We start from the raw sequence: 72,089 nt of genomic DNA, 5'->3' as shown, positions 1-72,089 counted from the left end.
GGATAGTAGATTTCTCATATTGTATTGTCACATATTTTGTAAAAAGTAATAAAGTATTAACATGATGTACAAGATCTCACTACAGTACCCAAATATTAAGTCTTTTCTGAGAAGTACAGTGAGACCACTGATTTTTCTGTGCCAGTTAAAAGCTGTGCAGATTAGCAAAGTTCTATTTTATGTATAACAAGTGGTAAAATAAAGAGGAGCAAATTTAGATCTTCCATCCCTTATTAAAAATGACTACAATATTTTGCAGGAAGAACTCAAACCCTAATATTAACAATGGTGTTACAAGGCTTAGAACAACCGCTATAGAAGGCTGTTGGATATTTTTTGATAAAGGGCTAAAATACAATCACCGATGCTATCATGTTGGGCTCCCATTTCAGTGCTGGTAAGTGTTTTGCTGGCTTTTCACTGATAATTGGAAATTTTCACAAAGCCTATTGGTTCAACATGGCATGTCAAAAAATGTTGTTAATTATGAGGTGGGAAAGCATGCAAAAATGTTTAACTGAGTCCAGTACACTATGCTGTGTCTATAATCTCTCTTTACTGGTGTGGTTTGGTGTGTGCCTGTGTGGGAACACTAGTTCATCTCAGTATGAGCAATAGCTCATTTCTTCTTTCTAGAGCTGATGGTTCTCTCTCCCTCTGATTTAGCCACAGAGGTAATCAAGTCTAATACTGCAAGGGAAGAGAGGAGAATAGCAGAAGGTAGAATTTCCATTCTCACCCTCCCTCTACCTCCCAACGAACAAAGCTGCACAACTGGCCAGGTGCATTTTGAGATTCTGGAAGTTTATTTTCTTCCTCTAAAGTTATTGGCAGGGCTAGTGGAAAAAAATTTTAAAAATCTGGCACCTCACAGCAAAGCTACTTGGTTCAGCTCAGTGTTTGCAAAGCCCAAAGGTCTTTTATGCCAGACCAACTAGAAGGTGGGTCTCAGTCTTCTGCAAGGAGGAGGAACAGGTAATGTTTCCAGAACTGAGCCAGGAATTTCTGGAAGAGTTTAGAGGATTAATGACTGGAGTTTCCTTGTTAAATAGTAAAATGGGGAGCTGGGATGTTCCTTATTCAGGCTTGCAAAAAATAAAAGACATTCTGATTCCTTTTGAAGTTCACTTTTCCTGCAAGAAGCAACACCTACTGCATATAAACAATCCACATCACATTAGCATTTCAACATGGCCTCGATGGGGTGGTTTGACAGCATTGTGTGAGCCATATGCTTACAAGTTATTGCCAGAGAAAAGATGTCAAACATAATGGTATGACAAATCCTATGCCTTATTCTTCCTCCCACTCCCAACTTCTTTTTGCTTGGTCTATGGAGCACAATTTCTATTGCAGCAGGAAAGTTGTCAAAAGTGAATTCTCCTGAGGCTCCATCAAGGTGCTCCATGGATTGACCAGCAAGTGTGCAGTGAAAGTAAAGTGCTTCGAACACTAATCCTCCTCCTCCACCCTCTTTACCTGGGGACCAAGTATATCATCTCAGTAATGGACTCAGCCTAATCTCACAAAACACTGAGGCCCAGCACTACTAAGATATTTAAGTTCCTAACTTGAAATCAGTGGAAGATAGGATCCTAAATATCTTTGTGGATCAGGGCCTCGGTGCCTTCTGAAGGTGGCTGAGACCCAACTTTTTAAAGGTAATAAGGCATTGTTCCATTCAGCTTTGCAAGGCCCAAATGACACAGACAGCTAAATTTTGTTTTCAGAAGTGTCATAGGCACTTAGAAGCCTAAGTTTCATTGAACTAGACTCATTGACTTTCAGTGAGACTTAGGTTCTTAAATGCCCTACACAGAATTAGTTGAATTTTGACTGTTAAAGTATCCTACACTCCTAAGTTTTTGCCAATGCAGCATGTGCACAGACACCCCAGTCTAGGCATCTGGGTTCCTATCTCATGCCTAAGCTCCAATGGGAAACTCAGACCCACCTATGGGGCCCAGTGCAGTAGGTGTTCTCAGAGCATATCTAAACCCACATAAAACAGCCAAGTAGGAGAAAGTGATGCTCTCTCTTATACCTTTTAGCCTAGTTGATAAAAAACTCACCCAAGATGTGGCTGACCTGCCTGATGTGGAGCATGGATATGAATTTGGATCTTCTCCTCTAAGCAGCATGCACTAACCATTTAGTTATGGGGTATTATGAGACAGGTTTACAAGTTATAAGGGGGTGGTGGAGACGTCACTACCTACAGGTGAGGGGTCATGACTGAGAAAAACCCAGCTGGGATAGGCACCTCCCCCCAGCCTAGATTTAGACTTACTACCTTTGAGGGGATAGATCTTAGGCCACACCCCTCCCCTTGGCATTTCCTTCCAGCTAGTTTAGGTGGCTTCCCACTCAATGGGTTGGCTTTTGTGAATCCCATTATTAGGTGCCGGTCTCTCCCTATGCATTCTATAGGGAGTCTAATCACCTTGGGTGATTCTAGCCCCTAGGACCTGATCTTGACCTCAACCATCAAAAGAAACTCCACTGAAGTCAATGGGGTAAAAATGGTTCAATATCAGACTCAAATCCATGAACTCAGTGGATCTATTAGAATCCTTTATCCTGCCAGGGTCAACTAAATTTCTTGTCCCTCTGAGAAACACACATTGAGTCCCAGACAGTTTTCTGTCTCTCAAATCAAGGTCCTCCCTTTTCCCTGTGAATACTGATAATCCCAAGCCACTTTTCACAAGAGACAAAATTTACCTCAGTGGCTTCTGACAACATTTTCTTCCTATGTTGCACTGCGTGCAGGTTAGTTGCCCAGAGGTGACTGCTTTTTAGTGGTGCTGAATTTTATTAGTTTGCAAAGTGCTTTGGGATCACACAAGATGAAAAGTACTAAATAACTGTAAAATTCTCTTAGTAATAGCTGCCTGTGCTGTACATCAGTGGTTAGCATCAGCCATTTTCTGCAGAAGGAAACCTCTCTGATGTGCGTGCAGATTCCTGCAGGGTTGAATGAAAGTTAAAATAGGAAGCCAAGGCAAGGGAAGGTAACATTGAGAAATAAACTAAATCAAACCATATTTTCATGTACACTTTCACTTTTCATAAAAATGTTTCAGATGGTGGAAAAGCCAGTTCACAAGAATATCACCTTAAATTCCCTTTTTGGGGTTGTATTGATTACAGTAACAGGAAATCAATGCAGGACCCTTTGCATTTAACACAGAGTGGAAGGAAAGGACCTACACTGGTGTAAGTATTATTTATCCTATATTGGCAGAGCCAAACAAGAGAGATACAAAGAGAGAAAAACCCAAATCCCTGGTCTTTGAAGCTAATAATCCTACTTAAAGGGTAATATCATCAAACTGGTTGTTTAATCATAAACTTTTTATCATTACTAACTGATAAAGTTTCCCACCCAAGGCACCAGTTGCCAATTCACATGCATTATCAACCTTATTCTGTCAATTAGATTCACCAGGCATGATTCTCTTCTCATTTATCCAAATTTAAATCTGGAGTAGCTTCACTGGAATCAATGGAATCAATATGAGAGAAGAATCAGGCCCATGTCCTTGCCCTGGATCCCACTCTGAAACTCAGTGGCCCAAGTCCCCAAAGATACTTAGGCACCTAAATCACAGAGTGAAGTACTCGGGTTTAGATGCCTCCATCTAGGCTTCTGGTTGCCGATTTCCTGCCTAAACCCCAGAGCAATTCACAAACCAGGGAAGATAGGTGTTTGGCTGCCTAAATCGCATGCAGAGCTCGAGCTGGTAGGCATGCTCAGAGGATACCTACAGGTCCATTCAATATCTAGCTGAAGGAGGAGAAAAGAGGTGCCCATCTTATAACTTTGATCCCAATGGTTATAGCATTTGCCTTGGATGTGGGATACCCAGTTTCAACACCCTCCTTTCTGCCAGAGAGGAAGAAGAGATTTGAAGAGGGGTCTTCCACCTCCTAAATGGATGCTCTGACCACTGAACCATGGGATAGTCTAATGTGGGGTGCCCTCAATCTCTCCAGCTGGAGCTGTTACTCTTTGGAAAAATAATGGAAGAACGATTGGAGCAGGGTTGTGGACGCTGGGTCTTTCACCTCTATGTGGGAGCCCTAACAACTGGACTACAGAGTCATTCTCACTCACTCTCTGACCCAAGGACTGTTTAAGTATTTATCCACAATGGAAAAGACACTAGGTCAGATCACCCATATCCAGACAAATGTTCTGACCTCTGATCCCTGGAATAAATGTGGTAAGGTGGGCACCACCAGCACTATCTCCTCTTCTGGTGGCCATTTTTTGTGGAGAGAGGGAGTAACCTAACTCACTTCCTCAAGAAGCAGTTTAGGCACCTAAGCCATCTGACTCCAGGTGACTGGTCCCCATTCATGGATCTCTAAGCAGGCATCACCCTGCAGACCAGGTTTAGACTTCTATCTCTGTCAGAGGGGCAGGGCTTAGCACACACCCCTGTCACCAGCATCTCCCATTGGCTAGTTTAGGCATTTCCCTGTATAGTGTGCTGGCTTTTGTGGATCACATTCTTAGATGCCTATCTCTGTTTATTCATTGTATAGGGAGCCCAGGTGCCTAACTCAGGCTCTGTGGATCACAGTGGTGTTCCTTTGATTTTCTAGGTGCCTAAAAGTTAGGTGCCATGACACTCAGTATTGTAATGCCCAAGTCCCTTTGTGGATCCCACCCAGCTACCACAATGACAAACAAGTACATTACAAATACTTAAATAGATGGATTTGAACTGAAGTTCCTATTGGGTTACCGGAACAGAGTATATTTATGCCTGGCACCGTGCAATGATCTGTGTGGTTAATCAAGTGACTTGAAGGATTGAAATATTTAATCACCGAGAGGAGGGCATAAACTATATCTGCGGTATCACCTTCTACCACCTGCTTCATACAGCACCATGAAAGACAGCCATGAAGAAGGGGCATATCCCATCCTGCTGTGTAGTGCAGTGGAAGTTATTATAATTGGAGGAAAATAGAAAGATTATAAAACAAGAGGAGGGCAGTTTTCCATCACAACCAAGGATGACGTGAGCAAGAGTTTAGGTATTCAAATACCTGTGAGAGAAAATGAGTAGACTTCTTCAATCCCTTCCTACTGGATTCCTGGCTTCATTGCAACAGACCAGAGCAAAGATAAGCCAGTCTGTATATGAACATGAACAAAGCCAAAGCAAGAACTTACATCATACTTTGGAGCAAATAAAGCCTAGGAGTGAAAATACTTCTTGCTTAAAGTATATGCTGATGTAAGAGAGAACAATATTTCAGGGTCCCTTTGTAATAAACTCCCACGCTGTAGCCTTAAACCTTAATGGTCTGTGAAAGTTATTATTGGATGTTTTTGGCATTAAATTTCATTCTGATAGGACTTTATGATGTGTATTACAGAAGAATACTGTTAACCTAATCATTTTAATACCGAATCTTTGTAATATAATAGCTTCAAACATTTTGAGCAAGGCACAACTTGAATTTTCATAAACACAGATGGAAGAAACTTTTTAGTAATGTTATTTTCCTGTTTCTCCCCCAACCCCATTAGTTAGAATGGCTAAAATCTGGGTCATCACCATTCTATAAGCTGCAAGCGAAAAGCTATTTGGGTTCTTAGGGCCTGATCCTGAAATCGTTTACTCCCTTGCGGACCTTTATACACTAGAAGTCCCATGGGCTGCAATGGGACTACTCACGTGAGTAAACAGGGGGTGAGGGGGATGGTTTGCAAAGTCAGGCCCTTAGATTGTAAATTCTAAGTTGTTTTATCTCTTCTTTGTCTCTTACATCCAATATTTTAATATAAAATTTTATAAGAAATCCCCAAGAAAGAACAAAGTGAAGAATGACTTGAGCTCATTTATTAAGAATATTACTATGGGTTGACAGTTTCTGCCCTTTTATTCACAGGTGTGAAGAGCCCACAATCAATGGAACCAGTGTAGTTCTGCTGCTAAGTGGGAAAATGGACAGGAATTGGTGCAAACTGTAAAGGACAAAAGGTGCAGCATAGTATAGCAGCGTCCTCTTACTTTGACTATGTCTGTTCCTATCACTTTGATAAGTGGTTTATCTTGTTCTCCATAATGATAGCCAGAGTGCTTATCACAATTAACACAGCAGCACTTATAATAGACTAGGTTGGACAACCCTTACTCACCTTAGTGAATGTTTAGTCACAGGAGTAATCCCACTGAAGTTAATGTAAGACCCCAATTCTGCAACAGAAAACACAGGGGCAGACTGTATGGAGGCCCCATGACTTCAAAGGGGCTCTGTGCAGGTGCAAAGGTCCACCCACATAGCTCTCTTTGCACCATCAAACCCAAGGGCTCACCATAGTGAGTAAAGGTTGCACAATCTAGTCTGTTCTAAGTGCTGTGTGAGCTGTGATAGGCACCTTCACTATCACATTCAGAACAAGATCAATCATTTATCAAAGTGTTAGGAACAGACCATCAAAGCAAGAGCAAGGCACTGTAGTATAACACTGAACATTAAGTCTCTGATGCAGTAATTATCTAGACGATTAATGTATTTAGAGGTGGATTTATTTCCAAACATTTGCTTATTTTTCTCTCTTTTAAAAAAAACACTGCTGAGATAAAAATCACATCTAAAACACATTTCCTTACTCCTGCTACTAATAACAGATTTAATTACTAAAACTGAAGTGAAATTTAAAGATCAACTTTTTAAACTGTTTCTGCTGCTTGTTTACTTTTTCCATTTCCCCCCAGTTTAGACAGTGAAACTGGCCTGATTATGGCTGGTTTTGCTATCTGTTTATAGAAAGTAATGCTGCTGTGTTGGGTTTCCAACGCTGTGCATGAATGTTTTAATCCATTGAAATTATATAAGAAAAGAAAAAATCATAATAGGTTTTGTAAACACACACACAGGCACAGACAACATATACTTAAAGAAACTGTTTTTGAGGCTTAAAATATTCAAAAGGGATCCTTTATGTCTGAAACAGGAGCTGGTTCTTTCAAACTATCCCGGGCTATAGCAGTGACCTTGACAATCAGATAACCCATAGTCTACAAGAGCTGAAATATGTCATCAAGACTGTATTTTACTGTCTGATGTTCCTGGGCTCAGTTGCTCCACCCCGACTTATTGTTCACCCACATAAAACATACTAGACTATACAGTCAGAACCAAAGCCAATAAGAACAGAGGTGGGTTCATGTTAGAATCATGGGTAAACAAGAATATGCATCAAAAGCTGGATTTTTGCTGAGTGATAATTATCTGGTATGTACAATACATTAGAAGTAATGGAAACTTTCTGTTAAAAACATGTATCTTTATATAGGGCCTTATTGTGAAACCATGACAGACAGTAAAGTGCTGAGATATCACAGTGATTAACATGATATATTTACATGGAACTAGATCTTCCCCTTCCGAAGAAAACATGCAGGAAAGGATATTGGAGGCACAAACTGCAAGAAGTGCCCTTCACAGAGTTTTCCCCAAATCTTTCCACTGGGAGAGGGGAAGATCTGCCACCACTACAACCTGCATAATGGACAATGATTCCACTGACATATCCCAGCCAAGTTCCACACATTCCCAAGGTCTGCCCAGACCCCAGTGTATCCTCAGCAAAGCACAGCCTTTGTGAAAGGGCCACATGTCTTCATATCAGCTCCCCCAAGCCGCATTCAGTCCTCATGGATTTGCTCCTGAAAAATCAGCCAGTTTACCACATTACAGTTTCCAGAAGAATTCTCCAGCTTTGCCCTTTCTCCAGATGGCCACTATTTCCAGAATCTCATAGAGCCCCAAACAGATGGGGTGAAATTCTGACCCCTTTGAAGTCATTGACTTGGGCAGAACACCTTCCACAGTCTTGAGGGATGAGAGGCTGATGTTTTGAAGACCATGCTCCTTCACATTTCCTTAGCTACAGGCCAAATTTTGCTGGCATTTTCCCCTCCTCCACGTGTCCGTATACAGCTGAGAAGATGAGGTAGCCCACCATAAGCTGAAAGAAACAAGTGTATTCTACTCTCAACATAAAAACTGTTCCTTTCCTAACAGATTGCACTGTCATTGGTTTTAAATGCATGATGAGTCCTTCCAACTTGTATTTTTAAAGTTCTTTTATTTAGGTCAAGGTAAATGCTTGTCTGACTTGTACATGTAAATATCAGTCAGACTTAGGAGCCCAAGTTGATCTACATTTAGACCCTAATTCAACAAGATGCTAAAGCACATGAGTATTCTAACTTTAAACATGAGTAGTCTCATTCTTAATCATTTAGAATCCACACCCATTTCTTCCAGTGAGAATCACTGTGTTATGTTTTTGAGTCACATGTTAGAGTTGATGAAAAAACAGAAAAAATATTCTCAATATTTCTTGTGAAAAACTTTTCCTGTTTTTCCATTGACATTTTGTTTCCACTCAAAGTCCCCCACTAGTTCTGGTGTACATGCAAGGCTTAAACTTGACAAAGCTTGGTTGAACTGCAATTTGGATGTAGCCAAAAAACAAAAAAAATTAGACTTCTGAAGAGGTTCTGAGGAGGGTCAGAAGTCTTCTCCAAAATCTGTAGCAGACAACCCCGAGTAAATGAGAAGCAAAAACTTGGTCATCCTCCAGTTATCCATCAGAATATTTTTCTGTACGTCTCCTGGTCTTTTCAAGACATGGTACTATTCACAGTGAAGCCAAGCACGCATGCAAGGGATATAGACTTGTGCATTGGCATGGATTTTATATGTATTTCTAGTTTGAAATAAATATTATGGGTTTATCTTGGTGTGTTTTCAGATTTTTAAACTCATGGGTTTGGCAATGGTACCATTTTCCAGCTGAGAATCTCTGTCAGTTGCTCCACTAGGTCCATCCATGGCTAGCGTCTAAGCAGGCTGATGCACTTATGACTGAAAAATTCAGACCAGTCCAGCTTGGTTTCCACTCTGAATCTGTTGTCTAGTATTAAAAACACCTCCTATCCCCTTCGAATGAAATAATTGCATTATGAATGGATTTAAACAAGCTAACGGAGCCCTACAATTTTGCAAAGAACTGAAATCCCATCATGGGGCAGCGAAAGGCCCAGCATTTATTTAAGATCTCTGTAAGCCCTAAGCTGGGAATCAAAGAATGTAAATGGACAGGAGAAGTTAGAAATCCCATTTGTGTGGCATCCCTATTTCTGAATGTACTTGCTTTTGTAAAGTCAGGAGTTCAATGTGGATATGTTGGCAGATACTTTTTATTTCATCTGATCATAATTCCATCTGTGAGCTCCATGCACAAATATTTTGTACTTTGGAACCAAAGTATTCTTTGATGCAGCTGTTAATCAACATTGACATTCTAACTTTATTTCAACTTGTAGAAATACTCTCACTTGCTGTGTCTGTCTATCATTAGTCCCAGTGAAAAATAGGAAGCATGCTGAAGGCAGCCTCCTTTCTTCAACTAGATATTTCCACAGTTTAAGGTTGTAAATCTGAGCAATTTAGTATACAATGTGAATGCACATGAAAATTACTCAACCAAAGAAATTTAATTAAGTTAAATAGGAAGCTATTATCAGACCTTGCATTCTCTTCTCTAACAACTAGAGCTCAATTGGCAATTAATGAAGTAAGAACTCCTGATACAGAGAAAACAACCCATCTGCTAACCCAGTGCTGGAAAACTGCAGGTATCCCCCAAACACAGCAAAAGTAAACAATTTAATCCTAAAGATGGAGATAAAATAATACACAGTATCTCTAGGATGAGATACTATGAACTTATTTTTAATTAATATGTAGGCACAGAACCAAGGAAGAAGCCACCAGTTAACAAAAGGAAAGTTTAAATATTTGTAAAGTCTGCCTGGAGACGATACCTCATCTTTCAAGGTTTCCAGCCTTCAATTCCATAACTGATCTACAGAAACCTATGGACCAGATTTTCCACTGCTTTGCACATTGTATAGTTGTTTACACCTGGTCAACTGGATATAAAATGATACCAAATCAAAATGGTAGTATTTAATTGGCATGTACATAAAGGTGCCCACACAGAGATGGTGCAAAGCCATGGAGTTTTTGGTTGACATTAGTCATTGGCGTTGTAAGTTATGGATCCAATTCTGCTCCTTTTAATGTTGATTGTAAAACTCCCATTAACATCATGCATTTCTGCTTTGCCAATAGCAAAATTTTCATTTACTTTATTAGGAGCCCTAAGGTGATTATTTAGAAAGAAGAAAGGGGTTTTTTTGACAGGTGCTTCAGAGATCAGGTGAAAATGGTATGATTTTCCAGTGTCCTTGGCTATGAGTATTTAGCCACACCCTTTAACTAAAACATCCTGAGAAATATTATCTTCTTTGATTTACAATATCCAACCACACTGCTTGTAATAGCAGCAAAGAATCCTGTGGCACCTTATAGACTAACAGACGTTTTGGAGCATGAGCTTTCGTGGGTGAATACCCACTTCCTCAGATGCATGTAATGGAAATTTCCAGGGGCAGGTATATATATGCTAGCAAGCAAGCTAGAGATAACGAAGTCAGTTCAATCAGGGAGGATGAGGCCCTGTTCTAGCAGTTGAGGTGTGAAAACCAAGAGAGGAGAAACTGGTTCTGTAATTGGCAAGCCATTCACAGTCTTTGTTCAATCCTGAGCTAATGGTGTCAAATTTGCAGATGAACCGAAGCTCAGCAGTTTCTCTTTGAAGTCTGGTCCTGAAGTTTTTTTGCTGCAGGATGGCCACCTTAAGGTCTGCTATAGTGTGGCCAGGGAGGTCCTACAGGTTTTTGTATATTGCCATTCCTAATGTCTGATTTGTGTCCATTTATCCTTTTCCGTAGAGACTGTCCAGTTTGGCCGATGTACATAGCAGAGGGGCATTGCTGGCATATGATGGCGTATATTACATTGGTGGATGTGCAGGTGAATGAACCGGTGATGGTGTGGCTGGTCTGGTTAGGTCCTGTGATGGTGTCGCTGGTGTAGATATGTGGGCAGAGTTGGCATCGAGGTTTGTTGCATGGATTGGTTCCTGAGCTAGAGTTATTATGGTGCGGTGTGCAGTTACTGGTGAGAATATGTTTCAGGTTGGCAGGTTGTCTGTGGGCAAGGACTGGCCTGCCACCCAAGGCCTGTGAAAGTGTGGGATCATTGTCCAGGATGGGTTGTAGATCCCTGATGATGCATTGGAGGGGTTTTAGCTGGGGGCTGTATGTGATGGCCAGTGGAGTCCTGTTGGTTTCTTTCTTGGGTTTGTCTTGCAGTAGGAGGCTTCTGGGTACACGTCTGGCTCTGTTGATCTGTTTCCTTATTTCCTCGTGCGGGTATTGTAGTTTTGAGAATGCTTGGTGGAGATTTTGTAGGTGTTGGTCTCTGTCTGAGGGGTTAGAGCAGATATGGTTGTACCTCAGTGTCTACAGCCAAGCACTGCCACATATCTACACCAGCGACACCATCACAGGACCTAACCAGACCAGCCACACCATCACCGGTTCATTCACCTGCACATCCACCAATGTAATATACGCCATCATATGCCAGCAATGCCCCTCTGCTATGTACATCGGCCAAACTGGACAGTCTCTACGGAAAAGGATAAATGGACACAAATCAGACATTAGGAATGGCAATATACAAAAACCTGTAGGAGAGCACTTCAACCTCCCTGGCCACACTATAGCAGACCTTAAGGTGGCCATCCTGCAGCAAAAAAACTTCAGGACCAGACTTCAAAGAGAAACTGCTGAGCTTCGGTTCATCTGCAAATTTGACACCATCAGCTCAGGATTGAACAAAGACTGTGAATGGCTTGCCAATTACAGAACCAGTTTCTCCTCTCTTGGTTTTCACACCTCAACTGCTAGAACAGGGCCTCATCCTCCCTGATTGAACTGACCTCATTATCTCTAGCTTGCTTGCTAGCATATATATACCTGCCCCTGGAAATTTCCATTACATGCATCTGAGGAAGTGGGTATTCACCCACGAAAGCTCATGCTCCAAAACGTCTGTTAGTCTATAAGGTGCCACAGGATTCTTTGCTGCTTTTACAGATCCAGATTAACACGGCTACCCCTCTGATACTTGACTGCTTGTAATGGATCTGCATTGGTGTAAAGCCACACATGAATTCTGCATTTACCAGCTTTTCTTTCTTTCTTTCTTTCTTTCTTTCTTTCTTTCTTTCTTTCTTTCTTTCTGGTTTTATATGGTAAAGTTGTAATAGAATGCTACATGATATATGAACAGCATGTTACAGGTTAAGAGAAGATTAATTCTTGCTCTTGTTTTGATCATCTGTCATATTCTTTCAAATTAGTATGTTTAAATGGCAGTGTTCAAGAGGTTACTCAAACCAATCAAGTAGGTTTCAAATAATGGAACACCAACCCTAGTGAAGTCAATAGAAAGGAGCCTTAAATGTGGCAGGTCAAATGCAAGATGAAACTCAGTGAGACTGAGAGGGAATTTGAAGAGCAAATAGTCAAAGATATAAAAACAAAAAAGAAATTCTTTAAATACATAGGGTTCAGGAAGTCTGCCAGAAAATTAGTGGGTCCACCAGAGTACCAAGGGCAGACGCTGTGATTAAAGAATGTAAGGACATTGCAGAGAAGCCAAGGCCTTGGTTTTCAGACGTACTGAGCCCTCTCAGCTGCCACTGACTGGACTGGAGTTGTAGGTGCTGAGCACCTCTGAAAATCTGACCCTAAATTAATGCCTTGCATCACTCTTCACCACAAAGGTTGCTAGGGAGATACCTACAGCAGATATGCCATTTTCAGGTAATAAAGATGAGATATTGTCAGATTCTAAGGTGTCAGAAGAGCAGGTACAGAAATAAAGAGGCAACAAATCCCAAGCCCAGATGCTATACACCCAAAGGTTCTCTCGAAGAAGTGGAGAATGAGTGGTTGAGTTGCTAACAAAAATATGCCATGTCTCATTTGTTTTTAGTCCCAGAAAGTCTGGAGATAAAAGTCTTTACAGTCATGCCATTGTTATGTTTAGAAAAGTGTTCTTGGTCACCTGTTGATTTCTGTTTAGCTAACTCCTTCTGAATCTTGTACATCTGCACAGGGGCAGATCCATCATTAAAATCAATGGAGATATGTCAATTTACTCCAGCAGAGGATCTGGCCCATGATTACTAATGTGGTTGGCTTTACAAGCAAAAGAATACAATAAATAATCCCAGTAAAATATTTTTAAAATCTCTAAAATGTTGCTAAAACAGCTTTTCTGTAATATATGTGATATATACAATGATATGCTGTGGGATAAAGAATTTACCGGCACACAATTGGAATGACCAGCATCATTCACGCCTGCCTGTGAAATTATGAGTCGCAGCCAACCTAACTTAATTCCAGTAACACCTTGATTCCCTACCACAACATCAGGTATTCTGCATACAGATTGTGCTCAATTCAGTTCAGAGTGAAGTCAATGGCAAAACTCTTATTGACTTTGATGGGAGCAGAATCAGACCCTAAACATGAAAAACTGAACATCTCCCTTCAATATCTTTGTTATAAAAGCAATTAAAGAACAAATCATCAATATCTGGTTCAATTAAAAAAAATCAAATTTGACTTTACTATATGTTTTTTAAATCATCCTGTTATATTACACAGAAAAAATTGTACATTTCTGAGGGGGAAAGTTTGTTACCTCTAAATTGTGCTGTGTTACTGTGTTTAAATGTATTAGCATGGCTAATATGTATTCTTACATAGCTCACAAATCAAGGTCATCTACATTTGCCATTGCCATGCATGTGTTATCAAAATAGACTGGTAATAAAGGATTTTCAGTAACCCTCACATTGCAAAGCACAAGCTAGAATTGTAGTCTATATTTTAAAACAAATTTCAATGAAATAAAAGGTTTTCTACTTTTCTTTTGCTCACAGATTTGTAGGAAATATCTAACAGAAAATCATATCTATAAACGTTGAAGAGGGTTGTTTATATTTATTAATTATTATTATTATTATTATTATTATTATTATTATTATTATTATTATTATTATTATTATTAAGAGGCCACCATCTTAGTTTTGTTAGACACTGTGCAAACATTACACAGTGAAAGAAGTGTGTCGCCCTTGGTGTTGCTTTTCCCATCTCCATTGGTGTTTCTCATGGTTCTATTCTTGGTCTCCCTGCTCTTCTCCAGATATCCCATGTCCAGTATGCAGATGATTCCAGATCTATCTGACATCTTTATATCTGCTCAGTTTCATATCTGCCACTGTCTCTCTGGCATTCTTTCCTGGATGTCATTACCACCACGCAGTTTTGGCATCGCGAAAGCACAAAATCATCCCCGAGCACTCCCTTCTTCAGCATGACAGAAAATGGACTGTCTACCACATCTCCTGAGCTCACAACTTTGGTATCATACTTGTCTTCTTTCTCTACTTACCTCCAGTTTACAGGCTTTTGTAAAGTCTAGCAATTGTTCCTCTACAACATTGTCAAAATGTATCCCTTCCTCTTGATTCCTACTACCAAAGCCCTTCTCCACAATTTGGTGATATAAACCTAGAGTATTTTAATTTCCTACTCTCTGACCTATTCTCACCACACAGTCCCTCAAATTGTTTAAAATGCTGTTACTAAAAATTACCTTCCTTTCTTGCTGACCTTACTATGTAATTTCCCTGCTAAAATACCTTTCCCAATTTTGCAATTTCTTGAAACTACTCATCCTCCTCCTAAAGGCCCTGTACAGCTCTGCTAGATCCTCAGCTCTCATTTTTCTCAATACTGGATCTGAAACTCTGCTATGCAAACCCAACTCCTTTACATGCTGACTTTGTACTCCTACAAGCACTCCACTCTTCTCCCATGCTATTCACTGTACATAGACTAACATGCCTGACCCAGTGCACCTTGCGACTTCTGTCTCTTCCTTCAGAACCTTCCTCAAGATTCACTTCTGTTGTGACACCTACAAGAAGTCATCCAACTAATAAGGGTTTGACTGTGCATTAGTTCAAGGTAGCTAATTTTATTTTGGCGCCATTAGGAACCATTAAATTTTTATATAACATCTAACCTATGTAATTGCATGATGCTAGCCCACGTAAAATAACTCAGGTAATCATGTAATCCTAATCTATGTAATCACATGATCTTGATATAGAAGTCATAGTCACTTGAAGGGAACTTGATAGGTCATCTAGTCCAGTCCCCTGCACTGAGGCCAGACTAAGTATGCATGGTACAAATATTTAATAATGGGCCCTTCAGTTGCAGCAAAAATTATAACATGATCCAATGACTGGAAGGTGAAGCAAGACAAATTCAGACTGGAAATACAGTGTAAATTTTTAACAGTGAGTAATTAATCTTAATTAACCACTGGAACAATTTACCAAAGATTGTGGTGGAGTCTCCATCACTGACAATTTTGAAATCAAGATTGGAAGTTCTTCTGAAATATATGATCTAGGAATTATTTTGAGGAAGCTTTGTGGCCTTTGTTATAGATCAAACAGACTAGATGATCACTATGGTCCCTTTGGGCCTTGGAATCTATGAAACTAGATATGCATATTCATGAAGTGGGGGAAAAAAAAGCATTCATCCTATTATTTAGACCATCCCTGACAGGTGTTTTTCTAACCTGTTCTTAATAATTTCAGTGATGGAGATTCCACAACCTTCTGAGGTAACTTGTTGCAGTGCTTAACTACCCCTACAGTTAGAAAGTTTTTCCTAATGTCTAACTTAAATCTTTCTTGCTATAATTTAAGCCCATTACTTCTTGTCCTGTCGAGACAATTTATCACCTTCCTCTTTATACAAACTTTTTATGTACTTGAAACCTGTTATCATGTCCCCTTTAGTCTTCTCTTCTCCAGATTAAACAAATCAATTTTTTTCAATCTTTCCTCATAGATTTCCTCATATGTTTTCTAGAGCTTTTGTCATAAACAGATAAGAAAAGTTAATAGCACAGAAGTATTTTATATCTCTTTGACTGTAAAGGGTTAACAAGTTCAGTAAGCCTGGCTGTCACCTGACCAGAGGACCAGTCAGAGGACAGGATACTTTCAAATCTTGAGGGAGGGAAGTTTTTGTGCTGTGCTGTTAGTTTTGGTTGTTCACTCTGGGGGCTCAGAGGGATCAGACGTGCAACCAGGTTTCTCTACAGTCTCTCCAATACAGGCTCTTATAAGTTCAGACTAGTGAGTACTAGGTAGATAAAGCGAGTTAGGCTTATGGTTGTTTTCTTTATTTGCAAATGTGTATTTGGTTGGAAGAAGTTCATATGTGTATTTGGCTGAAAGGAGTTCAAATTGGTATTTTGCTGAAAAGATTTTAATTTGTACTTGTATACTTAGGCTGGGAGGGTGTTCCCAGTGTCTATAGCTGAAAGACCCTGCACCTATTCCATTTTTTTTTTAATTTACAAAGATAATTTTTACTGTTTTTTCTTTCTTTAATTAAAAGCTTTTTTTGTTTAAGAACCTAATTGTTTTTTTATTCTGGTGAGACCCCAGGGGACTGGGTCTGGATTCACCAGGGAATTGGTGGGGAGAAAGGAGGGAAGAGGGAGAGAGAGGCTGATTCCTCTCTGTGCCAGGATTACTTTCTCTCAGGAAGAGTCTGGGAGGGGGAAAGAGAAGGAGAGAGGAAGGTGAATTGTCCTCTCTGTTTTGTGATTCAAGGAGTTTGAATCACACCGTGATCTTCCAGGGTAACCCAGGGAGGGGAAGCCTGGGAAAGGCAACGGTGGGGGAAAGGGTTTTCTTTCCTTGTGTTAAGATCCAGAGTGTCTGGGTCTTGGGGGTCCCCGGGCAAGGTTTGGGGGGGACCAGAGTGTACCAGGCACTGGAATTCCTGGTTGGTGGCAGCGCTACAGGTTCCAAGATGGTAATTAAGCTTAGAGGAATTCATGCTGGTACCCCATTTTTTGGATGCTAAGGTTCAGAGGGAGGAATTGTACCATGACAGCTTTAATCATTTTTGTTGCTCTTATCTGGACTTTCTCCATTTTGTCCACATCTTTCCTGAAGAAAGACACAGAATTCCAGCTGAGGCATCATCAGTGTTGAGTCGAATGGAAGAACCACTTTTCCTGTCTTGCTTACAGCACTCCTGCTAATATATCCCAGAATTATGTTTGTTTGAGTTTTTGGGAGGTTTTTTTTGCAACAGTATAATATTATTTGACTCGATTTAGTTTATGATCCATTATGACCTCCAGATCTTTTTCTCCAGTACTCCTTCCTAGGCAGTCATTTCCCATTTTGTATTTGTGCAATTGATTATTCCTTCCTAAGTGAAGCACTTTGCATTTGTCCTTACTGAATTTAATCCTATTTATTTCAGACCATTTCTCTGGTTTGTCAGAATGTATCTACGTGATCTTAGTCCATGTAATCACATGATCCTTGCCAATGTAATTGTATGATTCTGTTTGTATTACCCGTTTCTTCCCTCTGTCCTTCCTCCTTTTTCTATGTCTTATTTCATATAGGTTCTGATCCTGCAAACTGATCTGCATGAGCTGGTGCAGAGCCCCATTGACTTCAAGTGTCTTTTTGAATGGATTAGTTTGCAAGACTGAGGGCACTGATTGTATGATCTTCAGGGCAGGGACTGTCTCTTACTATGTATTTGTACAGCACATCCCATCAGGGCCAGCTCTAGATTTTTTGCCACCCCAAGCAAAAAATTTGCCAACTTAAGCTCAGGTGGGGCTGGGGCTCACAGACAGCGCTGGAAGCGGAGGGAGTTATATCACCTTCTCCCAGTGCCTGCAGGGGCTTTATCCCCTCCCCCGCGTGGCCTCACAGAGAAGTCCTGATATAAGAGGTGACACAAGGCAGCACAGCAGCCAGTGTGCAGATGAGGTGGCACAGCCCCAGCTCCCCAGCAAACTCTCCTTCTCCTCCCCAGGTAGCGGCTGGGCCCTGGCAGCTCAGCATCCTGGGGCTGGGGCTTCTCCTTCCCGCTGTGGCTGGGGGCGTGGCACTTTGCTCCATCTAAGTGATGCAGCTCCAAGAGCATAACTACCCCCTAAAAAAGGATGACCGGAATGTCGCCCCTGGAAATGTGCCACCCCAAAAACATGCTTGCTTTGCTGGTGCCTAGAGCTGGTCCTGCATACCACAGTGGGACCCCAACACTGAGGGGGTTTTCATGTGCTACTATAAAGTAATATAATATAATTAGAAATAGCACTGAGTTAAATAAGGAAAATAGTGGAAAACAGACAGAACAAGACTAAGTCCTCAAGCTAATTTAAAGAAAATACTCATGTTGGTTAAATATTGTAATTCTGAAAAATGTGAAGATACATTGTTCAGTTTTCTAAAATATGTTGTCTGTAATGTGACCCTCTTATTCCTGAGTCTGACATCAGTGCATAGGTCTGTTATTTCACTGTTCATTTCTATGATATTTATATAAATGTGGTTAGCTCTTCATTTGTGATTTTAATTTCTCACTTCTAAGAATACAACTTTCAATAAATGCATATGTTTTTCATGTGTAAAACATTGACACTGCTACATCAATTGTTGTGCTGCAAAAAGCAAACCTTCTACTTATATAAAACTTTGTTCAGAGTTAACAAAGCTTCCAAAATAAATAAAACCTGCAAACAGTAAATCATGTGGCTAAGAAGATGCTGTATACTTTTCACGTTTAATGTGTCCGCCTCTTAGAAAGATTACGACATACGGTGGTGATAAGAGAAACCATGTGGGCTTGTTAACTTAGGCACAGGCAGGAATGTGAAGAATGTGCAGCGCTTCCATTTAATGATCAGAAGACAGAAGCCTCAATTAAAGCGATAGCATACTATATTTCCCCAGCCTTGGCTTCAATGCAGAACTCACCAAAAAATAAAAAACTTAGCTAGTAGGCTATGGTTTGTTTCTTTTTTTGTGTGTGGGGGTGTAACATATTTTGGATTTTGGACAGTATCATGGGATACTAGAGATTGATCATTACGACCATTTTTTATCTTATTTTAAAAGGTTTTGTTAAAAACTAAACGAAGAAAGTAAAAGGTCACTAATTTTACCCCAAAATATTCAGCGGCACTGCACAAACATGCAAAATCCATTAAATATGCAGTTACAAACTGTCACCTTTTATTTGTCATTACAATACTTAAGGTTACAGATTTTCATGCAATAACAGTTATTTGCATTATCCTGTCCTCTTTGGATGCATCCTCTTTCATGAGAGTACAATGTAACCAGTGGCCCACATGTAAGGGGGAAAGTGTTTTTGAGGCAAAACATAATCCAGTATGTAAGCGTGTGCAACCACTTTGCCCACGTTGTGTAACAGGAACACAGTTCAGAGAACTGCCAGCCCTCGGAGTTTTTATATTCTGCAATTATCACATTGCCCAGGAGAAGGGAATGATCTTTATATCATTAGAAACTGGCTTGCAGGATCACCCTCCTCCCCCCCCCCCAACAAACCAAAACACACCTCTTCGATTCTGCACAATAGTTAAATAAATAAGCCTCTTACTGTAGGAAAAGAAGAACCAGACTAAGAAGGCGAATATTTCGCACATTAAACATCCAAATCTCTTCAAACTCCTTAGATAAGTGATAGAAATGCTCATCGCTAGGAACACAATGCAATCCAACATCAAGGGCAAGACACAGCAAGCCCTTAGAAAACATGCATGTGTGTGCTGGACTAAGAGGGGCGAGATCAGGGGGGGCATATACTGCTACGCCAGGCAGTCTGGAGGTTAGATGTCGAAGACAAAAATCTCTTGCCTTCATGGGCTTTTTAAGGTACCTTTGTCAAAAAAAAAAATTAAAGTCCTTTGAGAGACAAAGTCGGATCATGGAAAATGTTATTATTTAAACAGCAACAATAACAGTGTCTGGGCTATCCTGGAACACAAAAATCTCTCGCACTATATGGTTTATTGGTTACTGATCTGATCTAAAAAGTTCCCAGCGCCCCTTCCCCAAAGCCTGCTTCCTGTTAATCATTATATATATAAAAGTGGGCGGAAAGTAGAACTAATTTGAGGTTGTGACTCAACCCAGGATAGTGACTGGCTGCGGAGCAAACGCCAGCACATTGCTGCTACGTGATACTGCTTGTGCTCATTCAGCTCGGGCGAGTAGCCCACGGAGGAGTTTTAGGGTGTGGGGGATCCCTGCTTGCTGCTGCCCCTGGCGTTATGGGACAAACCGCGCATGGAACTTTTCCTGCACATGAGAACGTCACCTCCAAAGGCAAACGTGTGATTATAGAATAGAAAAGACCCGCTCGACCCATTAGTGTTGCTGCACCTCTACCCTTCCTGGGATGTATTGTATCTGTTTGTACTAGGCCCTTGCTAAAGCCATTTCCTCCCCAAGACCTCGTGTGACTATGCTCCAAAAGAAACAGGCAGCTTTGCTTTTAAACACACTCCAACGACCTTCCCACATCTCTCCACGCACTCTTGCTCTGTCTTTTAAACCATGGGACGCGTGCGTAGCTTGAGAGATGGATAGTGCCGATTGCTTTGGGCATTGGTGGAAACTGCCAGCAGAATATAAGCCTATGAACAAGACGTGTTGCGAAAGGCAACATGCGAGACAGAATTTGGGGTGGTTGGGACTCGCCGCATGTTTTAGACAAACTTCAAAAATCTGCGATGTGAAAAAGGACACTGAGCATGGAGGAAGAAGCTTTTTCTTTTTTTTCAATGAGAGATTGAAAATGTTTAACAATGGAAAACATTGACTGAGGAGGGGAAAAAAAAGAAACCTTTAAAGTTGCCGATCAGGTATCTGGCTCAAGGTGAGATTCCACCTACACATGTGGGAAGTGGTTTGTTTAATTTATGGCATTCTTACAAACAAAAGAAGGCTGGTTCCCTCCGTCTGGGATCGAGTGAAAAGTGCACACTTAGGAGAGATAGCAATGAACAGCACTAGTCACGTACATATGAGTAACTTAACCCAAATGGATGTTTTAATAGAGGTATAAAACTACCCCCTACCTGAGCAATTTCTAAGTCCTTTCTGTATTTGAATAATAAAGGGACAGGCACGGATACGCAATCTGTTCTGAAAATGTTGCAACGCTTTTCTTTCTTTCTGAAGGGAATTTAACTGCACTCTGAATGCTTCTCTGCAACACCGCTAAATCTACTGCAGATCACCCGTGTTAGAACAAAGTGAACTTTTAAACATCAGACCTAAAGCTCTACAATGAGCTCAGAATTCTCTCTGCTCGGGGTTAGGATGCGATTTCTAAAGTGTGCACAAATAAATAAATTAATTCCTTTGATGATTCTGCTTTGATGTTTGAGAATTATTTCTGTAAAAGAGCAGCAGTCACTGGTTATCAGTGACAGCAGTACTAGTGTGAACCTCTGCGTGTAAAGTGTCATAAAACTTTTCCTCCCTCAGTCAATCTAAGTTTTTCACGGTTTTCTGTAGCTCTTGCACTTTTGAGCAGGCCCCTTTGTCTTGTCAGAGCGAAATCAACCAAGTTCCTAGTTCAGATCTGCCTGATCCGCCTGGTAACAGATCTATTCCCCTATTGGCTTATGCTAATTCCAGTTTCCTCTTGTATTTCAGCCCATTTTAGGGGCGGGGGTTCCCTCCAGGAATTAGAGCCAATTTTGTTTTAAGTGGGCGATCTCGTTCATGCAATAATTTGCCACACGCAGCAGAAGCCAGTCTGTGCAGCAGTCTCAGCTGGAGGGTGGTGGTGGAAGGGGGGCTCCGGAAAAGCTGTAGCTGATACCACTCCGCCTCATAAATCAAGGGCTCTTGCCACACCGACGTGGATTTTATGAATGGAAAAAAAAAAAAAAAACTTTGCTCGCATCGTGAAAAGAAAGGGGACCAAAAAAAAAAAAAAAAAAGCAAATGCATCAGGAAAGCAATGATTCCATAAAGCAAATATAGTGTGGGGGAAGGAAGGAGAATAAGTGCAGCTGATCACTGATGAAGATTTATTAGCAAAAGCGATCAAGAAACAGATAGACAAAAACTAATGTGATCATTATGGAGGAGGGGGGGAAGGGGAGGGGAGGAGAAAAGATGCCCGGTAGGTCTCCAAATTGTAATGCCGTAGAAAATGTCATTAATGCTTGAAAGGAATAAATCAGATATTAGAAAAAAAACCTTTGAGGTGAAGAAGGGATTTAAGTATTTGTGAAACAAAATGTAACTGTAAACTTGGCCATGGTGGATGGACTAATAGTTTATTTAATTTAAAGAGGTGAGTGTATTACTTGTTTAATAAAAATTGAAATGTATTTGCTACTTTTCAATAACAAATAAGAAATGTAATTTATATAAGTTGAAGTTTCTTCCCACGTTAAAAAAAATCCCATAAGTTCTTCTGGGCAGGACCTTATAAGTTCACATAGGTAGACAGTGCCTAGTACAATAGGGGCTAAGATCCTGATTGGGGCCTTTAGATAAGACAAAGAAAAGACAAATGTCAGATGTGAAAATCACCTATCATATATAGACTATACATAAATAAAACTGTAGCCATATGTCTTTTGATCTGTAGCAATATGTCCAATATATCTTATCTGTGTATGGGAGAGGGACAAGGATGTGGCTACACAGCATTATACCATGTCCTATAATATGTTTGGCACCAATGCAATCTAATCCAGTTGGTGATGCTTTGCTAAGCACTGTAGAAGAGTAGGTATTATTTTATTATTACTTTATTATGCATTTTTATTAAGATGTGCCCACACGAGGCAGGTGGAGAACCATTTCAGCAAGCAGGAGACAAAAGTGGACACTCACATCTACAGTCCCCCCAAAACAGTCAAGAGACACAATGGAATCCTGGCTTCTCTGAAGTCAGTGAGAGTTTTGCCATTGACTTGGATGGGGCTAGAATTTCACTCATAGCATTCACCCATATGCAAGAAGCAGCCAAATCCCATCAGCCCCAAATGCCTGCTCAGCTTTCTTTTCTGAAAATGTTTCAGGTTAAAGGGAAGAACTTTAACAAGTGTTTAATAAAAAAAATCTGAAAGGGTTTCATAGGTATAAAATAGGCTAACTTTGTCGGGAAACTAAAGTCATCCATGCTGGGAACACATTACAAAATACTACAACAGCGGAAAGGCTGCGCTAACTTAAATGAGCTTTGGCTCAGGCCCTTGGTAACCCCAGTGAATATCAGCACCTTCCTCTAGGTATTAACTGTGCTAGAAGAAATGCTGGCCACCATTTTGCTGCAGTGCTGGGATTTTTCTGAGTGGTTGTGTGTGCAGTGGGGGTGGGGTGTTGATACCTGATCTATTGCCTGTTTAGGGTTAACTGCTTTCTTAGTGCAGCTTGGATGAGCTATCACCATGTTCCTCCCCACCCCGTTTGCAGGGTAAAAGCTTAAAGTTTTTTTTTGTTTTGTTTTTTTTAAATATTGTAGGTGGAACTTAATTCCTTTCAAATTCAGGGATGTAGCAAAAATCCATGCTGATAGGAGGGGGAATACAAGGAATGGAAAGGACATTATTTATTTTTAAATAATACTAGTTTCATTTAGAGCTGGGCAATAATAATAATAATTAATATGGTCCTGCTACCCTCCCCAGCTAAAATAATAATAAATAAGTTTCCCTGTATTTATAGCCATGCCTGACTGTGTGTGGCCTAGTCCCATTCATCATTTAGCTCCCACTGCAGAACTCTCTCCATTTTACAAAATTATGCATGATACACTGAAGAGACAATTTGGGTTTCCCCCACCTCTCTGCTTCCCTTGAAGAAAGCAAGCCCTTGTCTCATTTGCATTAAACCCCTGCTTCTGTATAAGGGGAAGGACTTAAAGCCTATGGGATGGCTTTAGGGCTCTGCCCCTTGCTTTTGGCTTCTCTCTCACTCTCTTTCTCATTCTCTCTTGTGCTTTGATCTCTGCTTAACAACAGTAACGTCACAGGGACTGTACAGGAGAGTTTTGTTGGAAGTTAGAAAGTTTTGCAGCCTCCAGAGGGCTGTAGCGGCAGTAGCAGCAAGCAGCATCCAAGGGACTCCTGGAAGGGAAGGAGAGAGAGAGAGAGAGAGAGAGAGAGAGACTGACTCAGTCCTTTAGAAAACTGACTTTAGAAGAAGGAGACAGACATGGAACATCAGCTGCTGTGTTGTGAAGTGGAAACCATCAGAAGAGCCTATCTAGATGCCAACCTACTAAATGACAGGGTTCTGCAGACAATGCTGAAGGCAGAGGAGACCTGCTCGCCCTCTGTATCCTACTTCAAGTGCGTGCAGAAGGAAATCTTGCCATATATGAGGAAAATAGTTGCCACTTGGATGCTGGAGGTTTGTATGTTTCAGAGATTTCTTTGCAAGCTTCTGCATTAATGAATAAACCCTGAATGACTCCCCCATTCCAGCCCCAGCTGTCCCCCCCAAAAAAAAAACCTCCCTCCTTAAGTACAGGACATATTGCTACCGATATATATTGACAGTCAAGAGTGTGATGGCTTTTATCCCCTTATCTTTTATTTACTTCTTAACAATGAGGTGTCTTCGATAGAGGGAAAGCAAATCCCACCCCCCATTTCTAAAGAAAATAAATTCCGGGGGTCTCCCTTGAACCTTTTAGAATGAACTCAGTGCCAGAGAAAACAAAATTTGAAAGCCCCACTTGGAAAAAGCCCCCTTAAGAGTCCTTCTCTGGGATCCCAGATGAGCACAGCAACTTCCCAGGTACCCCGACGCCCCACTCTTGTCTTAGGGCTGCAGTTAAACCTTGCCAGTTATTTTATTGGGATTTTATTTTAAATTAATATCCATGTACACGTATGCAAGTGCTGCCCGTGCCAGTATTATGCGCCATCTTTGTTCTTTTATTGCAAAGCAAAAGTGTTTATTAATAATTAGAAAATTAGCAAGTCCCCAGGAGCAAGCCAAGGAAGGCAGGGGGTGCTCCAGAAACGGGGGTCCCTGCTGGGGCTGTGGACAGGAGGCTCAGCTGCTGGGTTGTTGTCATTTCTTGGGGAAATGCAGGGTGAAAGTTTCTTTGTTCAGAGCAGAGAGCGAGCTGTGGTCACCCCTCAAAGACATGCTTGTGTTGCAGAAACTTTCAGCAAGGTCGCATGGCAAAATCCAGTTCAAATGCCCCACTCCCCCGACAGGACATGTTTCAGGGCATTCCCAGCAGGAGCTGGGGAGCCGGGGCTACATTTTCATGCCTTTTCCAAAGCCCTGGGCGCTTGCGATCTATTTTTAATTAATTTTTGAAAGCTTAGCACGCTGCCCTTGCTCTGCGAAATGTCGCACGTTGCTTTTCTGAAGAGGGTGAGGGGGACCTCGTGAGTTTGCTTTCGGGGTATTTCCCTGGACGCCCCCAAGTGTCTCATCAGCACGGGGATCGGTAAAGGACCCCCGCTGGGTCATTTTCAGCCCTTTTTGGAGCTTCGGCTGATTTTTTAAATATTTTTAAATATTTTTTGAAAAGATGACGTCTGGGGAAATGGGGCTGCTGCTGCTGCTGCTGCTCCGGACGCCACCTTTGTGTCTCGAGCAAAGCAGAGAATCGGCAGCACCCAGGCAAATAAGAACAAAAACCTGGGATCCCAGCTCTGTCCCCGGATCATTTTGCAATTTATTTGCTTTTTTTAAAGCGGCTGCCGATCTGTGAGAATCCAGATGTCCCCTTTTTGCCAAAGCTCGGCTGGGGATTTCTAACGCCACATTTCCCTACTTTCTCCGTTTGCGACTTTCTCTTTCAGTTTCTTTCAAGTCTTTTCTCTACTCTTTTGGGGAAAATTTATTTCTCCCCCGTCCCCCCCATACTCTGCCTTGCCCTTCAATCTTTGGTTGGGGGGAGGAGGCATGACTCGATTTAATAGTTGCTACAATTATCATTCGTTTCAACGAGCTCTCTCCTTTTCCAGGTTTGCGAGGAGCAGAAATGTGAAGAGGAAGTTTTCCCCTTGGCTATGAATTATTTGGACAGATTTTTGTCGTTTGAACCCCTCAAGAAAAACCGATTGCAACTTCTGGGAGCTACCTGCATGTTTGTGGCTTCAAAAATGAAGGAAACTATTCCTCTAACCGCAGAAAAACTGTGCATTTACACCGATAACTCCATTAGACCCGACGAATTACTGGTAATTTCATGTTTACTTCATCTGGAAAAAAGCAAGATCAGGAGAGAGGAAAATAAATAAAAATCAACCCCAACAGAGAAAATCGCAAGGCTCCTTCTCCAGATCTGCCCAGTGTGGCCCCCTACTTCACCCTGAATAATTATGCTTAATTCACCCCGTAGAATTATTGCTCGTTCACCTCCAGCTCCCAGGCTAACTCCATTACTGCACATGGGAGCAACAGATGTAACTTCCACTGCTATCTCAGAGTGTGGATCTGCCCCCCTTCCCCACTCCCTCAGCTCCAGTAAGATGGCATGAAGGGTTTCCACGTGCTTCCTAGCCAGCGAAAGTTGGGCTTGTGAAAACTCTCAGCGATTGCAGACTAAATGATACAGTAGATTATTCGAATGAAAAAAACCCTAATATACTCATTATTACCTCACCCTAAGAGAAAGTACAGTACAACGGGTAAAAAGTGGGTGACTGGCGCCCTCTTGCGTTCCTAATGTGCAGTTCAGCAACTTGACCGATTAATGGAGTGCTTTATTTCAGGGCTGCTGGGTGAGGGTAGTCTTGCAGTAGTTTCATGCATAAAGGCAATCTCACCTTGGTATGCTCCTGCTAGTAATCCTCCTTAACAGCATCACAGCACCACTGGTGAGGAAATGTAGTATTTTAATCATCAGTCTCTCAATCATGCAGAAGTCAGTGCATCAAAAAGATGCCAGTGCATTAAGATTCCAGAATACAGGACAAACAGATGAAATTCACCTTAACGACTTCAGAAGCAATTGCGGCATTTCAAAGCTGTTTATAAGCAGAGCTTCTAACTGTTTTTCCTTCTTTTTCCCCTTTCCTGCTTTTTGTCTTTGTAGCAAATGGAGCTGTTTCTGGTGAATAAGCTGAAATGGAATCTGGCCGCAATGACCCCTCATGATTTCATTGAACATTTCCTTTCTAAAATGCCTGTTGCTGAGGACACCAAGCAAATCATCCGTAAACATGCCCAGACTTTTGTGGCTCTGTGCGCTACAGGTATGCCCTGCACACTAAAATGGCGTGTTCCCCTAACCCAACATGCACACCCACCCTCATTCCCAATTCCTAAGACTTCCCGCAGAGTTACCATGTATCAAGGTCACAGAACTCAGTGCTGATAATTTAAGCACTGCGTGTTGTGCCTGTTGGTTGCACAAGGGTGGATTACTTTGCAAAAGGTAAGTTTCTGAGAAGATGCCTCTCTTCTGAGTTTAACATAAAGTAAATATATAAAAATCTTCTTGGAAAGTGATTGAATAAACCTATAGCTCTTAACTAGATCCTTCTTCAGCATATATCTAGACCTATGCAGGCCTGCCAAAGAATCTCTGGCCTGGAGGCAGATTCCCTCATTGTGGATTCATTTTAAGGCAGTTTTGAAAGTCGTTAGGAGGAAGAATTTGCATGTGGTTAGTTCTGTATATGGGTGCATTTCACTGGCATGTTTAAAATCTCCCTCATTCAAATTTCCCCTTTTCCCATGCTGGTAGATGGTGGATTACAGAAGGGGCACATGGCGTGGACGCTTTTCTGGCACAGGGCTGAGTCTGCTGTCCACACCCAGCTGGCCACGTGCTTTGCTGGAGGCATGTGCAGGGGCAGATTGCAGAGGAGCCAGAGACACTGACTGTTCCCTGGGCCACGTTTCCAGAGGCCTGATCTTTGGTTTCAAGGGTACTGTGTGTGTGTTTGTGCTAATTCCCGGAAGCCCCACGTGCACAAATGGTGTGCAGGCGTGCATACATTTTATCCATTGAATCATAATAAGAATAAGAAGGGGTTCAAGAGATCAGAAGAGCAACACTGCCTTTATGATCTCCTCCAGATACCACTGTTCTCATGAGCTGGCAGGACAAAGGTGGTTTTTAAAGGATTGATCAGTTTTTCTTAAAATCCACTTCACGTGATTCTCTTCAGTGTGGCACGAGAAACCCAAATGTGGCAAAAGAATAAGGAATCAAAGGCAGTCAAAGCAAATGTTCCTTTGAAGGGAAGCCTGTAGCATCACATAAAGATGAATGTCAAGGATCGTGTTGACACTAAGAAAAACTCACTGGAAATGAGTAATATTGCCTTTATGAATATGAATATTCTTATCCAATAATAGTTAAGTGAAAGGAGGGGTCATGCCTGCATGACACTGAGTCATTCAGTTTGAGGAAAAGGTCTCTGTTAGTTGGATCTGGACTCCTTGTTGTTTTTGTGGAACAGACTAACACGGCTACCCCTCTTATTTCTCTGGACTTGAAAGTTTAGGGTGTATTTAAAGCCAAAGAGCAAATTAATCTGTGATGTAAATTAGTGTTCAGTGGTGTTACACAAGGGATGGATTTGGTCAAAAGATCCAAGAAAAATAATAAGCAGTAAAAAAATAAAAATAATGTATTGATCTCACATAGTGACTCCCACTGAAGTGTCTGGCCTGGAGATACAGCCATGGAATCTCTGAAGAGAAATATATACATTATTGGTAGGTTTCAGCCTTGCCTTTATCGGAGGCCTAAGTACAGAATGGCAGGCAGCTCACACGTTTGATTGACTCAGTGCATGTCTCCTAATATGTGAGTACTAGAACCTTTCCAAACAGCTTTTAAAGGATTTGAAACATTTGTGGAAAATTAAATGTTTTCTCCTAGACAGAGATTCAAGCAGAACAATGAGATTGCAGTGAATTCTAATGTGTGATTGCCTGGTCTGAAGCCACCCCAGTTGTTAGTTGTATCTGCTGTTTCTTTTTAGCTATCCAGTCTCCCCTTTGGATATGGGGATGTTTAATCTAGGTGGTTGTGCTGGGAGTGATAGTGATGAAAACAAGAGTAGTTCAAAGGTTGAAGCCTTGCTAGGAGTCCAGTACTTTGATCTACTGTCAGTGTTGTTATGGTTCTTTTAGAAAGCACATCCAGAGTCTATATTTAACACTATGCGCCTCACCGCATGGGTAGCTGGAAAATGGATCAGTGAATGTGACCCATGTTCAGAGAATTTTACTTAGCTTTTAAAAATAGCATGGAGGTCATCAAGATTATGGGACTTATTCAGTACTCCACTGAAGTCACTGGGAATATTACCTGAGTAAGGACTGTTGAACAGAGCTGTTTGAACAGCTTTGGATTTTTATTTCATTTTTGGATGCCAAGATTTTTTTGTCTCTCTTGATGACTCCCTTGTTGGCTAGTGATGCCCAGACAAGATGAAGAACATGTGGCGTCAGCAGCATCTAACCTTCACTTTTTGATGTGTGATATTTTTTTCTGGCCAGCCATAATCTAGGTGGATTGCAAACCTGTTGTACTTCCCTGACTACCTTGTGGGCCTGATCCAGAGCCCATGGAAGCCACTGGGAAATTGACTCCAGTGGCCTTTGGTCAGGCCTTGCGTGAGCACTACTTGAAATACAAGGTAAAGGCAGGTGAAGTGTTCGAAGATGTGTATGTGTATTTGCTTCTGATAGAAAACATTGCATAGAAAGGTGATGTTGAGTGGAATTCCCTTTATGCTCCCTCCTCAATTGTCTGCCTAATAGAAGGGGATTTGTTGTGTTTTTTAAATATATTTTCACCAAAGGATGCCTTTTTGCTGTGCTAGGTTAGAGAAGGAAAGAAAAAATTACCAGGGGTTGTTTGAAGTTAACACATAATTGATCTTAACGAATGGGGCTTTGGCATGGCCAAGGAAGGCAGGGAGAACTCAAAAGGAAACAGGCCTTTTTTGGGGCCAAGTTAAGACTGGAGTTAAGGAAAAACTCCGGCTCTATACAAGCAAAACAATGAAAAGGAACAAATATTGGGAGCTTCAGCGTTTCATTGTGGCCCTCTGGTTATCTAAACATACCAGGCCCTTTTATGTTATTATTATTGTTCTTCTCTCCTCTCTTTCCTCCTCCCTAGTGGAGAGAGAGAAAAAAGATTTCCCTTTGAAACAACTTTGCTACAATTCTTCTATTCTCTAGCCTTTATAAAATTGGGAGACTCAAGGTATGTGACCAGTTGGAACCTGTTGTATCTTGCAGCAAGTGATTTATGTTCACAGTTTTGATTTGCCTCAATGAAAAGATTTTCATTCATAGCCCCCAGCTCTCCAGACAGATGGAATTGCTGCTCCATTTAAAAAGGAAAAGGGGTGACTCGCCTTGTTAGGAATTTTTTTTTAAAGCGCTGCAGCGCCTAGATGCCTGCTTTGTCCTCCCTTCAGGGTGGCTGGCATTCTTCTCTCTCCTCCCCCTCCCCTCTCTCTCTCTCTCTCTCTCTCTCTCTCTCATTCTCCCTCTCTCTCTTTTTAACAACGCTGAAGTTGTTTATTCTTTTTGGATGAAGTCTCAGATAGGCTACTGGGGATGTGTGCTTCAATTGATGGGGCCCCCTTCCCCATTGTGGCTGTGTCAGGTCTAATTCATCTCACCGAAGCCCCCTTGTTCCTGAGCGCTCAATAGCGCAAGATGAGGCGATGGAGGCTGACAATGATGCCACACTCTTCACTTGGGGGCATCCAATTACAGGCCAGAGGGGCCCCCTGATTAATATGCTGAAATTAGTGGCCTCTGCCACAAATAATTCCTTGTTGAGTTGCAACAAAAAGACAGTCCATGCTGCTTGTCTGGAATGGTTATGGGGACAGACACAAACTGGTCATTTAAACTTCATTATTACTTTTCCACCTTGGACATACTAAGAGTGTGACTGTGAATTCATGTTCTTCTTTATTGCCCCCTTTAAAAGAAAAAAGCAAATAGGAATCCCAAACTTGCTACTGAATGGACTCCTTAAACTTACACAATTTTGGCCATTTTGCGGGATGATAATTATGCAGAAACTAATAAACACTGGAGCTAATTCACTGTGACAGTGTATGTATATACAACTAAATTTTGGTGTATCAAATCTTCAGACCTGTTTAAATCAACAGAAGCCTCTCATTTTTAAGTATACCTAAGAAAACACACTAGTGATTTGTTTGAGTGAATGGATCAAATACTATCTCTGGGATGCATTTATTGGCAATGGTCAAACTGAATCTATTTAGATATCTTTTGGGAAAGAGCTGGGGAGAGGTAGGGTAGGGAAGAGGTAAGTTAGACCTATTTCAGATATGTCAAGATCTGACATGAGTTTTGATACAGATTGGCTTTTAGCTGGCAACATAACTCATAAAAAGCCCTTCCATACGTAATCACATCAATTTAATTTTGAAGGCATTTTCAATTTCATAGAGCTCTGGGCAGATTTCCCTTTGGAAGGTGGATATGGGATAGGTCGGGGTACAGATGGAGTGGCAGAGATATAAACCCCAAACTGTACCTATAATACCTACAACAATAAGTGATTATATACAGAGAAAGAATACTGATGCTTAGTTAATAGTTAATTAAAGCCTTTACACAAAAGATATTAAATCATAAAGGAGATGAATAATTTAATATTTAAACTGTTTCGTAGAGCTCAATCTCCCTCCCCCCCGCTTAAGTTTTTCATGTCTTTGATTTAATTCAAGGGTTTGACAGATGGTTTATATTTATACAGCAAGGGAGATGTTGTACATTTAATAATAGGTGAAGGAACGTATCTCAAGTTATTGTATATAAGGTATCGTTTCCTTTTTCTCCCCTAAAAAGTTAGACATTTACTAGTACCACATTTCTTTTCCTCCTAATACTTGGTCTAGGGAGCACTTTGCCATGAATCAAAAATCAAACACATTCCTGTATAGCAGAAAGAGCATTAAAATGTGGATTATTCCACATTATTCGCCCTTATTAAAAAAAAAGAGGGGGGGAATAACATTCTAATGGCAGAGATAGGCCCCTCAAGGAATCATGGGAGTGGCTTTGTAGAGAGACCTACAGCAATGCAGTCTGGAAGGGGGCCCAGGCTCTTGTCAGCATGGTGTCACATCAGAATGTAACTGATTGTCCGCCAATTCTTGGGACCCCCGTCACTTAGTTATGCCACATTTACATTAAAACCCGGTTGCCAGGATGGATGGCAGTGACTGACGAGAGCCTAGGTTGAGACAAAGCATTTTTAAGATTAAACCTTAATTTAAATATGGAATATTCACCTACTGACAGGTGTAAGCAGTCTCAATCCCTTTTGGTTTTGCTTTTGTTTTATATTAAAGTTATACATTTCTTTCTTTCTAACATAATTTTAAAGGTTTATGTTTTAAATGGTATATGATTCAGAGACTGCTTACATCACATAATGCACCTGATCTTGCAAATGCTTTAAAATGTGAATAGCTTTACTTGTGTGAGTAATCCCATTGATTTAAATGGGACTACTCACAGGAGTAAAGTATATTTATAAGTGTTTGCAGGATTAGGGCCCTAATACCCTAAAAATCCCTCAAAGGAATGGTTAGCCTTTTAGGCCTTTCTCTAAAAAATGTTTCTCACTCAGGTAAAGTTATTCATGTGCATAAGTGCTTGTGGGATTGGGCCCTGTAATTGCCTATATTGTTAAATTACATTAGGAGGAATCTTTGTTTGTATTCCTACAGCCTCTTAAGACTTATTATCTGGCAATCATATCTAACTCTTTGGCATGACACAAGCAAGCTCATCCTAAAGAAATCAATTCTCTTTTCCCCCCCTTCTCTCTTTAAACAGATGTTAAGTTTATTTCAAACCCACCTTCCATGATCGCAGCTGGGAGTGTGGTAGCAGCTGTGCAAGGCCTTCACCTGGGAAACACTAACACTTTCCTCTCCTATCAATATCTCACACATTTCCTATCACAAGTTATCAAATGTGACCCGGTAAGTGATTCTTTCAATCTCTCTATCTTAGAGTTTTTTGAGTGCCTCACTGTAGTATATGATTTGACAGTAAACGCTGATCAAAGTACAACTTGGCTGTGGTTTTTCAAATGTATTCTCTTTTGTTCTTCCCAGTGACTATTAGTCATCGTTATATACATTAAAAATCAGAGATTACGGTACTGCAGTTCATTGATATGAATACCATGACCAGTTCTAATGTTGTTAAGACAGACATATCAACAAAGCAAAGGAAACTCTTAAATTGGTTTAGGACAATTGCTGAGGCTGTATTCAGTTTGCAGGTTATTAAACCAGCAGCCTATGTAGAACAAAAACCTTTAAAATAAGACAAGGAAATAGTTACTAAGATTGCAATAAATAGACTTCATGGTATCTCTGACCTTATCTTTGACCACTCCTGAGACCCTTTATTGTGCCAAGTGGTGTGAAATGCCTTTTTTAAGGGGTTCTAATTATCTAATTTAGTTTATTACGTGCTAGACCTGCACAGTAGCTGGTATTGAATTCCCTTTTGGAACAAATGTTTGTCCCATGACTTTCTGACAAGGTAGATGGTCCTCACAGGACTCTCATTTTGCCCTGCAGCTTCCAGGAGATGCACATCAGTAACTAGTGAGCAATAAACCTTTCATGAGTGAATGGGCCAGGAAGGGAGCCTACAAGGAAGACCTAAAGTCAATGATCCATGTCATAATGGTGTGTGAAGTTGGGGCAGAGTTTAGCTTTGTTTTGTAACAATGTGGAAGACCAATAAATAGATGCTTTAAAAAGGTTCTTGTGAGGTCTCCAAGCTCTGGACAATGACTCGAATATAGACAACCCTGTGGTTTGCAATAGAATCTTTGAGATGCTGTAAAATCCTTCATTTTATGTATTCATAAACTGAAGGTATATAATTATTCTAACAACCAAACAACTCACACCCAAATTAATATAAGGGGCAATGATATGTAGAATTTTAATGATTGTTAGCAAATCGTGAAAGCATTGTAATGATTAATTCCCATATAAGAGAATATTTTTGTGCTATTTGATAGATTTAGGTGATGCCAACACAGACAAATACTTCACTGCTGCTTATTATCTGCCTATCCTAACTAGTTCAAGATACTATACCACACAGTTCAGCAAAGTATTTTTGCTCTATTACTAGAAGCAGAATTTAGTAGTACTGATTCAGTGCTGAAATGTTAAATACTCTTAAGTTCTACAGATGCTTTAAGTATCCCACTGCTGAAGTAGTATGTACCTGTATTACTCTGGCTTCTTCGTTAGGACCATGCAGGTGCTTAAGTGTATACCTGAACTCTATCCAATTCAAGAAATTTGAATCAGGAACTTAGGAAGAAGCAAGCAACCTGCTATCAGCACCGATAGTGAATGTCTGATTTAAAAGAAAATACTATTTATAATTTTTTGATCTATAACCTGAATTAGATTGTATCACGTGGCAGAACTCTATATCATGTAGAACTGCAACATGTCCTTACATGACTTGACTTGGTCAATGTCAGAGCTCTTTGAAACAGGAAAGTACTTTTAATTAGAAGTAAAAGCACTTTGGGCACTGTTTTATTATTCATAAATAGTCTGCAAGGCCACAGTCTGTATGAACTGAACTTAAAAGGAAGATCTTTAAGGTGAGTGGGAGGAAAACTTTTTTGATAATTATATTTATGTCTTAAAATAACAGTAACTAGACATTAAGATTTTTACATAGTTTTCTAGCTAAAATAAGAAATATCATAAAGTTATATGAAAATTTTTTAAGGACCCTCAGAAAGGAAAGATCACCTAAATCTTAGTTGTTTCCTTCTTTGTCTTCTCTATGAACATGATTTCTGTTCCCATGTTTATAATAAAGGTGAAATATCCTCTGCTAATAATTATTCTGTGATTTTGACAATTACTTGATTGTCTACAAAGAGAGATCTCTGGCCTTAGAGCTTACTACACATTTTTTATGAAACAAATTAACTTAACTGATGGATCAAACACTAATCCTGATCTTGAAAGTTTTCTTAGTAACTTTGTTTGGGTGGCTGATCCACAAGTGATAGCACATATTGTCAGACATTTAATATCATGTGGATTTGGTTTTAAAAGTATTTAGTAGACTGATGCATTTTGACAAAATGGTTAACACTTTTCCTGATTGTTTGCTAGCTGGAGCAGATGGTCTGTTGGATTTCAGTTTTCATACTGATAGTTTTTACCTTAGTCTCAAGCAAGTTGAGTCTAAAGTAAAATGAATATCACCTGACTGAAATTCTTTTATGGTTCATGTTTATATTGGTAGGAGTCCAGTTTCCCATTTTGCCTTTGATCAATGGTAATTAGAAGTCAGATAATCACAATTAGAAGTCTTGGGCTGTCTTCCATCATTCTGTTCCTGACCCCATCATCCAAATGGACTGAATTTTGCCTGACATTCATTTCCAGGCCAGAAATTTGCTAAACTAGATTAGATTGGGTTTCCATGCTGTCTGTTAATACACTGGAATTTGCTTCTCTTGCCTGCCCACCCCAGAGACGCCTTCAAACATATGTCTTTTATTCTTAATGAGCCAGGCAATAACAAAGGATTTCCAAATAGATTTTGTTGTTGTTTGTTTCCTTTAGATCTGACCTTAAGTCTTATGCTTGACTGAATTTCAATCTGATCATGTCCACAGTGTATGTTAAATAAAGGTATTTGACCACATCAGTAAGCTAGTAGGCCTTTTTTTTTTTTTTTTTTTTTTTTTTTTTCACTGAGAAGCTTAATTAATCCAGGAAGGGCTTATGACCTTGAACAAACTGTGGGCATTGAAAATTTGGGTAGTGAAGCAGAAAAGTTGTTGGGAGAAGTTATCAGACTAACACACAAGTTTTGTATTTGCTCCCAGTATTCAGAAGCTGTGAGCAGAATGGAAAAACAAAATTTAAGTGTAACACTGGGCATCAGTAAGGTTATGCTAGTGATGAAAGTGTACACAGTACGTTTTTTTTGTATGTAGCATTTTTGAGAAATGTAATATCCTTGCAGAGAAACTGTTCATTTAATATCAATGTGAAAAAATAATTTGAACAAAAACATAAAACATTTCAAACATCACGTTGTTCATTAAATTGCAATTTAGCAGACAGCCTGTTTACAGTAAGCTGTAAAGATTGTATGTTGTTTCACAACGTACAATCCAAACTCAATCCACTCCTGCAGTCTGAGTGAAGATTTTTATCAGTACCCAAAAGGAAAAGAATAATAATTTATAGAAACCCCTCCTGAACTGTTTACAAAACGTATTCATTGCTTGTTCAATTTTATGAATAAAACTAGTTCACATTTCAGTTTTCAGAGTCAAACATGTATGTGAGAGTGTTCCAGAAAAAAAGAGCCAGTGTTGGAATTGCTCTGAAACAACTGTGCACTGGCTTTCAGAGAGAAACTTGCCACCTAGTTATGGCTGAGTCAACCTGAAAGTGCCTGAACTTTTTGGAAGCGAAAAAAACCATGTGTTTACTTATTATTTCTATATATCTATTTATGTGTGTCATGGCATGCATGCTATCAGGAGTTAAAATGGGTGTCCTGTGGAATCTGAAGTCAGAAATCATCTGTCATATCTTGGGGAGTCTTGTTAGAGATCTCACTGGGAAGGCCAGAGGTATGTAGGAGTCAAAGGCATGATGACTTTAGGATATGAGGCGTTTCTTTTTGTCATTTAAAATACTGTGTGTCTCTGTCAAGAGGAAATATTACACTAGGGTTTAAACCAGAAAAGGTCATAGGTTATGTGTTTTCAGTGAGCTGTAACTGATGGTCTGATCTGCTTAGAGGTAGGATTAACCTCCCCCTCTCTCAGAAAGGACTTGCAGAGAATTGTTTGCTTGGGTTTCTAATCTTATTTTACCCCAAATGCCATGTGCCCTTATTGGTGGCAGAGAAGGTTCTTGTGGTAGTGGAATCAGTGAAAAGCTGGTAGATCACACAAGAAGCTTCTGAATGAAGGCAGAATTGAAACTAGGAGATAAAGAAAACAGCAGGCAGGTCACCCTCTCAGGAAAACAACATTCATTCTCAGTCATGCACATCCTAACACTTTTGACAGCAATTTATCATGGAAGACTGGGTTCACCACAAGGGCTAACACATGTCATAGGTTAAATCAGAAAAGGCAATACTAAAAGAAAACTTCAAAGTCCTTAATACACAAAGTTAAAGATGTTGAGAAAAGCTTACGATGTTCATTATAAATATATGAGTAAACAACGTGCTGGAGGAATTTTGGCAATATGCTGTGTGATTGTTTTGCTTGTTTAAGGCACTCCAGGTCTATGCCCATGCAATGGGCGTGCATGGCACTAAAGAATATGAATATCTAGTCCTGCATTTGAAGGAAGATAGACTGGATGTTCAAACAGCTCTTTTCCATCTCTAATTTCTGTGATTTTGTGAATAAATAGATTTTGGATGCTTGATGTGCCGATTCTTAACTGTACACTTAGATGCCCGGGGGGTTTCTTTTACCCATATGAAGTCTGAACCTGTGAGGTGCTTCATGGTCTTAATTCCCATTGAAGTCAATGGGAGTGGAGATGGCTCAGCACCTTCCTGGAGACATGAGAAGCTCAGCACTTAGCAAGATCAAGCTCATATTGAGCCATGAGTCAGAGAGATTTGTCTCACTCTTAGTTGGTCTCTCTGTCTGTGACGGAGAGTGCAGTGGCAAGCTAAAAGGTTGGCAACACTTTCTAAATCGTTGCCATGAGGTTACTGACTGTTTGATGGTAGGTTGTGAAAGACCTGCATTCAGCAGAAAGGCATCCATTTTGGTCTTTTGGAATGCTGCATTTTTTGTTTAGACATTTGCAGTTAGTAATCAGTTAGCTAATGTGATCAGGCCATTGCTGAATATAATCAGAATATTAGTTATTAATACTTTGTGTTTATAGAGCACCTTTCATCTGAAAAGCTCTTCTTAAAATTTTTTTAGCCATTACTTAGCTGGGAAGCCATTGTTTATGAAATGGCCTATATCACTTCTACTGGATTGTTGTACCAAGGCATTTCTGTTGTAAAGATCGAAATTACATAGCACCACAGTCTTGGGCCTAATTCTTGATCTCACTCCAGTTTTATGCTCAGTAACTGTATTGACTGCAAGATAGTAACTCCTGATTCACACTGCTATGAGATCAGAATGAGGCTATTAGAATTTTTCCAGAAACACGGTGCATGAAACTCTCATACTAATGAAAGATGCCCAATTGACAGCCTTGGAGACAGAGCCCTCTACAGAACACTTATAGTACAGGCAGAAGTATCATAAGCTTCAACACATTGTCCCACCAATCTGCCTTTAGGGCTGGAGGCACCATTACCAGTGGTGACATTATAGTTTAGTCTCCATGGCCCATTCAGTCATTGGCTTCTTGCTGAGACTGACAACATTGGGCCAGTTAAGGTTAGCTGTGGTAGCAATTTGTTGAGATGTACACTTATCCCACTGGGAGATGAACTGAAACTACACTCTCATTTGACATAATCCTCTGAATACCAGATGGCAAAAACCTGTAGCCCAGCCCCTTGAGTTATCCAGTCTTCATCTCTCTCTCTTTCCTCCCCCCTATATAAATGGTGATACATTTTTATTTGCCTTCAACAAAAATAGTATTAGGCAGATGGTTTTATATATTTTCTAAAGGTTTATGTTTCCCTCCCCTTTAATCTTCTCTAGGATTGTTTACGAGCTTGCCAAGAACAGATTGAATCCCTCCTTGAATCCAGTCTACGCCAGGCACAGCAACACAACATATCTTCAGAAACAAAGACTGTTGAGGATGAAGCAGACCTTTCCTGCACGCCCACCGATGTGCGAGACGTGAACATTTAAGAGGACTTCTACAAATCGGTTTGTTTGGCAATGCGAGCAGACAAAGAAAGGGCATCTGAGAAGGAATCAGCATCAGGATCTCTCCCCCAGAAACCCTTTTCTCCAGGACATTTTTATACCAGAAGGGAAAGCTTCACTCTTGTTATTTTTTTCCTTGCTCTTTCTCCCTTCCATCTGTGACTTCAAACAAACAAAAAATACCCCAAAACTGTCTTAAAAAAAAAAAAGAAAAATAATATTTGCATGACCCCAAGGGGTTTGTGCTACAAAAAATAGAGGATTTTATACAATAATAATCAACTAGTTTTATGTTAAAGTGTTCTTGTCTGTATGTTGTAAAAATAGACATTAACACACAAAATGTCTCCAGGGGAGGTATTAGATTTGATTTCTTACATATAAAACAAACAAAACCAACCAACGAACCATTTTTAAAGTAGAAGAGGGTTTTTTTTAATAGAAAATGACATATTCTTTTTGTTTTTTCCTATAAAAAGCATAGCTTTAACGCAGTTCTAGGCTTTTCTGTATCTTGCTTGCTTATGCATTTAGTCACTTTATAATTCATCTGTAAATGTTTATTTTCTTAGGTTTTTATCCTCTTCACCTTATAAATGGTTAACGTAACCCATAAGTTAGTGTATTTTAGTATACCGCATTATTATATGTTAATCTTTTGTACCTGTGGATTGCCTGTGCATAAGGCTTTTGTAGGGTTCCAGCTTAGCATTGTCGGGGAAGGGCCAATGTACTACTCATACGATACTCTATTATAAAGAGAAACCGAAATATTGACATAATATATTATATTTTTGTAATCTTCATATTTTTGTAGTTACCTGTGTATAAAATGCTGGTCTGACCCAACAGATATTCAGCCTCATTATGGTCAGGTTCAATCCACAGCCTAGTCTTTTTTTTTTTAAATATTCTAAAACCATTCCATTCAAAGCACTTTCAGTCCATTAGATATAGGAAATACGTTCTTTTATTGTGGGAATATTTTTTTAAATGGAATGGTTTGGAAATATATAAGTGCTTGTGCGCAAACTTTGAATTGCAAAGCAAGTGCATTTAACTATGGTGTTAGAGGAAAGGTGATTTTTTTTCAAAGGTTGTGTTTCAGTGAGAGAAATTGCATTCACAAATTGCCAGGATATCTTCCTATCCTTTTCTATAGAAAAGTTGAAGTTTAGAAATCCTTTGATGCCAACTCATGTTTGTAAATTAGGGGCCTTAAAGGTTCACGTATAGGACACATAGTTTAAGGATTGTCTCTAGATGTTTTACAACTGAAGGTTTTTAAACACTAAAATATATAATTTATAGTTAAGGCAAAAAGAATATTTATTGCAGAGGATGTTCATAAGGCCAGTATGATTTGTAAAATAACGCAATTGCCCCTTGATTTAAAAAAAGAATCTTTCTATCCTTGATGTTGCAGTTTTAACACAGCTTATTAAAGAAAAAAAAAGACACTCTTTTCAAAAACAGTGTATTTGGCCCCTTCTTAGACATTTCCAAAAACTATCTAACCATGAGAAACGCCATAGTTAAAAAAGAATAGATTTGGTGTACTTGAAAGGAGTTCTTATTCCAATATATCCCCCCGTTGTTGTTTTTTTATTTAGCTACAAATAGAAAATTTGCACATCTTGGCTATGTATCTTTTTATTATTATTTTAGAAAGTAGCTGAAGGGACGTGGACATAGCTGTTGAAGTTGATGCTCGAGGAGAATGTGATGGTGAAATGTATGTGAGAAAACTGCCGCTAAGGTGTTGATTGTAAAAAAAAATTTAAAAAAGAAAAGAAAGGAAAAAAAGAAAAAAAAGGAGTGGATGCTCCATTTTTATTGAGCTGCTATGGATAAATTCCCAGCATGGTTTGAAAAAAAATTAACATTGCTTTCTGTATCTTTGTCATTGTGTTTTGCTGCTATTTTATGGATCAGTTTTTTTTGTTTTTGTTTTTTGTTGTTATACAATGTCATATACTGCCATGTTATAGGTTTTAATTTTCTCATAGAAAATTATATTATTGACATCATTTTTTGTAGATTTTTTATGTGATCAATTTTTACTTAATGTGATTATTACTGCTCTATTCCAAAAAGGTTCCTGTTTCACAATACCTCATACTTCAGTTAACCATGTTTAGACCAGGTTTTAATGTTCGTTCACAGTGCCTCATAGTTCTACTGCAAACTGAAATGCATTGAACATTATTCTGAATGGGTCTCGCGATTCGCAACTAGGTTGCATTAATTTAAAAACGACAGACATTTCAGAAGATCAAGTAATGTCAGTTTTTTGTTATGCGTCTTATAAAGCTGGATTCTTTGTCTGATCTGGGGTTTATTATCATAGTAGTTTTAAGATGTGTTATTAGCCACATTGATATATGAAAGGTGCATTATAATATAACTCTTATATGCCACTTGGTGTTGTTTCCCATCAGCTGGGACTCATCATTTGGTGTGATAGGTTATCTTCTGGAACTCTAAGTATTTTGTGTGTTTAATCTGTTATAATATACTAGGGGTTTTTGTTTTGTTTTTTTTGTTAATTATAGCATAATGCTAATTTAAAAAGCCTGTAAATCTCATAAATAAGCCAGCTAACAAAGTTGTATGCTGAAGAATAATCTAGCTGTTGCCTGTATGCTGCTAAACCAAAACAGAATTAGAACTCATTTTGAGGGCAAATGCAGTTAAGATCCTACATAGTGTATAAATAAAGCATTGCAATGCTACTAGCAGTCGCAGGACCCAGGAGGACTGGATACATTCTGTCCAAATTTCAGGAACATTTCTTACTGCTTACCTCATGAACACTTCTGTTTGTGGCATCTCTGTGTCTCTGAACCAAACATGATTATTGCATTAGTGGTTGTTGGTTATATGTGTTACACTGAGTGGCAGTGCATACTGCAAATTTCTTTAAATATGTATGTACTCGAAGGCCAAATCCTGATAAACAGGTTCATGTGCCAACAGAGATGCTTTATTTGTCACATTATTATAACAATCTATAGTAAGCAAGCAATTCAGATTTGTACATTTTTTTATATTGTACTTATTGGCATCACTGGTCTGAAATGCACATTTTCACCAACAGACCTGTAACAGACAAGTTTCCAGCAAAAGAACTAAAGTCTAGAAATAAAATTTGTAAAACCCAATGCCTGTGTGCTGTGTTTTTTATTAGTTTCATGGATGTAAATTTGCAGTTTAACAGCATACAGCAGTTTTTAATCAACTGGAATCTGATGTAGTGGGCAAACCATGTGGCATTTTCTTGTGTTGACACTCCATGCTTTAAAGTTTGCAGTGTTTAAATAATTCATTCTTCAACATCTCTAGGAAGTGACAGGTATTTTGGCAATGGGTCAGTCAGTACAAATTCATAGAGATGTATATATTAAATGTCACTCTTTTTTTTGTTTTTTCCTGGCTTAAAGATTTTCTTTTATGCCTCTGTCTCAGCTAACCAGCTGTTTGGTAGATATTTTCAATAATAAGTAAAATAAATTAGGATTTTGATGCTACAAAATTATTTCTAGCTTTTCAGTTTACTAGAGTAATGGAAATGTCCCCTTTAGATAATGACTAGTGTGTTTCCAAGACAGTAGTGTTAGATTTTTATTTCCCACCTGCCTCCATTGTGTATTACTACTGTTAGTTCAAATAAAGTAGTAGGGTATAAAAGGTAAAAATACATATTTTTGTTTGCAGAGCTTAACACTAGTAAAGGGCAATATACAAAATAGGAAAAGAATTGAACTAAGCTTGAAAAAATAACACTGGTAAATATGTGCTGGATCATTTAGCAAGTGTGTGTGCGTGTATATCCAATGTATTGTTTATATATATGAATACCAAACTAAAATTAGGTTGAATTATATATTCTCATTTCCCAATCTGAAGTCCTAAAGGAGAGTTCTTTTTATCCCAAATCTGTGTTTTGAAAACTGGGGAAGTTATTTCTCACTAGCTACATCAGTCAAAGGATCCAGACTAAAAGCAGATGTACATTTTCCCCCATCCCATCATGAAAACTTCTAGAGCCTGACTCATAAGTTTCCTGGGCAACTGGCATCAGTGCCAATTAGACTTCATAGCACACTACAGGTTTCATGCAATAACTACACCAAAACTTTTAAGAGGTGTAAGAAAGTTGTCATCTAATCTGGTAACCTGTTGCAAAATGATTTGGTCACACTGCAGTTACCCAATGCACAGGTATCCCCATCACAAAAATTGTTACAAGTGTCACTAGTTGGTTCCCTTACTGGCTCCCCTTACAGAGGAGAGACTGAATTATGTGGTCTACACTAGCACTTTCCTCTAGAAAGGGTCCCTCCTTAAAAGGATTAAGGCATGCTAATGGGTTGATGGGGGGATATTTGCACGATGGAAGAAGAGAAGACCTAAGCTAAATTCAGAATGAGTTTAAATAGGTCTGAAGGAATCTAAACTAATGGTGGTCAAACAGTACCTATTATTTTTCACAGGATTTTTTTTATCCTAACTTAATTTACACCACTTACATTCTCACTACTTACAAAGTAAGATACAAAGTATATTTTAGACTCCCTTACACATATCAGCAAGTGGGTGTAAATGGATCTAGGTGTCTAGCTGAATGGGAAGGAGTTAATTTATAGCACCTTCTATATTGAATCTGAATTTGGTTTAATATCTATCAATCTACACTTAAATGCACAGATACTATTAAAAAGCACCTACTGTTAAACAGCAACTATCAAAGTTAAACATTTTTTAAATTGCAGGACCAGATAACTTGCACGCAAGAGTATTAAAAGAATTGGCCCAGGAGCTCTCCAAACCAGTAATGTTGGTTTTTAACAGATCTTGGAATACCAGGGACGTTCCAGAGGACAGGAAAAAAACTCATGCCACAAAAGGAGTAAATGAGTAACTATAGGCTGATTAGTCTGACATCAAACCCTGGCAAAATCATGGAAAGGAAGGTCTGGGATACAATGAGTAAAGAATGAAAGGACTGCAGTGTAATTAATGCCAATCACTGGTTTATGGAAAGTAGGTTTTGTCAGACGAACGTATCATTTTTTTTTATTATATCACAAGACTGGTTGATAAAGCTGATTGTGTTGACATAATATACTTAGATGCTTGTAAAACATTTGACCTAGTCACCAATGACATTTTGATAAAAATAAATAGTGCTATCTAAAATCAATGTAACACATATTAAAGGATTAAAAAAAACAAATAGGCTTGATGCAGGAATTACTGGGTGAGGTTCTTGGGCCTGTCCTGTATGGGAGGTCAGATAAGATGATCATAATGATCCCTTCTGCCTTTAAAATCTATTGAATCTATGAACTCTCCCCATGAAAACCAAGGCTCATATCATTGGCCCTATTAAGGTCATTTTACATTGGCAGTGGTACTGACTGTACTGACTGTAAAGCTGTACTAATTGTAAAGATGTGTCTCCCCTGGTGCTGGGAATGTGTCTGAATGGGATGATGAGGTGCTCCATTGATCCATGATCAGGAAATGACCACAGGGGACTGCTCTACCCAGCACAAGTCAGAGCAGCCCAGTGACTGTTCTAGGTTGTGTCGAAAGCTAATTCAATCTTCAGGTTGAGTTCAATGGGAGCAGGATCGGGTACCACTGTCACGACCCATGCTTCTCATACCCAGGTTTGCAGAGTTCCTGGGGGTCATCATACTCCAACCTTCCTTGCTGGCATCAGCTAGAACTGGGACTCCTTGAAACCCAGCTTAGATAGGAGACTCCACCTTGGGGCTCTGATTGGTGGAACACCGATGTTCATGACTGGCCTGCTCTCCCTACTTAAACCAGAAGAAGAAACACGAAATCTGTAAAACTGGACTCACCATGCTTTGGACTGCTAACTCAGTGCAACTTGCTCTTGTCTCTTGGTTCTGATTTCCATGTTCCTGGGATCAGACTCATGGTCCCTGATCTCTTTCTCGTCTCCTAATCCTGACCCTCCTGGTTTCTTGACCTGGCCTGATTCCTGGTTCCTCTTGGTTCTTAATCTCAGCTCTTGACCCTCTGGTTCTGAATTCTGACTGTTTTATGGACCTTGCACTAAGCACTAGACCTGGCCACATATGTCCCAGTCCTCACAGTTTGTATGGACCATATAGTAATCTCCAAGAGGGTGGGCACAGTGTGAGAGGTATGGAACCAGCAGCCCAACTTCTGCCACCCGCCTCCAGGCAGATAACCAAGTCATGCAGCATACTTCTGAGGGTCGGCTGTTGAGGGATCAAGTAAGCCAACACTGCTTTGGAGCCAGGCTACTGTGCCCTATCCTGAACAGGGGCCTGTGATACTTCTTCCAGAACAATTCAGTGGGAATTGCCAGCAGTTCTGGAGCTTTGTGAACCAATTCCACCTTCAGTTCTTGTTGCAACCCCCGATCCAAGCCCAGCCCAGACAGGGTTGGTAATCAGCTGACAGGGCAGGCATCGGACTGGGCCTCCCCCTTGCTGGAAAGTAACAGCTCGGTGGTCTCAAATTAGAAGGCCTTCCTCCAACCTATATCAGCAGTCTCTGAAGACCAGCATCATGTATGTCTGGCTGAGGCTGCTCTAAACAAATTCTGGCAAGGGCAGGGTATTGTTGCTTCCTAAACCACATTTTCCGCCATCTCACGGTGAACACAGGGTGGAATAAGGCAGTGCAGCAGTACCAATTCTGGTGGGGTGTGTGGGAAGAGATCAAAGATGAACTGGCCCACATGAAGACACCCCCGGATCAGGACACCTTCATTGATCTCACCATCCACATAGATAATTAGGGAGATGGAGGGAGGGAGAGGGTCCCTAAAACCAACCTGTCCACATACTGTTACCTTGCCACAGGTTCCATTCACTGAATCAATACAGCTGGATCTGACTCATTGACAGATCACTCCTTAAGAAAAGGAACAATGCCTTCAGCGTCAGCCAGGTCCGGCTCTAGAAACCAGCTTATCAAGCAGGTGCTTGGTGCTGCAACTCGGGAGTGGGGCGGCAGTTTCAGGGATTCGGCGGCAATTCGGCGGAGGGTCCCTTACTCCTGCTCGGAGCAAAGGACTTCCCGCTGAATTGCCGCAGATCGTGATTCTTTTTTTGGCTGCTTGGGGCAGCCAAACCCCTGGAGCTGGCCCTGGCATCAGGTATGCTTCCATTGCAGTGAACCTGGATACACTATTTCTGTCTTTCAAACATGAGCCCCAAGGAATCTGGGAAACGAGTTGTCTCCAGTTCAGTAAGGGGGACTGGGTTGGGCTCTGTAAGAAAAGAATTCCCTTGCACTTCAGTCTGGCCTGGGATATGCAAGAAGCTGCATTTGGGGCTTCCCCTTGCAGGTGCCTATCCAGCTGTGCATCCCCAGGGAGTCCGAACAGATTCCCATCCAATGGGCCTTCATCAGTTCAGGAGTGGCCAACAATTTCATAGATGCAGTGGCAGATTGGGGCCTGCAGTTTTTTTGCAATGCAAGGCCACTCCAGAACTAACAGAAACTATTGATGGGGCATCTCTGTCTTCATGTCCAGTAATCAAGGATACAGTTCTTCTAGAAGCTGTTATTCAGGGGCACCAAAAAAATTGTGATTCGGCATGATTTGATCCCTGCACAGCACTTCCCTCTGATTCGCGGAATCGGCTGGCTGACCCTTCATAATCCCCTAATTCACTGGCAAAAACAGGAGTTCAGTTTCCCTTTAGAATTCTGTCAGCAGTATTATCAGGAACAAACCAACATTGCCCCAGAACCTGGACCCCAGAGGGCTCAGGCAGAGATGATCACTCAGGCAAGGACACCTGCTGAACCTACATCGGAACTCTCCCTTAAATATCTCACCTATGTTGATGTATTTAAAAAGAAGAACACAGAAAATCTTCCTCTGTGCTGATAACACAACTGTGCTGTAGAATTGCAGCCGGGAATGCACTGGGGTGGATTTATGCCATGTTGAAACCCAAGCTGGCTGTATTACATGAAAGCCTCCAGCAGAACCTAGCCAGAGGGTTCATCTACAAGTCAACCTCACCAACTGGTGCACCGGTCCTCTTCATCAAGAAAAAAGATGGCAGTCTCTGACTCTGTGTCAACTACCAAGCCTTAAGCCAGATAATGATCAGGAACTGGTATCCACTACCCCTGATTCTGGAATTATTGGACCAAAGAGGAGCCTCATGTATATTCAATAAGCTGGACCTCTGGGAAGCCTACAACCTCATGCACAGCAAAGCTGGGGATGAATGGAAGGCCACCTTCTATACCTGCTGTGGCCACTTTGAATAAACTTTGAATAAAAAAGAAAAGTCATACCTTTTGGGCTGAAAAATGCCTTGGCAATCTTTTAAACATTTTTTAGGAGACATATTGGATCAGTATGTGGTGATCTATATGGAGAATACATTGGTCTTTTCAGATAACTCTCACCAGCATACTATTTATATCCGAACTGTCTGGAGCGGCTACATGATCTCTAGCCAAGCTCAAGAAGTGTGTGTTCGTATGAAAGTCTCTGCCAAAAGACAGAATTTTGCTTTTTCCAAAAAGCAGAGTTTATAGTGAGTTTTTTATTCTTTATATTTCTCTAAATCTCCTTACAGAAGCAGAACATTAAATGCATAGTGCATGGAACTGATTTGTAGATTAACCTTAAGGACCTAGGAAAGTTAAGTACATTTCATTGTTAAAGATTCCTGAATAAATGCAATAGAAATGGTGTCCCCAATTTATCCACCAAACAGGTTCACCATAGACAACAACATTTCAAACTTCTCTACCAATATGTAGGCTACTTCACTGAACATTTTTTGCTTCCCTCCCACTTTTGCCCAGCAAGAACCAGCCTTTTAATGATAGGTGCAATTTTCCTCTGAAGCTCATGATATTTGAAAAAGTTTTCCTTTCTTATTGATTCTGTGTTCAAATTTCACCTCCCAAAATGCTCTTATTCTTTAACATTTAACTCTTCATTTCTCTCTTTCTCAGTTATTATTTCTCTAACAGTATTATTTGATTCTTGTAAAGTGTGTTGTGTAATATAGTTTGTACAAAAGACCTTATACAAAATAAAAATGTATTATACAGATATCATGGGCCAGATCCTCAGCTGATAAAAATGGTCATATTTCCACCAGCTATAACTACTGAGGATCTGGCCCAACACTTCAATTTATGTAACCTGGTGTCTTTCATCCTCATGCCCCGACCTTTTCTGCCCTCACACCAAATCCTAAATTCCATTCATGCTCTATTCTCCATGCTACTCAGCTGTTCTAAATAGGTAGTACCAGAAAAATGTATCAAGACAATACAGATTCATGATGAGTTTGACCCAAATTGAAGTCTCACAGACCACATCACACCGGAGGTTTCATTCAGGTAGCAAATACACAGCAGATGTAACTTCAGATTATTTTAGAAGTGGCACCATTGTCTATTCACATAGATCTGTTATTTGCATTGGATAATGAAGAATCCAGTTTTCCATTTTCTTTTAAGTTTTAAAAAACTGGCAACTGTTTACCATGTATGCGTTGTGGTTTGTTTGGTGTCTTGTAAAGCAGGTAAAATAGGTCTCAAAAAATTTAGTGTGTCCGCACATATATTGTAAAAAATGCCAGTTAGAGAACAATGTAGGCATGTGTTTTTAAACTACCATTCGTGCAGTCTGGTCAGGACTGTGTGACACAGTATACAGTGTTTTGTCATCCAAGGAATGTCTTTGATCAAGAGTTTATGCAAGAAGGAAAAAAAAAAAGCCATGAAAACCTAATCCGTTCCCACAGTCCAGTAAACGTGAGCTGGACAAACACTGGACAATAGCAGTAAAGCTTGCTGCTAGAACAATAGCTGCAACTAAAAAAATTAAAGGGCTGCTGACTCACAGTTCCTACATTCAGGAAAGATTCTATGCAATGTTGATTATTCCCTGGGATCCTGAAGATTACATTTTCATTATATATAGTATTTAAATAAAGCAGTAAGATATGCTGGTCTTGATCTTGTTTGGTACAAAGCCTAGATGGGGACCGTGTATAGGCATAATTTAATCTTTTTCTACCTAAACATTTTGCTAAACATATGCAACCTAATTTGAAATTATGTTACAAACAATAATTGTCACTTTGATTATCTCTAGTGTCACACTGTACAGTAAGCCACTGTCTTAGTTGCAGAGCAAATTCTCTATGAATGAAGTGGTACTTTCTACCTTTTCAAGAGAAAAGCTACATGCTGCTTCTATAAAGTACCCAGAAATCTTGTCAACTTAATTTTGAAATGCCGAAGTGTGTGTACATGCTAGCATCCATATTTGTTAATTGCATGAGTACATGAAAGCCACAGAACATTTTAAAACAACCTTTGTATCATGAATTTTTAGAATCAGTATATAATTAGTATGGCCTAATTTTCACCCCTCACACATTTCAGCTAAGAATGCGATTCCAAGTATTACCTGTTAATGAAAAACTTCCAAAATCTGTGTCTTTACTTCACACTTTTTTAGTCAAGTCTCAGAGGAGTTTGGTGAGTTCCCCTCCCTTCCCACACTGTTGTATAGTGTGCTATGCATCAATTGATTGAACCTCATGGTTCAAGTTTTAAACTAATCTCCAACTATTAGCGATCAGGATGAGATTGAATGTTGGGAGCAGATTACTTCACATTTGTGTACCACAAGGTTCTTAGACTTTCATCTGGAATGTCTGGTACTGGCCACTGTCAGAGACAGCATATAGACTAGATGGACTAGTCTGCTCCAGTTTGGCAATTCCTATGTGCCCACATATTTTTAACTATACTTTAATTTTAAACAGTATTTATAGAACAAACATCAGCATCACACCAAAATTATCAATGTAATCATGGTGGAAATTGTTTTGGGAGTAGTCACAATGATAAGAAGTCCCAGCCCAGTACTGATAACCACCACCTTCATCTCCAGAAAACGCTGTTCATTCAAATCTCCACCATTCCCTTTTAAGTACACTTCAATATGTAAGAATTAAAACAACTAGTCAAAAATTTCAACAGAACATATAGAATAACTGCACTATAGTATTGTATTATATTTTGGGAAAGAACCTGGAAAAATAACTACTACACCTCTACCCCAATATGATGTGACCCAATATAACATGAATTTGAATATAATGCGGTAAAACAGTGCTCCGGGGGGGCGGGGCTACGCACTCTGTCGGATCAAAGCAAGTTCAATATAACACAGTTTAACCTATAATGTGGTAAGATTTTTTGGCTCCCGAGGACAGCATTATATTGCGGCAGAGGTGTATTAAATCACAATTTTGAAGTACTGTATATAATAAAAGATGTAGATTTAATTATTTCTTGTGTCACAAGGCCAGTATTAAATCCTGACATTAGTAGCATAACTTTTTTAAATATAAATCAAATTTAATACTCCTTTTTTGATATGTCTAAGTGTGGAGTCTGATATTATTTAAGTTTACCTTAAACTGCACACTGGAAAGTAAACTCCACATTTCGCATGGCAAATTCAGATGCACACATTTGGCATTTAATTCAGATGCACACAGAACAAAAGGTGTTGACAGTAGAATTTATGGATCTAAAATTTCAAAAACCTTGCAAATTCTGATCAATCTAATCTCTTTCTTAGGTGTAAGTCATATCCTTTAAAGGGTATCATTTTTTTCCTAAAGCACTTTGGAACATTAGGGCATGAGTGGATGTATTATTGATTTATCTCCATTTGTTCCAAAGGTGGACAGTGTATTTACAGATGAACTGTAAATAAGTACAAATACACTACAAGTCTCTAAAGAAAATATATTTTGGTGCTTTAGAATGAGGATTCAAAAGTATAGCAGTCTTGATCTATTGTTTATAGAAACAAAGTTAAATAATTGTATTTCATAAGACCTTATAAATGTGCCCAATATATCTAGAAATAAAGTAATTAAATAATGATTATTTTTTTAGACATTCTACAAAAGTGGTTCCCAATATGCTTGTTTATTCACCCAAAATACCCACAACAAACCCAGATATTTTAAACCAGAAGTCTTAATTTTCTTCTTCCAATAAGATGAAGTAATTCCAAAGAGCTAGGGATGTTAGCTGACCAAGTTTCTTTTGCACTTGTTCCATGGATTTTCTTACTAGAATTTACTGCCCCTTGAGTTTTTACTTACTAGTAGTAATTTAATTTCAAAAGACCATGAGATAGAAAGCAGTATGATTGAACTGGTATTCTAAATTTTACTTACAAACCCAAAAGTAAGCTAGCATGATAATGCCAAGAGTTGTTAGCTTGTTTCAGATAAGACTGATTGGATCTGGACCAGCCTGGCCACTACTACTGTGATGCCCAGGAAGCAGGAAGGAGGAAACAGCTTGCAGGGTTGGCCTTATTATGAGACGAACTGAGGCAGCTGCCTCATGTGCCAGACTGGGGCAGGGGGGCCACTAGGACCCAGAGTGTAGAAAATTGTGTCTGCTGCTGGTGCATATGTATTTTCTCTGCTCTAGATGCACAGAGATGCTGGAGTGCTGCGCTGGACGAAGGAGGGCACAAGAGACATAACAGGCAGGCAGGATAACAGGTGAGAGGGAATAACAGAAAGCAGCAGGAGCTGCAGGGAGAGCGAGGAGGGGAAGCTTCTTATGTACCTCTCTAGCACCTGCAGGAGCCTGCACTGATTAACAGCAGCTTCTCAGGCAACTTCCAGTTTCCTGCTGCTTCTCTGAACCCACTTGAGGAGAACAGGCAGTCAACTGAAGTAGTAGGAGCCAGTTAGGCCCTTAAGATGCTGATATCTTCCCTCACTCAGGCCCTGCTACTGCCTGCTTATTTGTCCCCTTCAACTGAATGTTGAGAGCCACTATAGCTGGCACAGAACAACAGTCATGTGTAAAAGAAGAAAACACCCCTCTGGGGCAGCATTCAGAAAATGCAAGCAAGCAAATGAAGCTTTTCTATCTAAGCAGGAAGGAGCTCTCTTGAGATATATAGACACAAATGTTCACGGTGTGCCTTCCGGCCCCAGTGAGGATATGAGTGGTGAGGAGATGCCTGATCTTCCAGTTAGTCAGAGTGCAGGTGATTGGGCAGCTACTGCAGCATCCATATCTCCAACTCAAATGGATGTAACCATGCACATTCCTGAAGAAAAGTGTAGATCAGAGAAGAGTGTGGTGGAGGTGCAAGAAACAACCGCTGCTGAATCTAGTTCCTTAAATCTAGATGATCAGAGACTGTGGACCCACTTGAGCAGTAGCCTGAGGGACTTCCTTATACTGCATGGGCCACAGCCAGTGAAAAACTTCATGTTCCCCAAAGACAATGAAAATAGAAGTTTCCATCCAACACATTATTGGTGTGAAATCCCCAATGGTGACAAAGTGGAGAGGCCATGGCTTATGTACTCAAAAACCCAGAATGCTGCATACTGTTTTTGTTGCAAACTCTTCCAGTCTAATGTCCCAGCCACATTGGGTTCTACAGGAACAAAGCACTGGAAAAATCTGGCTAGAAATTTGGCATGCCATGAGAAGGCAGCAAATCACCAGATAGCATTCCATAGGTGGAAAGAGCTTGAGATGAGACTAAGGTTAAAGGCCACTATAGATGATCAGCATCAAGAGAAGACTGCATCAGAGTCTCTTTACTGGCAAAATGTTCGGAAAAGGCTCATTGCCATTGTGAAAATGCTTGCTACACAAAACCTAGCACTGCATGGCACTTCAGATCAGCTGTGTGTGCCAAACAATGGAAACGTCCTTTAAATTGTGGAGCTGATGGCTGAGTTTGATGCTGTACTCCAGGAGCATCTAAAGGAGAGTCACCACCCAAGAAATGTACACACACCACTACCTTGGAAAAACAATTCAAAATGAGATCATACAGTTACTGGCAACAAAAGTCAAACAGAAGATTTGTGGTAGATCTGAAGTCAGCAAGATATTACTCTGTTATTCTGGACTGCACACCTGACATCAGCCATATGGAACAAATGACTTTAATGGTGCATTTTGTAACAATAGAACCTAGTGAAAATGTCCCTGTAATGGTGACTGTCAGAAAGCATTTTCTAGAATTTATTCACATTGATGATACTACAGGGTTTGTGTGACAAATGTGCTTCTTAAAAAGCTGGAAGATACGGGAATTGCGACAGCTGACATCAGAGGTCAGGGCTACAATAATGGTGCCAACATGAGAGGAAAGAATAGAGAAGTGCAGATACAGATCTGAGAGTTAAACCCTCGAGCATTTTTTGGCCCATGCAGTTCTCATTCATTGAACTTGGTGGTCAGTGATGCAGCATCAGCTTCTAGTGAGGCTGCTGAATTTTTTATGTAATTCAAAGCATCTACGTTTTTTTCTCTGCATCAACCCATCAATGGCAAATTTTGAAGCAACATCTGGGAACATCCTCTGACACTGAAACCACTGAGTGCCACACGATGGGAAAGTTGAGTGGAGGCAATAAAGCCCATCAAACACCAAATTGAGAAGATAGATGATGCCATAGTTGCCATTATGGAGGATAACGCTATGACAGGAAATGTTTGTGGGAGAACATGGCAGAGGAAAATGGAATCACCAGAAACATACATAACTTCAAATTTCTATGTGGCATGACATACTGTTTGAAATAAATGTTGTAAGCAAGAGACTCCAAGGTGTTGACTTTGATATATCTGGAGCAATGGAACAACTGGACAAAAAAAGTCATACCTACAGTCTTACCAATCAGATGAGAGATTTCAAAACATTCTGAAGAGTGCACAGAAGTTGGCAGAGGAACTTCACACTGAAGCTATTTTCTCACCCATTCAAGAATACAAGAGTCACTGAAGAGGAAGACATTTTGATTACAAGGCACAGGATAAGATCCCAAACAACAATTCAAAGTTGAATTCTTTAACCAGGTGCTAGATTGTGCAATACAGTCAGTTGAAGAAAGTTTCATGCAGTTCAAGGAACACAGCAGTATATTTGAGATGTTGTACAATATTCCAAAACTCATTATACCTGAAGACCTACACCAGCATTGCAGGGCACTAGAGACAGTGTTGACAAATGATGACATGCGCAGTACTGATGCAAGTTATTTAGGTGATGAACTGAAAGCCCTTTCAAGATACATTTCAGCAGGATCAACTCCAAAGGCTGTTCTGGAGTATATGTGCACAAATAAGATGACCATCCTCTTTTCAAAGTTGAGATTTTATTTTCTCAAGAGTGATATTTTCCTTTCTCCCCAGTTAGTTTTGCTAATTTAATTTGTTTCTAATGCAGTGCTTCTCAAACTGTAGGTCAGGACCTCAAAGTGGGTCTTGACCCTATTTTAATTGGGTCGACAAGTCTGGCTTAGACTTGCTGGGGCTCAGGTTTCATCCCAAACCCCAAAACCCTGGGCAGTGGGGCTCAGGTTATATCGCCCCTGGCTTGGGCTTTGACTCATTCCCCACCTGGGGCAGTGGGGCTCAGGCTTTGGCCCCACAACCCAGAGCACTGGGACTCAGGTGGACTCAGGTTTCAGTCCGCGCTCCTGGGGTCATGTGGCAATTTTTGTTGTCAGCAGGGAGTCACGGTGCAATGAAGTTTCAGAACCCCTGCTCTAATGTATATTAAAAGCTGAATAAATATAAGGTTAAAATTAAGCGTTTTTCATGAGTTTGCACTCAAGACTGGATGTGGTTGCCAAAAGGCTGTTAGAAACTAAATAAAGAGGGATACCCTCAAACTGCTTGTCACAGGGTTTACTACTCATTGCTGACACACCTCCTTGTGGCTTATTTAGGGCTTTGCACCCAAACAGTCTGACATCCCTTTCTTTTGCCTCTAGGCCCCGGTCTCCCTCGGTCTTTTTGGAGTCGTTACATCCTCTCCAGGACTCAAGTTGCTCCCTCCTTGTGGCATGGCCCTCGGGCCAGCTCACTATAGTTCTCCCCTTCCGGGATATCAAAGTTCCTCTGGACAAATAGTCTTAGGCAGTCTTCTAATCCACTGAGTGACCGTGCCATATCCACAGTGGCTGGTAGGGGAACGAACACAAGCCCACACTCTACTCCAGAGTCTCTATGCCCCAACAACCAGTCTACACACACACACACACACACACACACACACACACACACACACACACACACACACACACACACACACACACACACACACACACACACACACACACACACACACCCCTTGTCACTGCTCCCCTGGGCTCCTTTCTTTCTTCTTTAGCTCTGCCAACCCCCCACCCCACTTACCAGTGGAGCTTTCTCTGCTCCCTGTGACTATCCCATCCACCCCAAAAGTTTTTGCCAGAATCTGTATTCTCAAGCCAAATCCCAGGGTTTACCCCCATCTAGAACCACTCTTTGTCTCTTGCCAAATCTCCTCTAGGGAGAGATTACAGTGTTCCTTTCCACTAGCCTCTCCTGCTCACCTTGCTGGCTTAATACAAGCTTAGCCTGCCCCTACCCAGCTGGCCTTCATCATCAATTAGTCTTTATCAGTCCCTGGCTCTCCTCCAGCAGCCTGTCACATGCTTAATTGACCCTTTTTATCTACTCAGAGCTTGTGTGGGGTAGTCACCCCATAACACTGTTTTATAGACCATTCTAGGATGGTATCTTGCTTCCAAAATTTGTCAGTGAAAGATGCTGCAGGGCAACAAACCAAATACCCATACAAAAAGCTTTTAATAATGTTAATTGCTGAACATGTTTAACATGCAGACCCCTTTTATTGATATTAACTGATCATCAATGTATTGTATGATAGCGCTTTCAATGTTTTCCATTGATCTGAAAAAATATTTGTTTTGAAACATTTACATACATTCATAAACAAGATCAGACATACAATTCTTTCTGATGTGTTATAGTTATCTATTTTAGAATATTTTCCATTTTCTTTATGCATTAATTAAATCAATGCAAGCTACAGCAGTATAAATACTTTAACAAAACTATTTCAAAAGAAAAACTATTTTACATCATAATCGAAAATATTTAAATATGAGTCACATGTATACATTTTATATAATCTCAATTTTAGCAGTGTGAAGATATATTTGTAATTTCTTGCAAGTTTTACGTTTGGGTCTTATTTTTGAGTCGATGTAATATCTTCTTCCAATAGGTGGCTCTAAAGCAGTTACTTTATATATATGATTTGTTGAAATGCTTCGCTATGTAAACAGATATTCAAACATGTCAAAATATGATAGTTATTACACGAAGCCTCTGTTTCGTGGCATAGGTGTCAAAAAAATTTAAAGATTTAGTATATCACTGTTAGAATTTACTGTCTAAAATTGTAGTGCAACTTCCCCTCTTGACCTCTCAAATGTGAAAGCAGGATGAACACACACGTTAAAAGGAATGTTGTAACCCTCTTTATTTACTTTGTGTATTATGATGAATTTTGGTATAGTTGTATGTAGAAAAATTAATTAAAAAATGAACAAAGGAATGTTGCTCACTGATTGATAAATGAAGCAGCTCCACAGATATACATACACTACACTGTAGTGAAATGCTTTCTAGAAGTGATCACATTACATTCTATTTGTGAAAAGTTACATAAATATTCTAGCACCAAAATACAGAATATCTTTCGAACAAAATAATTTGTTAAACTAACATAGTTGAATATTCACTTACATATTCTGCCAGCATCCATTTTCTGAATGAAACTGAAAAATACATTTTCCATCTTGAAAACAATTTATCACTCAATTATTGCAGTATTTTTGGTCCCATGATGTCAGAGACACAAAGTGGGTGAAGAGGTCCAGTAAAAGATATTACCTCAAACACTTCATCATTAGTTAGTTATTCTAAGCGGTAGATCTCAATCTTTTTTTTCTTTCTTTCTTTCTTTTAAATATTTTCAGCACTTTCAGCTGACAATATATTTTTTCTGCACTGGATCAGACATCAGGTGCCAGAGCTTATGGAAATAATACAGAAGATCAACAATAGAGCAGCAATATTCTGTTTTGAGCTGTAGCTGCTTTGAGAACCATGTCTGTAATATACCTACTCTTCACTGTTATCCCATCCTCTGCTTCATTCTTTCAATATCAAAAATAACATAGCTCTTTATTGTAAGCTCCTCAAGACAAGGAAAATATCTTACTACCTATTTGTGTAAATATACATATTGTGTAAATTCTTAGTGATCGATACATGTTTTGAAATATCCATCCTTTGGATAATAAACAAGGGAGAAACATAGTAAAACAAACCATCATAGAAGCAATTGATTTTTCCCACAGAAATTAAAGACAGATTATCAATATGGGATTAGTGTTGCACGAGTATGGAAGTTTTGCATTTTTGTTTTTTAAACAGGACATACACTGACTTTGCAATGAACAAATAAAACTGGGACACAGCAAACATTAAAGTGGTTCCTTTCCACTACTGCTTAACTCTTCTACCCTCCTTTTTGGAAATTAAAAACCTGTTTATATTCTGACTTTACCTGCCTTTATTATTATTATAATCAGTCCCCCAGATATCTGTTCCTTAACATTTCTTCTTTGTTCATATATGTTTATCTTCATCTGTTATGCTCAAAAAGTAAGTGCAGATCTTTCAGGATTGATTCTAAAATCAGATTGAATATTTAACAATGAGCAAACCTAAAAAAAAAAAAAAGAACACATAGGTGTTTTAAAATGTGTGCGTATTTCAGGTAAATTTGTAACAAGACACCCTCCCCATTTCTACTTTTTTCTCCTCTCTTCCACAGCTCTCTCTCAAGTCAGTATTAAATGGCTTTTTAGCCTTTTTCCTTTAGGATGAGTTTATTGCACTTGCTATGGACTGGAGAGAATTCACCATATTTTGCACCCCCGTGCTAAGTTAAATAAACATTACAATTGTAACTGGTACAAGTAGCCCAGAAAGATTACGTAAAAATAATTACTCTGAACTGCATAATTGCAGCTTTATATTACTGCCAATTTAGACTGCAGTCTTTTTGGAAATTATTACCTTCTAAGATGACAACTAAATACTACAAACCTGTTTAAATTTTCCTCTGATTTTTTCCAAATCTTCATGAAGTTTGTCATAAGTGGGGTCTTCATAAGGGTATTTCTGAATCATTCCTATTAATGTTTCCAGGGCCTTTATTTTTTTACTGCAAAAAATGAAACATTTTCTTATGGTAGTTCTGTTCAGCAGAAATAAGATTGTTTCAGTTGCCACATAAAGACAACGCTGAGTATTTAATATTAAAGTGTTACACTTCAAAATACATGATCAATCCTGCCACTGTTTTTTCACACAATGTTCCCCATTTTGGTCAATGAGACTACCAATGTCAATTATATGCTGTGTCAGTTTTTCAATACACACAGTGTGTGTACTTTGTGTTAAACACATTTGTAAATATCTTGACAAAGATTTTTCCATAGACTCATTAGAAAATATAGTATTAGGAAATATTTATAACATGTTTCCAGACCAGTGGCTGGAGGGAACTATGAAAATGCAACGTATTATTAAGCAGATTGCCAAAATTTCAAAGTTGTGTATGCATGGTGGTGGCTCTTGAAGGTACCTTTACCACAACTTGACACTAGAAAATGTATAATGACCTATGGATATACAGTAGCTCCTCACTTAAAGTCGTCCTGGTTAACACTGTTTCGTTGTTACTTTGCTGATCAATTAGGGAACATGCTGGTTTAAAGTTGTGCAATGCTCCCTTCTAACCTAGTTTGGCAGCTGCCTGCTTCGTCCACTGCTTGCAGGAAGAGCAGCCTGTTGCAGCTAGCTGGTGGGGGCTTGAAACCAGGGTGGACCAGCAGCCCCTCTATCAGCTCCCACATTAGCTCCCCGCTCCCCTAAGTTCCCTGTGCAGCAGCTGCCCAGCAGGCTACCAGTAGCAGCTGTCCCTCCCCTCACTGCCATGTGCTGCTCCTGCCCTCTGCCTTGGAGCTGTTCCCAAGCCTCCTACTTGCTGTGCAGGGGAAGGGGGAGAAGGGCGGGGGCTAATGTCAGGGTGTCCCCTTCCCCCCTGCTTCGACATCCTGCTTACCCCTTCTTCTCCATATAGAGCAGGGTGGGGACACAGATGGAGAGAGAGAGAGCCTGGGGCAGCAGCTGCTGGTCTCAACTTCCTGATCCACTTAAAAAGACAATGGAGTGGGTCAGCTTACTTAAAGGGGAAGTGTGCATTTCTCTCTCTCTCCCACACACAAGGTGCATGTCTGTCTCTGTCTGCTATGCTGTCTCCCCTCCCTCATGTTTGCCGTTGCCTTGTGTGAGAGGCTACATTAACAACCTGTTAACCCTTGAGGGCTCAGCCTGTGCTAGTTCATCATTTAGTACAGGGTTCTCTAACTGGGGTTGGGACCTCTCCGGGGGTCATGAGGTTATTACATTGGGGGGGGTCATGAGCTGTCAGCCTCCACCCCAAACCCTGCTTTGCCTCCAGGATTTATAATGGTGGTAAATATATAAAAAGGTATTTTTAATTTATGGGAGAGGGGGTCGCACTCAGAGGCTTGCTATGTGAAAGGGGTCACCAGTACAAAAGTTTGAGAACCACTGATTTAGGAGCAAGGCATTCCCTGGGAAATATCCCACCCTCTAATTTCATCACCTCAGCCAAGCTTCACAATCATCATAGCTGTGAACAGAATTGTTTGTTTAAAACATATTATGTGTGTGTATATGTACATACACATTTTTTCTCTGGCAAAAAAAAATTTCCCTGGAACCTAACCCCCCTCCTACCCCTTTAAATTAATTCTTATGGGGAAATTGGATTTGCTTAACAACATTTACTTAAAAGTCGCATTTTTCAGGAACATAACTACAACATTAAGTGAGGAGTTACTGTACACATGGCAGAGTTAAAAAAAATCTACTTCCCACTTGGCAGGACAGGCACTAAGAAATTCAGACTCTTGTATCAAAAAGATTTTGCAAGGCACACTTGTGTTGCAGTAAGGAAAAAATAAAAGTAATTAAGCCATTCTCCAGGTAGGGCAAACAGAGATTGCAGGCATTCTGGCACTACTTCTGGATCATTCATGAAACAGTACTGATGCCCTTACATCTCACTGGCTTGAGAAAATGATTCCTGACAGCTAAAATGGAAATGGGAGCCTATAGTCACCATTATTACTGGCACTGAGTTCTAAAACACTCAAAAGTGCAACAGAGTTGTGGTATTCACATTAGACTAACATGCACTGCGTATGTCAGGTGAACAAGACAGCTGTAATTGGGCATCTGCACAAACCAAAACTAATTAGAAGAAGCTGATCAGGGTTCTAGGTTGACTGGGTTTGTATCCACCCAGGTCTTCAAATGTTCTGGTATTAAAAGAAATATTACTCAGTACCTTTTTATAAAATTTTATTAAAATACTTTAAAAAAATCATCAAAGGTAAGCTACTATTAAAACTATACCATCAAATTAAGAAAACACATCAGTCACAAGACAGTAATGGAATTAAATAATCAAATTAGAACTAAATAATTCTTAAAACTCAAGGAGGTGTCTAAAGTAGCAGCTGTTTGTTTAGGTGTGACTCATAACCGAAGAATTTTACTAAATTCAACCACTGCTGTTATAGATTTGATTAAGTATTTTAATACTGAAACTAAATAATCATCTAATGTCTAGACCACAGCCTCAGAGCAAGTTATAAAGTTTCCATCCCAGATTTCAATTCTTACGTGGCATTTAACCCTTTCCTCCTCCCACCAAGGATCTAATAAGAGAGACTTTAACAGGACAATCTCGATCAGCAGATGTTAAACAGCTCTTATTTACCAGAAATTATAGATGACACTCTCAAGTCCCTTAGGACTTTTAGACGGACACAGAACACACTTTAATGAATACTTTTTTGAGACAATATATAAAAGGCTGCTTAAACCTGGGGAACTTTTCTTTCAGGCACCTTCGCTGTGTGGACTTTATGGGTGCTCTCATACAAATATGAATGCACAGCCACACATTTACTTCCACACCCAGAAAATAAAAAGCTAGGGTGTCTCCCAATGAATAAAAATAAAAATCAAACGAACAAAAAAAAAAGATAGATAAGAGAGGGGATGCACACTTTTCAGCTCTTAAGTCTTCTTGTCTCTTCTAAAATAGGATCTGGAACTGCAGTAAAGGAGATAGTGATGCTTTGTTGGCACAAAGCTTCTCACTAAAGGGGCTTCTTCTAGTGCAAGGAGAGACTGGTCAAAGGCTGGAGCAGCCTGGTTGTTGATGTTGTGACTTCCTCTTCCCAAGGTGATCAGTCTGGGAGATTCTGGAAGATCAGTCCTTCTGGAGATGGCTTGTTGACCTGAAAGCTTCTCAGACTTCCATTTAATAGAATCATAGAACATTAGGGTTGGAAGAGACCTCAGGAGATCATCTAGTCCAATCGCCTGCCCAAAGCAGGACCAACACCAACTAAATCATCCCAGCCAGGGCTTTGACAAGCTGGGCCTTAAAAACCTCTGCAGATAGAGATTCCACCAACTCCCTAGGCAACCCATTCCAGTGCATCATCATCCTGCTAGTGAAATAGCGTTTCCTAATATCCAAACTAGACCTCCCCCACTGCAACTTGAGACCATTTCTTCTTGTTTTGTCGTCTGCCACCACTGAGAACAGCCTAGCTTCATCCTCTTTGGAACCCCCCTTCAGGTAGTTGAAGGTTCCTATCAAATCCCCTCTCACTCTTCTCTTCTGCAGACTAAACAACCCCAGTGTCCATAGCCTCTCCTCATAAGTCATGTGTCCCAGCCCCCTAATCGTTTTCATTGCCCTTCAATCATTTTGATTGTATTGGTTTAGAAACTTTGCTTTGCTCTGCCTTGCAATGCCTTTCCAGACAAATCAGGTGCAAGACTTAACTTGAAACTTGGCCCAGTTAGGTTCAAATTAGGTCACCCTTAGCAAGCATCACTCTGGAAAAGTCCTATTAAAAAAAATTCTGTGTTTTGTATTACCGAGAGAGATCATTCTTCCCAACCTCTCCTTTCCCCAAAATAAATATAAACAATCCAAATACATGAGACCACTTTAGAGGAAGCTAGTATGGTCTTATCTGAGAGCAAGGTCTTAAGATGACATTATGTCACCAGTTTACAAAAAGTTCAATATAAAAATCTTATTAAAAACAGCACCATTGAAACAGCCAATTTAGCAAACATTTAGCAAAATTACAAATAAGTTCAAACTTATGATCACTTTCAACAACATCTCCATTTCTTCAACAAGGCAATTTCAATACCTTCCTGTTCTAAAACTGGTATATACCTCAAACAACTTTATCTGCTGAAATCTTCATCTTGATAGAGAAAAGTTACTTTCAACCTTATCAAGAGAAAACCTATTTGGAATATTACACTTTAAGTTCTATATAAGGTCTGTATTTCCACATAAGCTATTCCCCTCACACATACTAATGTAAAAATCAGTTATTATCACAGCTGATACCTAATTTAGTGTCAGCCCTGATCAAGAATTATACCTAGTATTTGAACAAATGTTGAATGTTACAGTTTACTGAGCTAACTGGGTAACACAGGATGGATGGCGGAAAATCCATATTCTTGTTGTGTTCACTTCATTAGCTGTCTACATGAACGTAACTGAATTTATAATTATCTCTAAGAGCTGGTCTACACCAAAAACTTGCTACAATGTAGCTATGCCAACTCAACCCCAGATGTAGACTATGCTAGATCAAAAGAAGAATTCTTCTGTCAATCTACCTACTGCCTCTCAGAGAGATGGAGAACCTCTCCAGTCACTAAAGAGTGTCTAAACTGAAGTTTTAAGTGTAAACATAGCCCAAGGTTTTTCACTGAGGGATTCCTAAATATCCCTTTACACCATCCCACGCTCTTAGGTCTACTCTAAAGTATAGATTTTCTGGAATACAAAAATTCTGTATTTTGGCACCTGTTGCTCCAGGACTGGAATATTTCTACCCCACCACACATACTTTAGGAAAAGAAGACAACAGAAGTGGCTTATTTTAAAGCAAGTTTTAAAACATTTATGTTTAAGAAAGCTTTTGAAGCAACACTGATTTTATTTATGATTTTACATAGGTTTTAATTGTTTACATCTTGTATATTTGTAGTAATTTGTTTTTAGTTGTTGTATTGCAAAGTGTCTGTGATACACTGTTAGACAGGCATTACATGAATAAAATTATATACCAGACTTGGGATGAAAGACACCATATAAATGGAAATTTATAAAAATCTAGCAGGCCTGTCAATCCTGTCATATTAAGAAGACCTGAATATCTAAGACTGCTGGCTAAACACAACTAGATGTACAGAACTTACATAGTTCATGGATGGCACAATTAGCAGAGCCAAATCATGGACCTCACCAGATTTGTCATGTACTAAAAGGAAGCCCTGGGTGGGCCAACACAACAGACTCCTTTCCTCAGAACCAAGATTTCGGCTCTGTGTTCCTCCTGTCACTGGAAGTATGAATGCTGCAGAAGAACAGGCAATGGTAAAAACAGGCAGGAAGGGATTCTGGCATTCCTCTATGGCCCCACACAGATTGTAGCAGTGGCATATTGCCCCACAGGTGGGCAGAGAATTCTCCCAGTGCAAGCATGGTGTAGGAGGGCAGTACGATATCCTACTCAGACCCCCATCACAATCTCAGTGTAGGGAGTGAGCCATGGCTGAAGGAAATGGACCTAAGAGATGCTGCATAAACTCTGACCTTCAATCTTTAGCAGTAAGAACTCGATAAACTCACAACTAGTAGTTTCATTCAAAAATTATGTTGACAGTTATATCAATAATTTACATTTTTCTCAGCAACATAGCTGTGAAGAGGGCATCCTTGCATGTATGATACTGTCATGGTTTCTACTTTACTTCATTAAAAAAAACAACAAAAAAAACCCCCACTCTGCCTGCAGTTGGCAAGTTTGATTCTTGTAATGCCAAGAAAAAATAAACTATCGGTTGTTCCTCCTGTATATTTCTTAAAGAAATGCAGGCCATTACTAGGATACCTATAAAAATATTTAACCTCTCCTTAGAGAAAAGAAACTTAAATGTGGGGCAATATTAATAAATACTTTTTTTTTTAAACCATACCTGGGCTTTTCTTCTGCAGATCTGTGAAGTAGATGCTGCCATGTCAATGCAAACCCAAGATAGTATCCAATCTGTGAATTTATAAGAATTCAATTTTAAAAAATCCTCTTTATCTGTATTCATTTAAACAATAAGTTTAGCTAGAATGTATTTTTTTAATCACTAGCACATAACAAATCAAAATAGAAACATCTTGCTATGCTACTTCTAAAATGTGTTCTGCATCAGTGTGCGCTGAACCTCTTCAATTTAAACTGTGATGGATTGTGCAGTTTTGCAAAAAGCCCCATCATATTTCATCTACGTTGACCCCTCAGAAATTTATACCTCCATTGCCACACTTCTGATTCATAATTACAAATCCAGCTGCATGCGGGGGTGTTTGGAGGGGGGGGAAATAATGGCACTGAATTTAAGACACAGGTAACATTTTCAAAAGCATACATTTTCAAACGTGATTTAGGCATTTAGAAGCCTAAGTCCCACTGACTTTCAATGAGACCTGGGGTCCTAAGTGCTTAAGCCACTTGGATGTTTTTGAAAATTTTACTCCCTATAAATACCTAAGCAATAAATTTGGCAGGATATCTGTATCTAGCATCTTTTAAAATGGTTCTGAGAGCCAAGAAAGCAAGTTCTGAGAGCTTTTGCATGGCTACAATTGTCTTGATTGCCGCTCCTTCGGTAGTCCTGTTTAGTCCTCTGAGGCAAGCCCGTATCATGAAATCAGAAAGTTCTGCAGCCAACACTGAAAGATCAAATTCTTGGTGCAGTTAACTGTTTATTATATTGAAAGAGAAGGCTGCCACTTTCAGTTCCATAACAGTCTTCATTCTAATGCCCAGTTTTCTGTCACTCAATTTTCTGAAACCCTGATCTTTGGAGCTGAATAATTCCTGAAAGTGAATTTGAGCAAAAATGGTGAAAGCTTTCTTTTAATTATGAAAAAGAGGGGGAAAAATACATAGCTCACATTATAAAATAATTACTGCAATTTTTTTTTGATTAACATTCTACACCTAACATGGTGAGAGGGAGAAAGCTGAAAATTGGGGTGGATCCTTCACTGAATGCATAGGAGGGTAACACTTGTTGTTTATTTCATTGAGTTATTCTCTTTCACAAAATGTATGTCCCAATCTTGCACAGAAATCCAACCGATCTCAATGAGACTGTGCAAACAGATCAGGACATTTAACTGAAGAGACAAGGTAGGCTGTACGGTAGTCTGGTTAAATTACAGTACAAAGTGTGCTAAAAGTGAAAAACAAGTAGAAAGGGCTGTTCGCTTTTTTAAAGGTATGCAGGTGGGAACCTAGATCCTGCACAGCTCCCGGGATGCACAGGAGTGGGTTTCTCCTCTTCTCTATTAAGATGCATAGAATATAATGCCCAGGTGGCATCTAGCCAAACTGCTCCAGATTATGGAAGTTACATCCTCTTATTGCCAATAGGTACAAGCTAGAAGAGTTTTCATGTTGAGAGTAAAGCTCCTTGTTATGTTTTTATTTTTCTCTTTTTCTCGTAAAACAAACAATACAAACATATATTAAGAATGTTAAAGCTTCATGTTTAGGCACTCATGTGACAAAATACCTCCTTTAAGTGAGTTTCACAGACGTTGCCTGATATACAGAGTAGTGCATAGTAGTACAAGACACAACACATGTATATCTAGGATTGAGGTAAAAAATGTGAAATTGTCTTTATTTGAGAACAGGATGTTATTATGTCATTAAAGACTGCACAACACACATGCACATACAACCTCAACTGTGGCATCTCATGAATTTCAAGTGCTTAACCAAGCAATGCTGTGTTTTCTTAATATAGTTTTTTGTATGGGATTAAATGGTAGATTCAGAACAGTTTACAAATCAGTTTTTTGTGTGTTCGTAGAATGAAGGCCATGGAGCAATACAAACAATACAAGACTTAGGTCACCCATCATGCTTTGCTCAGGTACTACTTCAGTACAACACCATCTAATCTCAAAAACATACTGATTTTTAGAAAGTTTTGACATTTACCTCAGACCCAATCTTGGCACCATGTAGTGCTCCATACCTCCTTCCCTCAGTAACACCAACATGACTTCCTTCAGCATAACCTTCCTGATACCCTTCACCATGAAATCTGTAAAGGGAAAAATAGATATGATTTTATTAGAATGAATTTTTTATATCAGCAAAGGCATAATGCAGAAACACTAGGCCATAAAAATACTGAATATTTTATTATTTCTACTGAAATATTGTCTTTGTAATTCCAACATATTTCAAAGCAATTTCAGACTGTTTATTCATAAGACAAAGTGGAGTAACAATTACACCACGCTAACTGCTATAAAGTGGTATTAGAAAGACAATGTAGGTGAAGTAATACTTACTGGACCAACCTGTTGGTGAGAGAGCTGCTGTTTAATATATTAAAGAATACAATTTAAAGATGACAAAATTTCTGTTAGATGATCCAGCTCTGGCTCAAATGCTTTGTTTCTCTCACCAACAGAAGTTGGTCCAATAAAATATATTACCTCATTCACCCTGTCTCTCTTATATCCTAGGACTAACATTACTACCACTACACCGCCTACAGTAGTATTCTGAATATTTGATGTCTTGGTTAAGGTAGAAAGGCTGGGGAAGGAAAAGGAAAATCTAAAGAGGATACTCTCTGAAATTAGTGTTAAAAGAAAGCATTCAGATATGTAACATAGATGGTGGTAGACATCTTGTCTACAATGATGGAGGCCGAAGTTTAAATACCAATCAATGCAGCACGCTCTCTTTCCAGCCCACCCTTGCAAAGAAACTAACATAAAATCTTAATTTCGATGATTCTTTAGCCTAATACATTAAAAAACAACCCCCCCTGCTTTGGTAAGGTAGGTGAGGCAGGGAGAGCTTTTGCTACTTTAGGTATTTAGAATGTTTCCCCCTCACGAGACCTTCAGATCACACACTACAGTGCAACACAGTAAGACAAATGTCTTCGTTACTGCACCTTCCCAATGGGGCGAGCGCTAGGCCGAGCTTTTCACAGCTGTGCTTAGCACGGTTTGCCCAGGCCCCGCAGCAGGCAGGTAGGCTCCTGGCTCCTAGCCGCCTCCAGCTTTAAACGCCAAGGGCTGACGGCTGTCACGCACCTCCCCAGTCTCGGGCTCCGCCGCCTTTCCAGGCCTTTGTTATTTATCCACCTTGCACCAGAGCCGGCCGCAGCCCCGCGCCCAGCCCGACCTCAGAGCGGGAGGGGCGGGGAGGGAGGGAGCCGGCGCGTGCGTGCCAGGCCCGCAAAGCGGAACTGTACCGTAACGACACGCTACTTCCGGCCAGCTGACGGCGGCTTCCAGTCACGATGCGGCCCCCGCCCAGCGTACTGCGGCCGCGTCACGCGAAAGGGGCTCGCGCTCCGGCTCGGAGGGCGCGCGCCCGCCTGTAGCCGCAGCGGGCTAAGTTCGTTTCCCTCCGGGGCAGGAAGGGCTGTTCTCTCCCCCTCCCCCGCCGCGGCCCCGGGCAGGGCTCTCCTCTGCCAGCCCCACCTCTCCTCGGCCATCACGATAGCGTCGAACACATCCGAAGCGCCAGCAGCGGCCTCCATAGCGCCACGAATCTCCCCGAACTCCCGGCCGCGCGCGCAGCTCCGCTCAGGGCATGCTGGGAAGGGACGGCGAGCCGGAGGACTCGGGGCCGAGGCGCTTCTAGTGCGCAGGCTCGAGGGAGCGTCCCTGGCTGGCCTGTCCCCATCGCACCGCCGAGGGTAGTGGGCGTGGCTTCGTCTCACCCTGCCCGCCCCGCGGAGCCCCTCAGGCTGCCTCCCATGGAAACGGCCCCCTATTGTTGCTCGCGCTGCTCCCTCCCGGGTAGGATCCCCGCAGCCCCACCCCTCGGCCAGAGGATTCGCTGCGCGGCCGCTCCCTGGCGCGACAGAAGAGGCTGGGGGCATCTCACATGGTTCGGGCCCAGGGCTAGGGCCCAGGAGATCCGAGTCTGCAGGTTCGCCTGGTGCGTCCCTTCCCATGGCTGCGGCTTGGATGTTTCAGCCCGAGCCCTCGGGCTGGTTGGTAGAGCTGTGCTAGCCGGGAGCGTCTCCCTCTGTGCTTGTGCAATACGCTGGGGTTACCTGGGGCCTCCAGGCATCGCTGCAGTATAAATAAATGCTAGTTATCACAACTGCTGGACCTCCCTTCGTTGCTTCTGTGCCTGCACAAAGAGATCGGAAACACTTTCATGTTTTGAGGATTGTTCTGTTGTGTGACACATCCAGCTCCTTCCCTTTACTGCACAGCCCTGGCTTTAAGGGAAAAGCGATGTGGCCACAAAACACTGTTCTGGCAATTCACATCTGATTAGATGGCCTCTTAGGGACCATTCTCAGGTAGCATACTGTTAGAGCAGCCCCCCCCCACCCCCCGTGCAGAAATGGCTAGCTAATCAGGGTGCTGACAATCCCCAGCCGTACTGTACCTCACTCTCGATTGCATTTAATTGCATTTGCCGTTAGTTTAAAATTTAAACTAACGGCAAATGCAATCCTTGGGAGTCAGAACACATAATCACCAATATTATAATTAACAGAGTTGGCACATAATAGTCTTGTCTATTGTGTTAATGGCTTGTATCTTTTACTTAGGCAGGCAGTATTTTATCTCTCCTGTATTTTGGAAGTAAAAGCAGCAAAGAATCCTGTGGCACCTTATAGACTAACAGACGTTTTGGAGCATGAGCTTTCATGGGTGAATACCCACTTCATCAGATGCATGTAGTGGAAATTTCCAGGGGCAGGTATATGTACGCAAGCAAGCTAGAGATAACAAGGTTAGTTCCATCAGGGAGGCTGAGGCCCTGTTCTAGCAGTTGAGGTGTGTCAAGGTATTTTCTCCACTTTGAACTTTAGAGTTCAAGAAGTGGGGACCTGCATGAACACTTTTAAGCTTAATTACTAGCTTAAATCTGGTACGCTGCCACCAGCCAGAATGTAGTGTCTGGCACACTTTCTGTTCCCCCAAAACCTTCCCTGGGGAACACAAGACACAAACCCCTTGGGTCTTAAAACAAGGAGAAATTAACCATCCCCCTCCTTTTCCCCCCAGACTTTCCCCTCCCTGGGTTGCCTTGAGAGGCTTACACAGATCCAAACTTCTTTGATCTTAAAACAAAGAGAAATTAACCATCCCCCTCCTTTTCCCCCACCAACCCCTGGTGAGTTCAGACTCTATCCCTTGGATTTTAAAACAAGGAAAAATCAATCAGGTTCTTAAAAAGAAAGCTTTTAATTAAAGAAAAGGTAAAAATTATCTCTGTAAAATCAGGATGGAAAATGCTTTACAGGGTACTCAGATTCATATAGACTAGAGGGACCCGCCCCCCCAGCCTGAGATTCAAAGTTACAGCAAACAGAAGTAAAAGTCCTTCCAGCAAAACACACATTTACAAGTCAAGAAACAAACATAAGACTAATCCGCCTTGCCTGGCTATTACTTACTATTCTGAAACATGAAAGACTGATTCAGAAAGATTGGGAAAGCCTGGGTGTACGTCTGGTCCCTCTTAGCCCCAAGAGCAACGAACAAAAAAACCCCACAAACAAAGACTTCCCTCCACCAAGATTTGAAAGTATCTTGTCTCCCTATTGGTCCTCTGGTCAGGTGTTAGCCAGGTTTACTGAGCTTCTTAACCCTTTACAGGTAAAAGAGACATTAACCCTTAACCATCTGTTTATGACAAGGTGTGAAAACCAAGGGAGGAGAAGGGAGGCATTTGATATGATCTCACATGATATCCTTATCGATAAACTAGGCAAATACAATTTAGATGGGGCTACTATAAGGTGGGTGCATAACTGGCTGGATAACCGTACTCAGAGAGTAGTTATTAATGGCTCCCAATCCTTCTGGAAAGGTATAACAAGCAGGGTTCCGCAGGGGTCTGTTTTGGGACCGGCTCTTCAATATCTTCATCAATGACTTAGATGTCGGCATAGAAAGTACGCTTATTAAGTTTGCAGACGATACCAAACTGGGAGGGATTGCAACTTCTTTGGAGGACAGGGTCAAAATTCAAAATGATCTGGACAAATTGGAGAAATGGTCTGAGGTAAACTGGATGAAGTTCAATAAAGACAAATGCAAAGTGCTCCACTTAGGAAGGAACAATCAGTTTCACACATACAGAATGGAAAGAGACTGTCTAGGGAGGAGTATGGCAGAAAGAGATCTAGGGGTCATAGTGGACCACAAGCTAAATATGAGTCAACAGTGTGATACTGTTGCCAAAAAAGCATTAACAGGTGTGTTGTAAACAAGACACGAGAAGTCATTCTTCTGCTCTACTCTGCGCTGGTTAGGCTTCAACTAGAGTATTGTGTCCAGTTCTGGGCACCGCATTTCAAGAAAGATGTGGAGAAATTGGAGAGTGTCCAGAGAAGAGCAACAAGAATGATTAAAGGTCTTGAGAACATGACCTATGAAGGAAGGCTGAAAGAATTGGGTTTATTTAGTGTGGAAAGGAGAAGACTGAGAGGGGACATGATAGCAGTTTTCAGATATCTAAAAGGGTGTCATCAGGAGGAGGGAGAAAACTTGTTCACCTTAGCCTCTAATGATAGAACAAGAAGCAATGGGCTTAAACTGCAGCAAGGGAGATTTAGGTTGGACATTAGGAAAAAGTTCCTAACTGTCAGGGTAGTTAAACACTGGAATAAATTGCCTAGGGAAGTTGTGGAATCTCCATCTCTGGAGATATTTAAGAGTAGGTTAGATAAATGTCAATCAGGGATGGTCTAGACGGTATTTGGTCCTGCCATGAGGGCAGGGACTGGACTCGATGACCTCTCGAGGTCCCTTCCAGTCCTAGAGTCTATGAGTCTATGAAACTGGTTTTGTAGTTGGCAAGCTATTCATAGTCTTGTTTAATCCTGAGCTGATGGTGTCAAATTTGCAGATGAACTGAAGCTCAGCAGTTTCTCTTTGAAGTCTGGTCCTGAAGTTTTTTTGCTGCAGGTGCAGTTTTTTTGCTGCACCTTAAGGTCTGCCATAGTGTGGCCAGGGAGGTTGAAGTGTTCTCCTACAGGTTTTTGTACATTGCCATTACTAATATCTGATTTGTGTCCATTTATCCTTTTCTGTAGAGACTGTCCAGTTTGGCCGATGTACATAGCAGAGGGGCATTGCTGGCATATGATGGCGTATATTACATTGGTGGACGTGCTGGTGAATGAACTTTTGTTACTCAATTTCTTAAAATTAAAAAGTAAACTAACAAGACAACTACATCTACTTTAACAAATGGAACTCCAATTGCTGCGAAGGCAGGAAAAGGTAGCTTAGCTGACGAGATAAAAGATGGGGGGAAAAGTGCATGAATGGCAATTGAAGTTCACCTGTTAAAGTAATCAGTGGACACTGGGTGGCACTATAAACACAGAAATATCTATCTTCACATTTCTTTTCTGTTCTCTATCAGTTTTGTGGTTAACCACTAGAGGGTGCACGGGTTCTTTCCATTTATATAAATAAAAATATAAAGCAGAAGCACAAATTAATAAAGAAACAAGATTAAAAGGACAAAAGCAACACAACAATCGTGTTCAGATTATAAAAAGGGGCTATATATCCATTGTGACATTGGTAGTTAAGCCTAGGCTGTTTTATTTATATTTTGTCTACTTTTTGTTTTGTATAAACTGCATCCAGAAATTAAAAATCAACCAAAAATATTCAGATTTCCAGCTGTGGGAAATTTTTGTAATGAAACCCCAAATCAGTCATTACAAATCTGAAATTTAGTCCAGATGGGTTTAGATTAGCATTTGGTATTTTGTTGCATGTTTTTAACCCAAACTGTGATATCTTGTATCAGTAGGCAATAGTTTGATTACTAGTTTGAACAGTTGAAAAATTGCTATCACAATGAAAAAAATCAGACAAAAATGGTCATGAACATTGTTTTCCAGCTAGGAAGGAGATGAGTTATAGATATATGGTTACATGAGAGGTCATCTAAATTTTGTGTTCTAAAGTGAAGTTGAGAGTATTTGTGAGTGAACGTGGGTTTATTTATAGTTGCCAGTTGAATACATACAAGACACACAGAAACCAACACTGAATAAAAGATTTATCTGAACCCCTACAAACCAAGTCTTTATCCCTGCAGTCAGAATCACATGGGCAGATCTTCA

The 72,089-nt window shown here is 40.3% G+C and overlaps 2 protein-coding genes across 3 annotated transcripts; one reads left to right on the top strand and one right to left on the bottom strand.

The window, feature by feature from the left end:
* The first annotated feature begins 23,854 nt into the window (after window positions 1–23,854).
* Window positions 23,855–43,918, top strand: CCND1 (cyclin D1). Its single transcript, XM_030560118.1, has 5 exons — window positions 23,855–24,292; window positions 25,873–26,088; window positions 26,946–27,105; window positions 32,714–32,862; window positions 38,607–43,918. The coding sequence occupies exons 1-5, from the start codon at window positions 24,095–24,097 to the stop codon at window positions 38,760–38,762; spliced, it is 879 nt and encodes a 292-aa protein (XP_030415978.1). The 5' UTR covers window positions 23,855–24,094; the 3' UTR covers window positions 38,763–43,918.
* An 11,597-nt stretch (window positions 43,919–55,515) lies between these two features.
* LTO1 (LTO1 maturation factor of ABCE1) lies at window positions 55,516–68,059 on the bottom strand. 2 transcript variants are annotated; one of them, XM_030560116.1, is made up of 5 exons: window positions 67,453–68,059; window positions 65,942–66,047; window positions 63,912–63,982; window positions 57,831–57,948; window positions 55,516–57,445 (listed from the first exon to the last, which is right to left on the bottom strand). In XM_030560116.1, exons 1-5 carry the CDS (start codon window positions 67,929–67,931, stop codon window positions 57,377–57,379), a joined length of 843 nt encoding a protein of 280 aa, XP_030415976.1. In that variant the 5' UTR covers window positions 67,932–68,059; the 3' UTR covers window positions 55,516–57,376. The 2 variants fall into 2 exon arrangements, with proteins under 2 accessions (XP_030415976.1, XP_030415977.1); XM_030560117.1 differs by lacking the exons at window positions 55,516–57,445; window positions 57,831–57,948 and adding an exon at window positions 63,132–63,289 and having other exon boundaries at window positions 67,453–68,058.
* Between the last annotated feature and the right edge of the window lie 4,030 nt (window positions 68,060–72,089).

This window comes from Gopherus evgoodei, chromosome 4 (assembly GCF_007399415.2).
Source record: "Gopherus evgoodei ecotype Sinaloan lineage chromosome 4, rGopEvg1_v1.p, whole genome shotgun sequence".
In the NCBI taxonomy this organism is placed as follows: domain Eukaryota; kingdom Metazoa; phylum Chordata; order Testudines; family Testudinidae; genus Gopherus; species Gopherus evgoodei.
Note: the sequence above shows the minus strand (reverse complement) of the source record. Positions and strands in the feature narration are given on the sequence as shown.

Bases quoted from the DNA above. Each gene is read 5' to 3' on its own strand.
- CCND1 (XM_030560118.1), top strand. From the start codon at position 24,095: ATGGAACATCAGCTGCTGTGTTGTGAAGTGGAAACCATCAGAAGAGCC. The intron at 24,293-25,872 runs GTTTGTATGTTT...CTCCTTTTCCAG, and splicing joins TTGCCACTTGGATGCTGGAG to GTTTGCGAGGAGCAGAAATG. The intron at 27,106-32,713 runs GTATGCCCTGCA...CTCTTTAAACAG, and splicing joins TGTGGCTCTGTGCGCTACAG to ATGTTAAGTTTATTTCAAAC.
- LTO1 (XM_030560116.1), bottom strand. From the start codon at position 67,931: ATGGGAAGGGACGCACCAGGCGAACCTGCAGACTCGGATCTCCTGGGC. The intron at 66,048-67,452 runs GTGGGGCTGGCA...TTCCCTTTACAG, and splicing joins ATCGTGATGGCCGAGGAGAG to ATTTCATGGTGAAGGGTATC. The intron at 57,949-63,911 runs GTATGGTTTAAA...CATTTTTTGCAG, and splicing joins TCTGCAGAAGAAAAGCCCAG to TAAAAAAATAAAGGCCCTGG.